This window comes from Prinia subflava, chromosome 1 (assembly GCF_021018805.1).
Source record: "Prinia subflava isolate CZ2003 ecotype Zambia chromosome 1, Cam_Psub_1.2, whole genome shotgun sequence".
Classification (NCBI taxonomy): Eukaryota; Metazoa; Chordata; class Aves; order Passeriformes; family Cisticolidae; genus Prinia; species Prinia subflava.
In genome coordinates, this window is record NC_086247.1 from 68,355,815 (window position 1) to 68,427,903 (window position 72,089).

The window sequence follows — 72,089 nt, forward strand, 5'->3', positions numbered from 1 at the left end:
TTATCTAGAGGCATTGAAGGTGTCTGTAGTTGTTGCTGAGGAACCAAATAAAAGACATGGATATATTCATTCTTGTGAGAATGTTCACAGCTGTCAAAACTTCTTGAGGCTTTCTGGGAAACATTTAAATTAGGGTTTTTTTCTGAGTGCTTGGCATTATGATTATCAAACACTTTGTCATTTGAAGTTGATCAATGAAGCATCTGCTTCTTTGAACTTGCCCCTTAATAGGGATCAGGGCTATAAAAAATTCCTCCTTTACCTCTCTCCTCTTATCATGAGGGACCTTATCCACCAAGACAAAGCCCTGGTGAGCAAATTATATTCCAGTGTGCAATCACAAGGTGGCACAAATCAATTTATGGGCACTTCAGTATTTCAGTTTATTCCATCTGTTCAGTACACGAATTACAAATTCAGACACAAACACTGTTTAGAGGCATATCATAAAAAGTTAGCTGAAAGTGATTTGTATCAGTGTATACTATATGTGCTTTATTCTGTACACCATGCAGCTGTTACATTTGATGATCATTCCAGACTCAAAATGCAGCCAAGTGGTGATTTTTATGTAGCTGTTTATTGTAATAAGTGCTGTAATAATTTTGATGTTTTGTGTGGTTATACAAAGACATTTGGGATATTGTTTGAAGGACAGAACTGTAAAGTGGGACTACATTGACACTATCTTGAAAATATCCCAGGCCTAGCTAATTCTGTATAAATACATTTAAAAATATTGTAACTACTAGTAGCAACATTTTCAGGAATAACAATTTTTAATAATCCCTTAATTAATAAATTATTAATAAATTTACCAGCATGTGGGGGGGGTTAATGTTAATAGTTATAATGTTTCATGAGGAGAGAGGTAAGTGCAATTTATACTTTAATATATAGGTACGAATATCTGTCCAGAGCACTCCAGTGGGTAATAGGAATAGGTTTTCCTCCTTCAGGAGGAGGAAACTGATATTTTGTCCTTCATTAACTACATCCTGGAAAACACAGAAGCAATTATTTGAATAGGGCTTCACATATTTAACTCTTATCTCTCCTAGATAATTTATTTAAACAGTAGTTAAGACTATTTTGTCTCTTCCTTCTATCTTTCCCACTCAGTCAGTAGCATCTTGACCTAATAGACACAACACAAAATGTTCGATAATATCTATTTCTTTACCTCCACTCCTCCTGTACACAGTTATACCTGTGCCCTTTAACAGAGCAAAGGCGTCGGCTGGACATATTTGAGAAGGAAAGGACCTGGACATTGAATCCCATAGAGAAGGGTTGACCTTTCAGTAACCTGCATGAAGTACCTGTAGGGCACAAGCACTGAAGAGCCTGGACACAGACAATACTTTATTACTTACTGGTGGATGTCTCAGTTGGTTCACTCTTGCATTGGAAAGTCCATGAGGGGGGCAATATTGCCTTTCTCATGCACAAGTGATGTGTTGTGCCCATTCTTCTTCTGCCTAGCCCTGCACCAGCCTTTCAAACATATGACTTCCATCTCCTGAGTGAAAGTCTCTAACTCTAATATATTACATATTTCACAATGGAGTCTGTTAGATGTTTCTCATCTGGAAGACATTCCCAGGCCCAGTAAATATTGAAATGTTTCACATCTAAACTGAAAATACTAACTACAAAGGATGGAAGTGGTACAGCCACTTCACATTACTCTTTTGAGAGTTACTGAGCAAGTCAAATGTTGAATTTGTCACTTCCTGTCTTCTGCCTCAGAAATATGCTATCATTGGTGTGTCCCTTCAAAAAACTGTAGGATTGTTTTTGAAGAGCACTAAACTCCAGCTCATACTGCATCCTCTACTTTTTTTCTAAAACCTACTTGTGACGAGATAGCGTTTTGTGACTCATTACTTAGTCTGTTGCAAAATACATTACTATTTATAGTTCATGGTATCACTGCAAAGCATTTCAAGTATCAATTTAAAGATATGCTTGTCCTATTATGGGGACATATTTTTACAAGTCTACAGGTTGGCCTATTACACGGTCATCCAAGTGTGCAATAAATGCCTCTCATTGTAAAGACTTCTCTTTATCTTGGAAAGAAAAAAAAGAAAACAGTTAGTTGACTTGCTGTATTTGGAGTACCTAAATTAGCTAGAAGTATCCCAAGTGTTAAAACAAATTTTCATATGAAATGAGGAGATTTTGGTTGGAAACCTTCAAAATTCCATTTCCAATTTGATATTCTTTATAATTGATTGAAATCATCTCCGTATCAGCTACCAGGAGATGGTATGCAAGATACTTTGATAATGAGAATTTATCTGGAGTTATGTGTCAAAATGCAAAACAACAACTACAAAATGCTTACTGTAGATAGAAATTAGCTGACAAATGCCTTCTTATGTCAGGAAGGTTTTATAGAGATTAAGAAAAAGAGAAATCATCTAAATGAGAATATACTGAAATAAGGCTGGCAAATAAAAACTAATATGTAAGAACTTCAGGGAAGTACCTAACACTTTTTTTTAATTTGAGTTTTTTATTTGCATTTTCTGCACTGGCACCTCTATAGATTGCCTGAATTTTCAAAGAGCCAGAGCACTTCAGCAGGAAATACTCAGTGTCTAGAGCTGTTCAAAGTTATATAAGAATGGTACATCTTGAATTATTCACTTCCTTCCCTATTTTGCAGATTGTAGCCAGCAGTTGACTTCACACTTGTGTTTTATACAGACTTCTTCTACCCTGATGCTCTCAACAACAGCAAATAAGAAAATATTTTACAATGGAGAAAAAGGGCAGAACAATTTCTGGAAACTTTCAGAGCAGAAAAATTTGCTTCATTTCCAGTATTCTTCTGTTCATAGCTTAAAGATGCTGAATCAAGGGTCACATAGAAACTGGTTCGTCCCATCTAAGGGTAGACATTTATTCTCAAAGTACTAAAATTTCTAAATAAAGTACAACAGTCACTTAGGGAGCAAAACTGAACCTGTGCCCCAAATCCCCATATTTGTGGAGAAGCCTGTGGAGTTGGTTTTAATGATAACATAGCGGAAGTTGAAGATACAGCTGCAGTTGGCTGTCAGGACTGACTTCAGGTTCCTGTGCGTTCTCATCACTTACTTGGGCGGGCCATGTGTTAGCCAGCTGTTCTCCACACCAATGAAACAATGGGCTGACTTGAGACAGGGTCACTGATTGAATTTCTGACTGGTTTCCTGAGGAACTGTGGTTAGAGGGGGCACTTCAAGTGGGAATTTTAAACAGTCCTGTAGATTCCCTAGGCATCTCTTGCTGTCCAAAAGCCAATTGGCAGGCATGATTTATATGCTTCAATGTGCTGATTAACATCCTGGGTGGAGGACCTGGCTGTTGCATAGACTTCCCCAGGCAGTTCCTGCTGTAGAATTACCCAGATAGGACACAGGAAAGCTGCTTGTCAATACTGTGCAGAAATTGTTTTTGTAGTTGCAGACAAACTCACATAGAACAATCTTTTGCACACAGAAAATTAAAATATTTTGGTTATAGTTTCAGTTAATTGATAGAAGTGGATCATACATTCTCTGGAGTGGTAGCATAGGATCACAGCTCAGCTTGCTTATAAAAATTTAGTAGAACTAGCAGTTTGAGAAGTCTCCTCTGGTATGGCTAAGGACCCTTAAAATGGACTCCCATCACCACCTGGACAGATACTGACCACCTATTTGGAGACAAAATTCCCCACTTAAGCACCATTTCATGCTAATTATCCCAACAAAGTAGTCGGGTTTTTTGCTGCTGGCTGGTTGTTGTTGTTGTTTGGTTTAGTTTAGTTCTTTTGCGCTTTTGTGGGGGACTTTTTGGAGGTGGTATGTTTTGTTTGAACATCTCTCTGCAGTTGCCTGTGCAATAATACATTCTTCTGACCTTCTTCCAAATTCTGATTGGGATAAATCACAGTCATTCATCTTATATTTTGCTTATGCGTTCATTTCTGTAGGGGAGAGATCTAAACTTGAAGCTAGCAGTCGTGTGGTCTTCAGTGAGTGTTGCCATGAATTTTCCTGGTTTGCTAAGCGTTCATATTAAAGGAGAAACGTGCAGTTTCTCACGCTGGTGAATTGTAAACACAGGACCATGTTTTGTAAATATTGGCAATGTTATGAATACTTTCTCCAAGACAAGGGGAGGTTGAATGACAGCCTCCTGGACCAATGTGACAGGAGAGGTGGCGATACCCTTCTCCAATCCATGGTCACCTTGCCACAGGTATATAATGGAAAAATAAACTAAGGGCAGGGTCTTCTGCCCTGCTGCTGTTGTTGCACCCAGATCTCTGTCCCCAGTCGGTGTTCCTGGTTGGGCCTCCACGGTGATAACTGGCGCCCAACGTGGTCAAGTTGCAAGCTAGTGAGGAAAGAAAAAAGAAGAAAAAAAAAAAATCTGCCTTCTACAGCTGCAAAAAGAAGAAACCCACGATGTTCTCAGAGGAGCGATTGATGATGGAACTGCTCCACTCCTTTTTGTTGTCCTGTGACGCTGACTTAACCAGGAAACACGTGAGAGAACTATTTAGCTGGGGAAAGAAACTTGGAATTTTTTATAGTGCTGAAAAAGCACTCTCAATCGACCCATGGAAAACCCTGGGGGAAAAACTTTTTTTATCCGTTCTGAACGGAAATATGAGAGCTAGCGCTCTCCTAGGGATCTGGGGAACAGTCTTCCCACTTCTAAAAGAGGCTGGAGAGGACTTTGAAGTTGATTCTGGGTTTTCGACACAGAGCAGAAGCTCCCCTGCGAGCTCCGTCGCTTCTGACGAGGATTGCTCTGATGCAGGGTTAGAGCCGATGCAGGAGACCCCCACCCCCATGTCGGGGGTTGGGCGCGCCCAGCGGGGTTTTTGGAAGGGCGGGAAAGCTTTTTTCGGTCCGCTCCCCGCGCGGTTGGCCGGGCGGGGAGCTGGGGTGCCGAGGGGGCGGAGCGCTCGGCATCGGGTCCCACGCCGAGCGCGGGGGATCGCCCGCGCCGCCCCGGGCCGCCGTGCCGCGGCGACCCCCCCGCTGCCCGCCGCCGCTGCGGGGTCCGCCCTGCAGCTGCCGCGCGGAGCCGCGCCGCCTCGGGCCCCCTGCGGGGAGCCGGGGGGGCCGCCGTGCGCCGCCTCCCCGGCCCGCCCCGCCCCGCCGCGACCTGCTCCGCGAAGGATTCGGCAGGCGAGCCCGGCGGGGACGGCCCCTCCTTGCCCCGTCCCCCCGCCGCGCCAAATGCTGTGCGCGGGGTCGCCGCCGCCGGCGGTCTGTGCGGTGCCCGCAGCGGAGCCGCCGCCGCCGCCCACCGCGCCGCGCCCCGCCCCACGCGTCCGGTGCCGGTCCGGCGCCGCGGGGGGAGGGCTGGGCGCAACGCTGCCCGCTGCTGTGGGGCCACCCGCGATGGACAGCCCCCCGCGCCGCCGCGCGGCACCGCCGCATGCCCCCTCCGTTCAGAGGGGACGGGGCCGAGCGCTGGAGCCGCAGAGCTGCTGCCGGCTCTGGCCCCGGCCACCGACCCATCGGCTGATGGAACAGGAGCTGAAAGCTGTGGCCCGTCGGCCACGCCCCCCTGCCCAGCGCGACAATCGCCCCCCCGCTCAGAGAGGAGTCTGAGCGAGTCACTGTCCCCCGCCCGCCCCCCCTACGGGGCCGGGTCGGCTGTGGGAGATGATAACGGGGCAAAAGCGTTGTCTGATGTGCACGCTTTCCCTGTCGTGAAATCGGATGAGGTTTTTAGTTCTGCATCCCAGGTGAACCAGGCTGCTGACCTAAGAGAGCTGCTGCCTGAAGATGCAACTTTGCCCGAGCCAGTTCAGGGAGCTGTGGACGTGGTTCCACAGCATCATAGCCATGATGACCCATCATGGGCAGTCCCGCTTCCCTTATCAAGGGACGTGGCAGAAGATAATATAAGCTTCACTGAGGCAATTCAATGGATCAGTGCAGAATTTGAGAATCTGATCTTTCCTTATGTAATAAGAGGTCTTGCAACAATGATGCTTGAACCTCAACAGGTTTCTACCTTTGAAAGAAATTGGAAATTCCTAGCTGGACAAATGGCTGTCGAAAATAGCCACCTGCCTCGAGATGATCCCTTGTTTGGGGTCGGAGTTGACCTACTTATGGGGAGGAGTCAATATGCTTGCCCTGATGTGCAAGCTGGCCTTTCTTTCACTGTTTTAGATTCGTGCAGATACATAGGGATATCTGCATTGATAAAAACCAAGTTATCCTTCTCCCCAAAGGAAGACTTCTCAGATATAGCACAGAAGCCAGGTGAACCTTTTCATCGACTTATAGTGCGTCTGATGGATTTTTTAGAGATGAGAGTCCAGGATAGCACTTTAAGAATGATAATTTTGGAGCAATTAGCAAGAAGCCATGCTAATTCTGCTTGCCAGAGGCTCCTGGAAACCATTCCAGAGACTTCTACTGTCCTGGAGATGGTCCAGACCTGTGCAGTTCTAAACACCTGTGATTCTATGGTGATGACCCCAACGGCTGCTTCACAGCTGGCAGAAAAGAGGCAGAATGATGGACATGAGACACAGGCAGATATTCAGCCTAGTGGAGAACAGGAAAAGGAGGCACAGAAAGTGACTCCCTTGTTTTTCTGCGCACAAGGTGTGGGTCCAGACCATACTGCAGAAACATGCAAAGCAGTGGGTCATGCTGAGCCCACGCCAAGCCCGAAAACTCGGAGGCGAAGAAAAAGACGAAGACGTCAGGGGGACGAAACAGTTTCCCAAGCTCTAGAACAAGAGCAAAATTCTCTGGCTGGTGTACAGCCATCATCTCAAGTGTAGGAAGTGTTGATGTTGCCACATAGCTATGGTCAGTTTTCCTTGGACCTTGCAGTGGGTTTCTACGTCCACATCCTATGTTGCATGCATTCTTTGAGAAAAAGTCAATTGCTCAATTTGTGTTTTCTAAGTTCTCTATCCTCAGGTTCTGCGATCCATGCTAAGAAGGCGGCCACTGAAAGTCTGCTGAGCTGCCTCAGGTGCATTGGACTGATCCTGTTTGATCCTGAAACCTTGTGCACCCTGTGCCACCCTAGTGCCACTCATCACAGAAGCCCCTTCGAGATCTGATTAACATGGACACAGACTGGCATCTTCTCTTTTCCTATATGGCCTCCATAGAGACTTAGATCCTGTGGAGCTGCTGGACAAGGACAGACTGAAGCAGTGTGATGCTGAGAGCCAGCGGACTGTTAATCATGGACTCAGAGGAATTGCTATGGTTCAGTTTTATGTATGGTAGCCATTGTGACCTCTGTGGGGAAAGGGCACGTTGTTTGGGGGTTGTGGTTTTGGGACAGAACTTTTGGGGTTCAGAATTTTCAATTGAGTGGTTAAATCTTTCTTGGAATGCTCCTGCCTTTTGCACCGTATATTCCCTTGTATCTTATAAAAATTTAAATATATGAGGGTGTTGGTTGAATTATGTTAGACTATGCTCGAGATATTTTGAGCAGGTTATTGCAAGGGGTTCAGGGTGAAACCCTGGGTAGCAAAGGCAGAATCAGACCAACATGTAGCCCTCACACCGTCACCTAAATGAAGGTCGGTGAACTTTATACAGGTTTTTTTTTCTTTCTTTTTTCCTGTCATAGAATTGTTCATTTTTCTTTTTTTGTTTTCTTTTTAATATACTTAAAAGGGTGAGATGTTGCCATGAATTTTCCTGGTTTGCTAAGCGTTCATATTAAAGGAGAAACGTGCAGTTTCTCACGCTGGTGAATTGTAAACACAGGACCATGTTTTGTAAATATTGGCAATGTTATGAATACTTTCTCCAAGACAAGGAGAGGTTGAATGACAGCCTCCTGGACCAATGTGACAGGAGAGGTGGCGATACCCTTCTCCAATCCATGGTCACCTTGCCACAGGTATATAATGGAAAAATAAACTAAGGGCAGGGTCTTCTGCCCTGCTGCTGTTGTTGCACCCAGATCTCTGTCCCCAGTCGGTGTTCCTGGTTGGGCCTCCACGGTGATAAGTGAGTATTGATGTGATGTAATGCATGGGGAGAGGGGAAGATGAAACATCTGCAGAGGGTGGCTCAGACAGGTGGACATACAGCTCTCTTAGTAAGATTTCGACAGAAGGGTTTCTACCCTTGAGGGAGCAGTTCATGTATTTGGGACGAGGATGGGCTGGTGGGAGAAATAGTGAATTTAATTGATAATGAGTGGGAAAAACACCAAAACTGTCCATCTCCTTGGGCCAACAAAATTTGGTTTTGCCTCCTGCCAGCAGAGCATGGAGCACGGACCAGCAGTGTCTGACTCAGAGTGCCTCATCAAAGTGGCTGAAATTATATGAGTTGGACTAATACTTTATTTAATATAAGGTCATATCCCATCCTAAAGCAAATCTTCTTCCCTTAGTACCTAGCAGTTTGTGTCAGAGAAACCTGAAGATCCTCTATCTACATAATATTGATAGAAATATTCAGAGAAATACTCAGACACCAAAAGAGGACATTGTGTGTAGGAAAGGACTAATCAAATTAAGATGAGATCTTCACACACATTTTGTCAAAGAATAATGCAAATGTTGTGGGTATTTTTTGTACATTATCCAAGAACTATCAAAATTTTGAGGATTCCAAAGTGTAAAGAAGTCTGGAGCAAACATTAACTTCATAAGAAGCTCAGTAGAAGATGTGCTTGAATGTTTGTGGTTTAATTTGTCAGTCCACATCATCCTACTTTCAAATATTTAAAAATTCCAAGAGAAAAACAAATTCATATGACCAAAAGCAGTCAATAGTGAACTGTTAAAGTTGACATTTCATGGACTCTCATAAGATGGTATTTATATTATTAATAAACTACTTGGAAAATATTTATTTGTCAAAAAGATCCACAGAAATCAGAACTTATTAATTAATCATATGCAAGCAGAAGATAAATGCTACATTTACACTGTAATATAGTTTGACTAGCTCTAAAATAAAACCTGATATCTAGGTGGTTTTGGAAGAGATTAATTATGAAAAAAAAAAGAGAGAGAAAAAAAACAAGGAATAAAAATCTCTTAGTGCAACTGAATTTATTGTAGGCAAAAGAGGCGTAGAGCTCCAGGTTAAATGTTGTACTAATGCCCAGTCTGGCCCCAATACCATAATTTCAGTAATCAAATACTCATTATTTTATACCATGACTCTTTTGCAATAGTCTTATGCATACTAAATATTTACAATTCAGTTTGAAATTTATAGCCTTACATTGGCAACAGCTTTTTAAAATATTTAATAAACTATTTAGCAGTTATCTGTCATTTGGGAATAATGCAACAGAATTGCTGGCAAGTTATACCACCTCCTAGGGTGCTTCTTCGTTGCAGAACAAACCAGATTGTTATTACTCTAATCAGTATTATAATCTTATATGACATCTGAGAGCACGTTGAACCACCCTGCTCATATCAGTGGATTCCCTATTCTGATATACTTGTGTGTAGTATGGAAAATGGCTGATTCCTACTATTCTTTTTCTTAAGCAAAAAATAGACCCCCTTTTTATTAGAATAGATAAGATTCAGACTTACACCTGAATGGCATCTTTAAAACAAGATTCAGCAATATTTCAGTGTAGATTCTCTTGAGTGTTAGTTTTGTATGCAGAACCTTGAGCTTTACAAATTGTAGAGACATTATTAATTGAGCAATTACAATAATAAATTTTAACTAGAAGGAAGCACTTGCTAAACTCTTGAATTCTATTAGATTGCTCATTCCTAATTATTTCTTTTCTAGAGCTGCAACATGAATTGGAAAGTGACAGAGCTCCATATGCAATAATCTAACAATGTAAAGACATCTGTACTCTGCCTTGTTGTGCGGAACAGCTGAATTTTAAGAGCAGAAAATCATCCAGTTCTCAATATTTGCTAATTGACTGAGCATTTAACTGCTGGTCCACAGGAAGAAAGAAAAAGTAAAGGTGGGGGTGGGAAAGACTATGCAGAAAAGGCATAGGCAAATCAACTACAGCCTTTAATTTGTTGGAAGTAGAAACTTTATTGCTCATGAAGTATCAGCTCTACAGTATTCTAACAGATCTTGCAGTTGTAAATTGTTTTTGCCATGAAATCAATTCAAAATTTAATATTTTACTTGGAAAAGGCCAGATCACTACAGAACCTTGTTGTCTTCTGCTTACTTGGGAGGGGAGAGCCTGAAACTGCAGATATTTTCTGCCTACCATGCTGTAGAGGGAGGAGTCTTGAAATGTCGAGTAAAAATGAAAATCAGAATCACAGATTTTTTAAAAGCAAATTTCAGCATTTTTTTAAAAGCTTTATAAAGCTTAATTTAGCTATTCTTGCACACGTTGAAAGTCAGACATCTTCTGCATCTGAAATATTATTTTGCTTCTGGCTTCTTTTAATAAGTCATGATGAATGTTTAATGATGTTTCTTAAAAATATCCACATTAACTAACCATGACCCCTTATCTAGGGCAAGAAAAGAGAACACTTAAGTTAATGACCCAATGCCTGGGGAACCCTATATTCTTTAAAGTACAGAACAAGCAGGGACATTTATAGATCTGGTGGGAGATAATAAAAAGTACCCGATTTACATTGAAAGTCAACAGGAGTCCTCTTTGGACCTCTAAAAACCTCTCCATTTATCAAGTAATGGGAGTGCACACAGGTTATGTCATAAAGTTAAGTGCACAGATAAGGCACTTGGGAGGAGAAAAAAATATCCTGTACTCTTCATAGACAAATTTTGACTTAGATGAATAATTTTCTTCTTATATATATAATATACCCCATCAGGTGTCAACAGAGTAATTTAAGATTGCTCAATTTCTGTCCTGAGAACACATGTAGCATGGTTAATTACTCCTGCATTTCCCAGGACTTTTCGCTTCTCAGTCTGGTCTTTGTGCAAAACAAATGCTGGTACTTTTGTGGGGAGAGAGAAAAACATGATTCTTTGGGGTTACAGGCAACCTTTCCTATCCTGAGGCAGTGTTGTCCTCACCCTGTATTCCACACACTTGTGTTCAGGCACTTCATGGAGAGGTCCAAGCTGGAAGCCAGGTTGCCCTGGGTGCTGTAGAGAGACAGGCTCTTCAATGGGCACTGCAGCCCATGGGTGAGCTGCAACAACTTTTGTACACATCTATCATTCTGACTTGTCAATGGAAGACTACTGTGGCAGTGACCATGGGAGTAAGTAAGGCCCCGGTATCATGTGGGGTGACGCTGGGCCTGCAATTCCTCTCCTGGATGACTACAGAGAAAGGTAGGAGAGAGTGACTGATTCAACTTCCTGCTTAACTTTTGGCTTTTACTTGTTCAAAACAAGAGTTTAATGGAAATTTACTGTAGAGAATAATACTGTAACTCTACTTCTTGTTGTAAAGCACTGAATCAAATTAATGTTTTATTCATCAAAATAACAGTAACCGTTTCTATTTTTGTCATAGAAAACATACTTTCTTTTCTGCTTATCCCTTACTTTCTTTTCCTCTTATCCCTTGTGTAATGATCTGTGATTCTGTGATTTTAAACCCATTCCATTATTTATTTTGAAGACAGATGTATATTATTGCTGGTTCCCTTTCCAATAAGTTTTTTTTTTTAAATCTGGTTCTTCCTTACTAATAAATTTTAAGATTGAAGTTAACTTATTCAGGAAGTTCATTGTGATTCTAAATGCTTTTGAAATGTTTGGAAGATATCAATATCCTATAAAAAGATCAAAACCACAAATATGGTCAAGAGTATTTAACCTATCTCACAATAACTTTGCTCATGAAGGGCAATGAGAAATACATGTAAAATAATCAAGGGATTTCTCTTCATCTTTATGATCCTGACAAGGTCTATAAATCCAGTAATGTACAAGTTCAACAGCCTCTTTTGGTTACAATGCATTGAGTGGTAGTTTAGCTGGATTAAATCCTTTCTTTAACAGATATATAAAAGATTTTCAGGTTTTTTCTCATGCAGAAAACAGATGTTTCCAGACAGAAACAGAATGTTAAGTTTCATTAGAGACCCATACAATAACTAAGCTGTTTCAAATAAGTATTTCATAGCCAAATAGACCGTGTGCCTCTTGTCTTGGCAATGGGACATTTGGGGGTATAATTTCAGAAGTGTCTTTAAAAAACAGAACAAAAAACCCAGGACACACTGTCAGGTTCTCTCTTTCTAATAGTTCATTAGAAGTCAATTATGGGTGCTCTATTCTGATCCAATGGGATTCATTGAAAACTTTGTCAAAGCCTTTTCCTCTTAATGATAAGACAACATGCAGTCTATTTTTCATAAAATGAAATTTTAAAGCCAGATCTCAAAAATATTTACTCCTTTTATTCTAGCAGTTGACCTCAATGCATTACACATGCACATACTTGCTGGTATATGTTAGAATGTATGCTAACACAAATGTATATGATATATTTCTGTCCAAATGTGTGTATCACATGTGGACCCCCTTCAGGGTTTTGAGCTAGGGTTATACTCAGTAATTTAATGTTCTGGTTTTGAATGCATTAAAAAAAAATGTAACATGATAGTTTTCCACATGGAGTACTGCATCCAGCTCTGGGGTCCTCAGCACAGGAAGGACATGGACCTGTTGGAGCAAGTGCAGAGCAGGGCTACAAAGGTCATCAGGGGGCTGAAGCACCTCTCCTATGAAGAAAGGCTGAGAAAGCTGGTCAGCCTTCCAGTATGAAGAAAGGCTGAGCAGCATTCCAGTACCTCGAGGGAGCTGACAAGAAAGCTGGAGAGGGAAAATTAGCAAGGACACATAGTGATAGGAAAAGAGGGAATGGCTTGAAACTGAGACTGGGTTAAGATTGGATATTAGGAAGAAATTCTTTACTGTGAGAGTGAGGCACTGGAACAGGTCTCCCAGAAAAATTGTGGCTGTTCCACACCTGGAAGTGTTCAAGGCCAGGCAGGATGGGGCTTTGTGCAATGTACTCTAGTGGAACCATCCCTGCCTACGGCTAGTGATTTGGAAACAGATGATCTTTAAGGTCCCCTCCAACCCACACCATTCTGTGAGTGTATGATTCTGGTTGGTTTTCACTTTCATTTAGGTCAGCACACAGTTAAAAAAATAGTTGTAATACTAGCTGGCATCCATGGAATTTAACAATCCTTTCAATAAGGCCTGTTTGATTTTTCAGGATTTTCTTCTTTGTCTCTTTCCTCCCTCTTTTCTATTCTGTTGATGAGAATATGGGTGTGATGCTATATGCAACTTGAATGGTGCAAAGTTGAAAAACCTGTAAGAGAAGCTCTGGTGAGTCAGACTAAAATCTCATTTCTTTTCTTTGGTATTTCGTCTCTGACAGTGGCCATACATAGATGACAAAAAATAAAAAAAAAAAAGAAGGCGGCAAGGATATAGCAAAAAAAAAAATTCTAAATACTTTCTCAGCCTGCATGTACATGTCTCCACATGGTCATATGTTCCAATAGTTTTCATTTCTCTGAATCCACCTATCTGCCTGCTAGGCATGCACAAATTTAGCAACTATTACATTGGTGTCAAAAGACTACCAGATTAATTTCATATTACGTTATAAATATTTTGCAGGTATGTTCAGCCCTTCCCTGCAGAGTCTGTAATTTCCTTCTCACGGGCAACCAGATAAAATGTCGCATTCTTGCACGTACAATATATTATGTAGATAATCAACATGTCCTTTAGAAAGCAGTCAGAGTTAAGACAGGAGGTTATGCTAAGGTATTCTGAGGTAATCAATTACAAGGTTATTTTCTGAAATGTAATGGGTTTGAAATTTTTCAACAGTTTTAATGTATTTATATGACTTACAAAATTCACTTACTAGATTTCTATTCATTTAGAGGTCTTTAGCATAATTTCATCAGTTCCATTTACTAACATTTAAAAGAATACATATGGAAGTTGCCAGTACACTTAGAAACTAGTACAAATTCAATTAGATGAGGCATAATGTAATTATAAAATTTACCTATTGCTTTTTTGTTCCTTTGGGACTCTTTTTCTGCTCATCTACTTTTCAGCCTAGAAATTAAACACATTCTTTCTCTTTTTATTTGAATACACTGGACAAAGTTAAAGAGTGGGATGTAACACATTGATAAATTTATGGAAATGAGAAGAAAAAATTATAGAATTGCCTGGGGAAATGTGAAAAAATATAAAGGGAGCTTAGATTAGTGCAATATGCATATTAATAAGTCAGAATAAGGTATCCATTTATATAATTCCAATGCCTTCAATCCATTTCTGAAGTTGGTCCCTGGTGAGGAGGCTTAATGTAAAACACAGAAATGCTCTCCAAGTTCCTGAACCCAAAGAGGATGCAATTAACATCAGTTGCCAAATGAGCCCATTGCTTTTTTTGAGACTGTTGGCAGAAAAGCAGGTGCCTGTGCTGAATGAGAGATCAGAACACCTGAGTGTCCTGTCCATTGCTCTTTTCCACCACAATTCTCAGTTACTGAAGATGTTTAGTGGTCAACAGCTTTCAGACCTAAACTATGAAGTACATATTTATTTATATGTAAAATATGGAGAAGCAACAGTAATGCTTTTATTTAAATTAAAATCACACACACCAAAACATACAGTGACAACTACTATTATAAAGTAATGGCTTACAGTGTAATCAATGGTTTTTCCATAATTATTTCTTATACTTATGATAGATGAAAACGTTGTTTCCTATTTAAACATAACTATTGGAAAATTTTGACATTGCAACATTGACTTCCATGGCTACATCAAGACTTTGCATTTAAATTAGAGACATAATTCGTCATATTGGGAAATGAGTAATGGAAAAAGTTTTTCTTTTCATCTCTCTGTTCCCATTTTCAATTCAATTCATACCATTAGTAATTAAAAGTAAGTTTGTTCAGAGAAGTTAATGCCCTGTTTAAAAGAAGTTTACAGCAGTTTCTTTAAAGCTGCTGAAAAAAACTGTGATAATTCTTTCTTTTTACATTTAATCACTTTCATATTATTTGTTTTTCTAGAGTGTTTCTGACAGAAGTGCTACTGGATTGAATGGAAGATAATGATTTTTTATTCAGAACGTTTTTCTAAATAAAGTTTAAGTTAACTACAGATGGGAGCAGCCATTTTTACTCTGTGATACAGGTTTTGTTTCTCCAGTTTATATGAGATTTTAGTCATTTGATCAAGTGGCAGAAATAGTACTCTCATTTAGTTAGGTGATGACCTAGGTTCAGATAATCTCCAGTTTAGTCATCTATCACGTAATATCTCCACAGCAGCTCTTTCTCTTTAGTTTCCTTTGAAGTGAGAGGAAAAACATATTTTATTTTATCAGAGACATCAACACTAGGTCAAGGTAAAAATATGAACTAATCTAAGTATAATAAATAGATATCTGTACAGACCTGCATTTATTCATCCAGGCTTATTATTACAGGAAACATTGAAATTGTTGGTTTGTAATGTTTGCCAGATTAAACTCTTCTTTGCATAATGTGTTTAAAAAGTTATACTCAGAATTTGCAAAGAGGTCAATATTTGTTGCAGAATGATCTACACAAATAAAATAAGATTAAAATAAATTGGTTAAAATGCTTACTATCCTATAGCATAAATCTGCATATTGTCCATGTGAACTGGTAATATTCAAGAATCTCAGAACAAGTGTCAAGGACAGTATAGATGTAGATTATAGCTTACCCATTTTCTGTAACAGTGATTCCTTTTTTTCAGGCTTAATACAAACTGGAGGATTAAGGGTGTTTGCAGACTGTCTTTGCATTAATTATGTTGATGTCCTTCATGTCATTATGAATCATCATGTAATTTTTCCTGTGCAGTACAGTCTCTTTTCTAAAACTCTCTCTTTTGACTTCAAAAACATTTTGAAATTTGTTTTTATTTTTTCACAGAAGACAGAATGGTTAAGATTGGAAGTGATCAATCTCCCTGCTAGGGTGGGGTCATCCTACAGCACATTTCACAGAATCGTACCCAGACAGTTCTTGAGTATCTCCAGCAAGGGAGGCCAAACACCCTCTCTTGGCACCCTGCACAGTAAAGAAGTTGTTCCTCATATTCAGGTGGAACTTCCCCTCCATCAGTTTCTCACTGTTTCCTTTTGTCCTATTGCTTGGCACCACCGATTTTCACTTAGTTTACCATGTTTGTTATGTCTGAGGTGAGAATTTTTTTTCTGTCCCCAGCTGTTTACGTTGGAGAATCTGGCTTCCACTTTGCATTTGAGTCAATTAGTAGAAATATTTGTAAGTTGAAGTTTCGCCATCATGTTTGTTTATCTATTTTGATCAGCCGGAATACTGCTTAATCAAGCTGTTGGAGGTAATGACTTTGAAACAAAGAACATCCAAGAAACATAAATGAACTGATGCACTGGAATTCTAGTAAAATGCAACCAAGGTCAGTGTCATCTTTGAAAATAGGTACAGGTACTTCCTTCCCTTTTTTCTTTTATTCTTTTTCTGTTTCTCTTTTCCTTTGGTTGGTTGTTTTTTTGTGGTTTTTTTTCTTTGTTTCTATTAATCTTAAAAATGGTAAATTTTAAGGCAAACAGATTTTGAGCTTTTTTTAATAATCTAAAACTATTTTTGTTTTGTCATTTTTCTGTATAACTTCAAAATACTGCTCTCTGTCTTTGAAAATATGGAACAAGCTTATTGTTATATTACCCTCCAAATGCCAACCTTATTTGGCTGCCATGTCTTTATGTTTCTCATGTTATTAAAAAGCTATTTTTAATTGCATTAGGCTTTTTTAAGAGGAGTCGTGGAAATACTTTTAAACATAATTTGCTGCATTTAAAACGCGTTCCTTTTACACATCAAAATTTTGGGTTCTGTCCATATTTATGGTAAAGCAATTGTAATAAAACAGTAGAAACAATCCCAGCATTAACAATAATAAATTGCTTTCTTAGGTAACTGTTCAGGAATCCTGGAACTAGCTCTTATCTTCCTCAGTGATCCTGAGAAGCAGAATTTGTTGCCTGGACAGAGCATGGTTACTGATTCCAGTACTTCATTTATCTTCTTCAGCTTCACTGAAATGTGCCAAATAAATGTCCAGCTGTCCAGCTCTATAAGAAAACTGGCCCTATCTTTAAAAAAGGAATTTAAATGTACTTAGCGTGTAATTCACTGTTTAAAATACCTCCAGATATGTATATATGAACCACAGCTGGTTGAGTCGTGTAGAATTTGATTTTGAAAACATTGATTTATCAAAGGGATCTGGTTAGGGTTAAAGGGGCAGAAAATAAATAATTTCAAGAATCTTTTCACTTATTCTGGGAGCTTCTTTTCTGCTTCTACGCAGCTTGGAGGCCCTATTGCCTTTGATCCCTTCAAAACTATCAGGGAGTTTTTTCTTTATTATCATTGCATCAATGCTGAGAACCCCTGGAGCTAACCAAAAGAAATGAAATTACTTATTTTGGATTTTTGGCAGATAAACCACAAAATGCTACTGCACCTTTTCTGGCAAGAACACTTGGTGATGCATGCAGACAAGGTCTGTTATAATGAAATGCTGGCCAAGGGGAGGCAGCAGAAGTTAATCTTAAAACCTATGTCCTCTTGAGCATATGGTACTAAATGAGTATCTTTGACAGCCCAACAAGTAATGAGACGTAATGTAAAATGAGCCAGCAGCAAACTGCAACAGACCAAATAGGAGAGTCATATTCCATACTTTCAGTGTAGAGTTAATTGCATTTTTAAAATTTAAAGCACATTGTTGACATTTCAAGAGGTGGATACCAGCGGAATGTCATAAAACTGAAAAAAGCCAGGAGGGTCAAACAGTAGAAGATTTTGGCATAATAAGAATTACCATTAAGCTTTTGTTTATACCACGCTTCACTTGTACTCATCCATATCATGACCACTGCGGCCTAATCAAAAATCTGTTTCTAATATATTCTGGAAGCCTTTAAAACATTTGCAACTTGCATATATTCTACCACTGAGACTCAGATATGAAGGCTGAATGGAATGAAATATGTTAATGTCCTGATCTTAGATGAATATTTAAACCCCTGCACATACAGAGAGGAAGAAATGATGAAGGAAAGGAAAAAAATGGAAGAATTAATTGCTATACATACTAAAGCTGAGCATATTCCACATCTTTGAAGCTGTTTCAGAAAAGTAGGAATGCCTGACACCTAAATTGCATGGATAGCGTATTTTACGCAAGTGCTGTTGGCACAGATTCTTGTCACAATATTGTTCAAAGGGAAGACCTGGCATATAGTCAAAATTTTTATCCCAAAATACTAGAAAATTAGGAAAAGCCATCTGGACATTAAATTAAGTATTTTTTAGACATCCAGTATAAAATACTAAATATTTGCAGGAACATACGCTTGATCATTGTGTTCCAATTGCAGACCAGGTGTGATACTGCTTTCTGCACTGACTGCTAACAGCAGCTGAGAGCCCTGCTCTTAAAATGGTTTATCTTGGTGGTTATGAGAAATAGAAGTATTTCTTTTGTGCTGGGATTGCAAGAACATCATAGAACCAATAAAGGCATACTTAGGCAAACCACAGAGTTGACAGAACTTTCATAAATATACAGTGACAATCTGGAAGTGTTTACATGGCAAACACCAAATGCCTTGGGGAAGGGGAAGAAATACACACACATATATTTTATAAATACATAATCTTTTCATTCCAGAGAGGTTCCACTCTTTGTAAAATCTCTGTTTTCTTACTAGAACTTAAATTATTTCGAGATGAATTTCTGGTGAAAATAATTTCTAGCTTTATTGTGGTTTGGTTTTTTTTTCATCTTTGACAGACTTAAAAAAATAGAAGATTGAGATATATTAATTTTGCATTTTTTGTGCTTGTATGATAAAACAAATTAAAAAGTATTTTTAGCAACTTGCTGAACAGGCCCAACATCAATTATTGTGGTTATTTCCTTCTGCTGGGATAAAACAGAAGATAAGAAAAGATTAATACTGGTGATAGATGCTAGATGAAGACAAAGGCATGACAGAAAGAGCAATGAACTGGCTGTCTATCATATTATGCCTGTCTCCATAGAAATCCTATGTTCTTTGCATTTAAAAATATATGCACAAATAATTTATGTCACGCATTGTTTAGCTAGTTACTTTACAAGAGTAACATTTAGGTAGCACAAATTCCTTAGCTGACTTGCCTTTTTTTTTTTTTTTGCTATCTGGTTTAGGTTCTTTGAGTCTACTTGGCCAGGAGAAGATACTACACTTGAAAAAATTAACTATAACCTCGTTAAAACCATAGGAATGTTGGTAAGTAGCTGAACTACGCGTAGGGCATAAGTATGGTGAATACCTTCCCTGGCACAGCTCGAGGCCATTTCCTCTTGTTTTGTCATTGGTTGCGTGGGTAAAGAAGTAGATGCCCACCTGGCTATAAGTCTTTTCAGGTGGCTGTAGAGAGTGATAAGATCCTTCCTGGCCCTCTTTTTCTCTAGGCTAAACTACCCCAGTTCCCACAGCTGCTTTTCACAAGACTTGTGCTACAGACCCTTCATGAGCTCCATTGCCCTTCTCTGGACTCACTTCAGCACCTCAATGTCCTTCTTATAGTCAGGGGCCCAAAACTGAACACAGGATTTGAAGTGCTTTGTGTCCCAACTGGACGAGGTCCTCTGACCTTAACCAAATAGCATGGGGTTGTTCCGTTGTCCATTGGAGGTTTCTCTTACCATTTTTATCCATGCAAATATATTTTAGTTTGGATGCATTCCAGGGAGGCAATTATAGTACTGCATAACTTTTGGTGTATTTTAATTTGTTCTTCAAAGCAGCACTTGCTGATGTGAACTAATCAGCTTTTATGTGCCAGTGAAAGCACAGAACATGATGACAGATGGTAAGCTAGAAAAATTCATGTAGCTGAATACCCACTGTCATTGTTAACCTAGAGAGTGACAACTTTGGTGTCATTTTGTACAGGATATGAGAGTTTTGCTTTAGCTATAGCTAAGTGCTCAAGATTTACAGGACTGCCCGTAGCATGGTGCATTTGAACATGAAACATCCAACTGACATATCAATGAGATAGTCCTGATGAATGCTACAAATTCAGTTCAGCAAGACATAAGGTTTATGGCAATGTCACTATGAATATCTAATTTCTTTATAAGTGCATCTGTCTTTCCTTACCCCCTCATAATGTTCATCAGTAGGCATTTATCCACATTAAACTTGTGGGGAGATATTTCAGGTGTCTCATTAACAATGTAGGGGGAAAAGAATCAAGCAAATTCTGCCTATATCTCTGCTCAGTATTTTAAGTGACCTACAAAAGACACAATATGTTTTATTTGAACTAAGAAATATGTGCCTAAGAATACTTTCAAGCAAATTAGCTCTTGGTATCACAAACATCAAAGGAGAAATGCATTTCAAATTAATGTTCCTTCATAAAACCAGAATTTAATGCAACTGCACAGGTTTTAAACTAAGATTTCTGCAGTACAAAGAGAATTCTACTGTAAGAATTAAAATAACTGAAATTTTATTTGTAAAATACTGCTTCTTTTATTGTGATGTTTTAATTGTATTTTAGTTTATGGATTGTATAACTTATGTCAGCAATAGGGAAACACTGTCTTTTCAATATTTGTTAGAAAGAAAGTATTAAGATTTAGGGTAGGAGGGTGGGAAAGTGGAGGGTGGTATGATTGCAAAACAAAGCCAGTCTGAACACCCACCTTCCCCTCAAATTACCAGTTATACTTCGGATATATGGTCCCTGAACAGGCAATCACATTTGGTGCATTGAAATTAACAACAGTTTTGGTAACTGATGGTAAAGTTTATTTTGAGGTGAAGTTTCTTACCTTGCATAAGTAAACATTTCATAGGGCATTGTAGAGAACTCCTTATCTCCACTGAATGTGTTGATATCCTTTTATTATTAATGAATATTTGATCTCTTTGGTGCTTTTTGACCAACTTTTTCTCTCAGATACTGTTTTTCCAAAAGCTTTCTTGCCTCAACCCACAAGAGACAAAAGGTTTTCCAAAGAAATAGCACATATATGAAAGCATGGCTTGCCATTGTTATGAGTTGAAAAATTCTCAATGAAAAGATATTTTTATGTATCCTATTATCTTTAAAGACCAAAAAAAAAAAAAAAAAAAAAAAGGCCAAAATTATTAATAAATTATTAAGTCCATATTGAGATAAACAGAATTCAGGGAACAGCTTAATCTTTTCTCCTTATTCTGAGCAGCTGATGAAAATACAAGCAAAAGCAACATCAGCTGAGGCCCCTCCTATTCCCAAATGGTTCTCTGATTTTCATATTGACTGAGTTTTGTTTAGCAGTCTAGGGGAAATGTACTTTATTTATACTTCTTAATTGCAGAATTGGTTTCACATGAGAAAAGAGAAAAGGAACAGAAAAAGGACATTTTGTAGACTTTGCTTAGAAGATGTGCTCTTCCAGCTTAAGTGTCCACAATAAGGTGTCTCTCATTTTCATATACAAAATATCTTCATGCATTCTTCATGGAGATATTCTTGACTTTTCTTTAAATATGGCTTGGATTGTCTCATTATAGGGCTCATACAGCTCAGATGGCAATCCTCTATTTAACAATTTCGTGTCAGAACGTTTCCTGACTGGAAGATTTCCATCACTTGTGTGTTGACCTAAGAACAGCTGTATTATTCCTCATCACCTAGTTTGCACTCTTCCTTTTTATTAAACTCCAGTTTGTTGTACTTCTGCACATTCAGCTATATCTGAAAAATACATAGGAGCTCTAATTCTCAAATTCAGGACTGGCTGCCTATATTGCCCCATTCCCTAGGTGCTACTGGATTGCCACAGCACTTTTTATGCTTTGCTTAATGCATGTTTTGTTTGTTTTTAAATATGTGCAATCGTCTGGAGGGTTCTTTTTTACAGTTCACAGCAGAGTTCACATACAGTTCACGCTCACAAACCCAATGTAACCAGTCAAGAGTAAAAAGAGAAAAACTACATGGTACAAAGTAACTGCAAAGTAAAATATAACAAGAAATTCTAAAATATTTTAAACATATTTTCTGAATGTGTGAAACATTTTCTTCTCCCTCTTCATTCTGTGATGTATTACAGGTCTATCAAAAATACTGGATTGGACAGGAAAGAGAAGCCATCCAAAAATGTGTACAAATGCCATGCTTCAAAATTGCATTCTACCTCTTTAAGGGTCTTCATGTTTTCCTGTAAAAAATAATAGAAGAATCCCAAATAATGCCTTACTTTTACTGTGAGGACCATTTTTTGCCCACAAAATTAGAAGGCTTTCATGAAAGAGGAAGCTACAGAAATCCCAGCAACAAGGGGAAGTGTCCAGTTTCCCTCCCCCTGATGTTCAACCCAGGCCAGCTGTAAGCCTCAGAGGAGATAGATGGACAAAGGATTGAAGACAAAAGACAGAGGTGCCTTTCTCTTCTTGGGATACGTCTCACAGGATAAGGAGTAAAAAACTCTTTATCCAAGTCCAGAGAAGGGAAAGAGGGAGTTCTTCTTGGGCAGGGTAACTTTATGCTCTTGGGAGAGAGGGGTGGGGGTAGGGGGGCAATATGACTCTTAACCAGGGGGGATCTGATCCAGGGGGAGGGAGCACAGGGAAGATCAGCTTAAAGGGAACACACAGCTAACATACTTAGTGCAATACAATAAGGAAGGAATCTTAGATGAGCAGAGTTGGAAGGAGAGGAAATAGAGAAGCAATATAGGCTGTGTATTGAAATGAAGACTGATTTGATATTTGAAACATCTAGAGCTGAACACCTTCTTCACATGTTCATCCTGCTGTTGTGCTTACCAAAATGCTGCTTTTTGAGAAAGATTGCATCCGAGTTTGCAGCTTGATAGTCTGACAGTCCTTTCCTTGGAATAGTCAGACATTTTAGCTGCCAGCACAGTAACAGTGCCAATAATCTCTTAGTAACAATATCTACACGAGGATGGATGTTTGACCCTAGTGAGTCTGGGGTTTTATTACATGAGATTATTTTACTGATTATTCTTGCTTCTCAGCATGATTTTAGATTGTGTGTCATTTCATTGAATCCACGAGCCTCATCCTCCCTTCTGCTGCCCTTCTGCATCATTTACTTAACTTTACTTCCTCCTGATCTTAGATTCTTATGCATGATACAGAATTCTTGACCATTAGCCCAACTCCAACTTCTTTTTGTTTTCATTTCGCAGCTAGAACAACTACTTTTTTCTTTCATTTCAAACTGAGAGCAATTGTAAACTATTTTTACCCTCCATATTTCTTCCTCTGAATTACTTCCTACAGTCATACAATATAAAATACATCTCTGAAAGACTGATCTGCTGACTTCAGAGAGCTTTATAATGGGCTAAACACTCCCAGATTTGAAAATTGCAACAAGACTTCAAAAAAAAAATCTTGAAAACAACCTAAGTTTTTGTAAAAGAAATATCCTTTGTTTTCCTTGCAAAATATTTTGGAAAGCCATAACTATAAAAAACAATGAGGGTATCAAAATATTACCAGGTATTATATGTATCAGAATTTCATGTATGTTATTGCTATCAAAATTGTTGAGCAGTGATATGTCAGTCTGAAGGCTTAATCAAAGGCCTGCTTTTGAAGTTTATCATAAAACTGGGGAAAATATTTTTCCTTCATTCTGATGGTAGTCACTTTCTGGATAGTTCTAAATCATCTTTGCTCAAAGTTGGCCTTTAAAAACCACATGTCACAAGAAGATCATCCTAGACCCCATTTCCCTGCTATTGCACGTCAACAGAAAATATTTTTTATGAAAGTGCAAGAACATTGTCAAAATATCATTGTCCTTGTGTTTACTGAGGATTCATGTTTCCCTCTGCTTTGGAAAAAATAAGGGAGGAGTGATCATATCTAAGGAATATCAGACACACCAGACATAAGGATTTTTCTGAAGGATCACTTTTTAAATAACAAATTGGATTTTATGTTGAACATGTGGGTACCATTTTCCTCAAAACCACAAAGGTGGCAGGAAGTTTCCTCTCCTTATTTTGAAAAAGTTGACTTTATTTTTAGATTCAGTGGATCTTTTCATACATGTTTGCTACAGTCCAGAAAAAGTCCACTAGCACTCCAGCTTTTAAAGAAAGGCAATAAATATACAGTCTTTTGAAGAAATAAAAATGTTTTCCTCCTTATCAGCCAAAAAATAACAACTCAGATTGAAGACATGAGGGCACTTGACCTGAACCTTTTTTTGTTCCTGATGACTTTTGGTTTTTACAGGTTACTTAATCTGCTACAACCTGAAAAATCAATGTCTTCATATTTTACCTTAGCTACCCAGTGCTTGCCTCTATACATCTTCCTGTCAGATAGAGAGTTGTGAAGTTGATAAAGAATCTTGAACTTGTATTAGTACATTCCACAGTGTAGATGTGTGATAAAATAAAATGTCACAATAGGTCAATCAGTCTCCTGCAGGCAAGTGAACTGCATTTTATTTTGGATTTGGCAAGATCTTGAGCTGACCAGTGTGGCGGGAGAACCTAGCCCATTTTCATATTTTTGTACTTGAATGAAAAAAGATGAAAAAAAAAAGAAGACAGGGTTTACTGAATTTCATTGTAGCTAGACTTTTATTTTAGATAAGTGAATAAGTGAATTATAAATAAATAATTATAAATTAATAAATATAAATTAATAAATAAATATTATAAATAAATAATTATAAATAAAGTGAATAAGAAGAGATTCAAGAGTAATAAAAAAATAATGATCATGGTATGTGAACTGACTTGTAATATTGTGTGAATTTCCTGCGTCTTTCCCCCTATCCTGCTGTATTACAAAGGCAGTAGCAATGGTCAATAAAGAGAAAATATGCCAAAATATCTTCTCAGACTACTCTGTGCGATTTATACAGCTGTATTTTTGTGTACAGTTTTTATGTGTGCCTGGTAAACTAACGATAATCTGTGTTACACTGTAAAAGTAAGAGTATTATTTTTCAGAAAATACATATGACTGCCACAAAATCAGGATCAATAAAATGAGATCTAAATGCTTAAACTTACTTAATCTCAAAAATCTATCCCTTGAAAAGGATGAGGGAACTTGTGTTCAATGTTAGCACATGAGACAATAGGCAATATGGGTACCTGAGGAATATAGTAGAATATATTAATATAAATGTATAACTATACCTATGTTGCTGAAGTGTAGTATAAGGCCATAAAAAGCTAGTAATTCTGTATAGAGATACTTATTTAACTCAGCAATACTTGAGGTAGAGGTTTGATATAAATCTAAATTATTTGCTTGAGTCTATTTGCCAGTTTGAACAGAATCTGCCGATAGGACTGTTAAGTTACTTCCCAAAAGTCTTTTCCTGCTAAAGAACCTTATTTTTGTTCTCATCACTGCAGTAAAGCCTCCCTTATTTTGAATAGTGATCAGCAATCAAAACCATTCATCATTAAATGTGAGGGCTTTTTCATATCTTCACTATGGCTTTCTCAGCCTCTGTGATTTAGTAAATACAGATCTCTTAGTAAATTAAGCACCTCTGAATAGTCAGCTTCAATCATAGGAATCACCATTTCTTTGTGGATATGTAAATCATATACTCAGCTCTCACAGGAGAAACCTGAAGTAGAGACCAGTTGTAATGCAGTATTTAAGATATTCATACTTGGTTTTCTTAAGCTCAGTATTTACTGAAAGGTTTGTTAATGTTCACCTCTTCTAAAAAACAGGAATTTTATTAATTTCCTCACTAGTGGTTTAGTTTGCAATAGATTTAGATAGATTTTAGTTGAACAAACACACCACCCTTCAGTGGTTGTTGATACCAGCTGGTTTAAAGGTGATGCTACCTATGGTGTTCTCATCTGATTTAACATTGACTAAAACTGTCTACAGGTGTAAATTTAAATCTGTAAATCTAGAAGTACTCATATAAGAGTCAGTGATTCACAGTGCCGATTTGGGATATAGCTGCTGCTGGTTTTCCTTCTCAGGTACCAAGAGAAACGATGTTTTCTTTCATTTTCAAAATAGTGAGTATTTAATTTTTTCAAGTGAATATTCCAGGTAAGTTATTGACATCTTTTTCCTGTGTTAATATGCAATGTTGATAGTTAGTTTTCAGAACTTATAAAGCAGTTACATGAAAGGAAGGGGAGGGAGAATCTGCCCCTTGCTGAATTACCAGAGATTTATTATTGATAGGGGAACTCTACGCATGTGGTGCCACTTAAAACATTGAACTTAAATCATCCAGCTGCCATATGCAATCTCTTTTCTACAGTCAGAAAGTGGATTTCAACTGTAGTATTGTTTTGCTCATTATCATAATTAAAAATATTTTTTCCAGTCTGGAATGCATATACAGACTGATAGTATATTTCAGGATAAAATGTGCTTCTTGTATTAATCCTGAAAAACTTTCTCTTCAGAGGTTTTGTTGAATATTAACAACTGCTGAGCTCTCAAAAAAATTGTTGTTCTGTACATTTTTATGTCTGTATTGGTAGACATCTTTAAAAAGCCTATAAGATTTCAGCAATAAGTTTTAGAAGCAATGGAGTGTTTTACTCCTCTGAATCACACAACTATAATTACTAAGTCTAAAGTATTTGTAGTTCAAAACTTATTTTTCAAAAAAAGCTCAAGTATTTACTTTAAATTTCTAATAAATTTTCCATCTCTACACTTTATATTCTGATGTCATGAACTGACTTATTTCTAAATCCCAGAACAAAATCAACTTTGTGCTCAGGCCAAATGGCTAAGAGCTTTACAGAGTCTTCCGCCACCTGAAAACCTTGAAACATATTTTGAAAAACATTCAGGTTGTATCATAAACCTGCTTTAACAACAGGTTGTTTTGTTTATACTTTTGCAAGAGATTGTTTTTCTTATCTAATTTTAGATGCAGTTCCACATTATACAGATGTTACACTCTTTTTTTTTTGTCTCAAATGCACATTTGAGGGCATTTTATTTTTAACAGGGATTTTTTTTTTAAAGGAAATGTCTTTTTCCTAGCAAGCCACCAACAGGTCTTACTGTTGAAATGAAGCCAGATGAGATTCCTGCTGTTATAAAAATATTTTTACAAGCATATTGCACCTTTTCATTACTCAATCAGTTCTTCCAAATGGCATTTTTATAGCTGTTTATTATATGCCATGTTTATATTTTCATGAATTTGTTTTGTCTGTACTTTTTTTAATTTCAGTTATAAATTATTACATTTTAATATAATCTAACACAGAAAAATAGCAGAATATTAGCACCTTTTATCTAATATTCTCAAACCATTTTGTAACATTAATGAATACTAGTTTACAGAATTTTTTTTCTGATGTAGATAATCCTTATCATTTCTGCATTTAGCAGACTGTAGATGTGCAGTAGGATTAAGTAACTTCCCCAAGATCAAACAATGAGTTACACAACTGCTTTCTTGCAAGCAAGAGGAGCACAGCTAGATACATTTCCTCTGGTGTTTGAGGGGAGCAATTTATGTCTCATGTGAGAGCAGGCTTGACAGACTGTGTGGGTTTTTTGTCTATGTTCTTTAATGTGTATTTGTAAACCACAGGTGGTTGGTGGACTGCAGCCTGGGATCCATGACTTCAGGGATTTTTTACACCACAGGTAGTGGAACAACTAAAGGTTGCATTTACTGATGGAAATTTGAATCCCTGCCTGTGACACTGAACAACAATCCAGCCATGGGAACAGGTCTGGCTGTGCACCCGTTGGGCAGGTTTATAGAGGGTGCCGAGTTCTGTCCTGTGGTGTGTACACCACTGGAAATGTGAGGATTTGACAAAAACTGCTCCATGTGTATCTACACTGGGGACAGTCACTCCTTGGACTGAAGAGGGAATTCTGGGAACTGTGCTAGTCCTCTTGGACCTCTTGCTCGGAGAACATCCAGACCGCTTATGAAACTCTCACTGTGCTCCAGTGAAATGCAACAAAACTACAACAAAGTCTTGTGGTTTATTGGTACATTTACACCTCTCCCTGACTTAGACATCACCATGGGCAACCTTGTAAAGATGCTCCAGTGACCAAGTCTTAAATATACTGTCACAGAAAAAAACCCAACCCAAAACCACACCACACCCCCCCTCCAAAACCCACTAACAAACAAAAGTTACAATTACTTTTTGGATCTTTTTGTTGTTTTTCCTTCTATACTTTTTTTTTTTTTTTTTTGAGATATTCATGGTAATGCATAAAAATGTTCTCTTTTTTTTAGTTTCAAAAGTATTTGAATTCAGGCAGAAGCTAAGTGAGAATATTTTTGCAGTATCTACAAGAAACACATAAATAGAAAACAGGAGCACATGAATGGATGGACGAACATTATGATTTTCTTTAGCTCTTAATATGATATCTGATGCTTGGAAAACTGTAATTATAGAGGATGATAATTATTTTGATAGGAGGAATTATCTAGTTTAGATTTATATTATAATCTTTGCAAAGATTCATGGACCAGCATTCTCCTTTCAACTGAAATCAAGATCCAGCTTACATCATCTTTGAAGTGTAAACATGTGGGGTTTTTCATTCATTTTTGCCATTGTTCTGAAAAAGGGAACATCAAAAGTAACAAATATGTCAATGCAGAAAGACTTTAATGAGGATACCCGTCATTAGGAAATATCATCTTGTGCATCAGGAAATTATTGTGATACTGATGCTACCTTTCACAAATGGGTGGCGATGAAAGCAAAAACAAACAAACAAAAACAACAACAAAAGCACAACAAAACTTTTGAACAAGTATCTTTCTTCTTAGTGGTATTTGCATACTAATTCTGACTTCTACTCTTTACTTTCTTGTAAAAAGCAAGCTTGTATGTGTCTTGGTACTTGATCAAAAGCATCTGGAGTAAGTATCAACAGATGGAAAAGATATGTAAGGATAATTCTTCTGACAGGTTTTCATCATTGCCTCTGTCTCAATTTTTGTGCTTCAAGAGAATTGTAAGCATCTTTATCTGTGAGAGACTGCAAGTAAAGCCAAAAAGAAGAGGTTGTACATGAGGGCAAAAACCAGAGGTTTTCTTGAAAGAGAAGTTGAATTATTTATGCCTTCTGTTGCTCGGGCAGGGGATGCATAGGACTGAAAAGATGGATGACTAGATACAGGCATTGCAATGGACAGAATCCATTATGCAAACCAGGTAGACTTTCCTTCAGAATTCTTGGTGTATTGCCATGGACCCCTTGAGCATTATGACTTGCCAGTGCAGGGAGAGTAAACCTGTGAAAATAAGTTATTTTTTAATCTATGAATCATCAGAATATTCTAATGCTAGTCAAAAGGACAACATAAATGTTGCACATTTCTTAAATACACAGTGTATATTATATGAGTTGCTCAGTGAATTAAATCTGACCAAGCTGCTTCAGGCTTTATAAAAATTCTGTTTAAAACATAACCCTTGAATAGTCTATCTAACCTCAAGTATGAAGTATTTCATAGAGGATCCTCATCACCCTAAGCTATCCCTCTAATCAGTGCATTTCCACATCTTGAGAATGATGGCCTGAATTACCTGGAGGACATGCTTTCTTCTCTCTGCTGACTCTAGAGAGACCCTGTGGAAACCAGGCATCTCAATTAAATGACTACAGTTAGATGAAAGCATCTTAAACTTGAATGTGCCAAAAATTTGCATATGTGTAATGATCCTCAATGTATAGCTGACTCTACATCCTATCCAGACATTTCTTAAGATGGGGTCAGGGTAGGTTTTCTGTACCTCAACATAGAGCAAAATAAAATACCCTCTCAGATTTCACAGTGATAATCTATATTTGTCCATAAGTCAGTTCGTATCAGAAATGAAATTCCAAATTTTGGAGACAGACATTTTTTCAACTTTCATGGTATGATTTAGTACAGATTAAAACTGTATTATATACGTCTTTGGATTAAGACCATCACATGGTAATATTTCCTCATTTGGTGTTTCTCAAATGTTGCAGATCCAAAATTTTTATTCCAATGTTTGCATTTCTTTGAGGGGAGGATTTTTAATCTTCTTTTACTACCAGTCTCTTCCACTCTACCTAGTAATTTTTCCCTTTGTCTCCCTTCAAGATGTCAAGGAACAGCTGTCTTATTTTTGGAGGGCTTACTCCATTTTGGATAGTTCCTTGAAGAAAACCATTAACTGTCATACATTTTCTGTGGTACTGTCCAGAAGTAAATTGTTTTTTTAATTATTATCTAATTTCAGCACTTTGAGCTTCAGTTCAACTTTAAAATTAGAAATTTGACAAAACTTCATATTTCTTTCTATTTTAATTGAAATCACTTAGTTTTTTCTGTATTCTAGTGCTACAACCTAAGGCAAAATGAAGCCATAAGATTATGGTCATGTAAGTTGTCCCTTTTGCTCCCTTGTTCTGGAAAAGGAAGTAGAGGATGATAGTGAGAAGGGAGACAAAGCAATAAAATCTATGGAAACTACTATTGGATTGTTTTTCAGATGCATGTTAATTGTTTCAAAACCTACCTCAAGCATGTTAAACTGGAATATAAGTAGTTAAGATCCAGCAATGAATAATTCTTAATATATGTGAAAAGAGAGACACACCCTAATGAAATAAGAATCTCGTTAGATCGTTAATTTTCGTATTTCTTGAAATGACTTGAAAATGTGTGAATTCAAAAGGACTAAGACAAGACAAGAGGCATCAATGACTGCAACTGTATTTGAGAGGTCTTATTTTGATATGAAAATTGTAGTTTGGAGTGAAAGAAGAGGAGGGGAAGAAAGAAGAAAAAAACATAAGAAATGGTTCCTTAAATTTTATGTCTCTAATAACAAAAACCCCCTTTTATCATATATATTATTAACAATATTATTTTATAATACTTATAATGTATTATAACACAATAATATTATAACATAATAGCATTACATATTAGTATATAATACTATTAATGCTATTAATATAATTTTATTATGGTATAAAGTATATAATAATAAAGAAAATGTTAATAACATAAAATTTGACAATTTTAAAAAGGATATTATTAGACTTAATTTAAAAATAAAATTTTGAAATTTTTCCAGATGATCAGATTGTTTTTGAAAAAAATCTCCACATTGAGAAAGACAGTTGCAGATTTGCAGCAGAGCAAAAAAAGGTTCTTTCTTTCTGTGTGAATACCACTCAAAGCTTGTTCCCAGTCACCTAATTGGGTAGTTCCCATGAAATTGTGCTAACCCTTTTTTTTATTACCAAGGGAACATCAGCTCTTAAGACTTACTTAGTTTCATTTTTAAATTTATGTGTTTGCACTTAAATCAATTAGTTGCATTACTTCAAGATTTTCTAATTAGAAAAAAGACCATAGAATCATTTATTTTTAAGCTGGTTTCATAGATATTGCTTGGATACCTTCTAAAAGAGCCTTTTGGACTCAAAATAAATGAGTAAATAAAGTTGAGATAATAAAACCTCTGAAAGTGTTTATTCAAAGCAATAATTTAACTCCTGAATCAATTCAGGACACCAACCATGAGAATATCATGAAAAACACTGGGGCCACTGCTGCTAATTGTTTACTTCTCCAGTATCACAGTGAAAAATGACTGCTTTAGAAAATAACTGAACCATTAGCCATGGAACAGGAGAAAAGAAAAACTAGGATACATAGAACTGAAAGGAGAATTTCTTAATGTTGGTTTACCAAAATTTCAGAAATGTGAGAAAAAATGTCTCCAGAAGTCTAATATTTTTGCAGAATAGTATAATTTTATTCCCCTGCAGATTTTCCCAGATGGGCTAGTTCACTGTTCTGCTCTGTTGACTCAAATGTCACTTTCATTTGGCTTTCTTTAGACCATGTAGTAATTATACAGAGATTTTTAGGAACATTGACATATTACAGTAGTATTCAAAATATGTAATTGAAACACTTAATAAGATCATAATTTTGTTACAGTAATAACATGTTGTATCAATTACTGGAAAAATCTGTAATTTTTGACATATTTATTATGTGCTGTGTCGAATAAAAAGTAAAGAAAATGTTTGAATTTATTGAAATAAATATTTTAAGAATATTTCTCTTTGAAAGTATTATTGAAAACTTCGCCTTACGAAAATATGGGTTTTATCAATCTTTTTCCAACAAAAAAAATATTTTACCATTTTAAATCCTCTCATGAATTGTTTTTTTGGATGGTCTTCATATGTTTCAATACATCATAAGGCCTGATTTGCAGATGCTGCAGCCTGCAAATTCATTTTAATGAATGGTTTCTGTCTCAGCAAAGCACTGAAAAAGGTACTGAGGAGCAGTAGGAACTGTACCATGACAAAATGTTCAAGTCAGAAAGGTATGGATTAGACATGGTCTTTTACAAGACTGTCTTGGCTATATAGCTATCTGGGAGATATCTGAGACATACATCACCAGTTTCTATTAACTTATTAAATATAGAGGCAATTGATCTCAGACACTTTCCTGTGGCTACTTTCAGAATTATTCATTGACAGGAGTTTAATTAGTGGCATATTAAGCATCTAGGATTGTCTGAGTTCAGGGCAATATAGTATGTTTCATCCATAAACTTCACTGTCAGTACAGAATAAAATATGTGTCAAGGAGTCAAGACTTTTTTTTTTTCCTGACAGTGATACAATCTTTCAATTTACAGAGAAAGCATTTAGACACATTTCCCTTTAGTCAAAGTAATTACAGTGTTTATTGATAAAACATTAGAAGCATTACAGCTATTTCATGATATTGAATAAACATGTATCTTTTGTGTTGTTTGTGCGTCCTGGTAAGGACATGGTGTCCATGGCTAGGATCAGGCCAGAAAGAAAAAGAAAAGTCTTTGGACAGCAGCTGTAATTTGGATATTGCATTTTCAAGCTTTGAAAAGACTCTTCCTTCATCCCAGCTCTACCTCCTCCCCCAGCAATGCAGGGAGACAGGGAATGGGGGGTTATGGTAAGCTCACCACAGGTTGTTACCCCTTCTGCTTGGGGAGAGGAGTCATTCCCCTGCTCCACCACAGGGCCTTCCATGGGCAATAGCTCTCCATGAACTTCTCCTGCATGAGTCCATCCCATGGGCAGCATTCGCTCACAAACCACTGAAGTGTGGGTCATTCTTCCACGGGATGCAGTCCCATGTCCAGGCTGTTACAGCGGATTCCTCTCTCTCCATGGATCTCCCACCAGGTCACAGCCTCATCTCAGGCTCCAGCATGGATGTTCTCTATGGGCTGTGAGTAGATTTCTGCACCCATGTTGATCTCCAAGGGCACAGCTGCTTGGTCTTCATCATGGGCTAGAGTGGAATCCCAGCTCGGGTGCCTGGAGCACCTCCTCCCCCGCCCTTCTTCACTGACCTTGATGTCTGCAGAGTTGTTCCTCTCAGATCTTCTTACCCCGCTCCTCTCTGGCTGCTAATACAACTCCACAAAACTTTTGTTATTTCTTTCTCCTGAAATCTCTTGTCACAAAGGCATTGCCACCATTTCTAACTGGCCCTGCCTTCACCATCCCTCTTTGGTCCTGCCACAGATTGGCTCTGTCAGACAAGGGGCAGAAGTTCTGGCAACTTCTCACGGAAGCCACCTCTGTAACCCCCGCCACAAAAACTCAGGCCATGCAAACCCAATACACAATCCGAACTTAATTTAACCTTGGATGAAACATTTCCAGCTCCAAGATTTTTTCATAGTCAATATTTTGCATGGGAAATATGTCATCTATTAATAGAACATGAACTGCAGCAATGCTTATGAAATCCATGCAAAGTCTGATTAATACATTTACCATGTAAACAAAAAGCTGACAAAAGAAGAGAAAATAATAAATGTGTGACAAAAATGCTCAGCTCCAACAATCAGTGTGATTCTTTCAACTTCATTAGGTTTTTTGGTTTCATTCCATATTTAATACCCAAATACCCAAATACGTGCAAATTATGTTTCTGATAAATAAGGAAAATCTTTTAAATAACTCAAAATATATTTTTTCCTTATGTCTTTTGAAAAGAAGCAAGAAAGAAAGACCATCTGGAAGAACAATTTTTTTCCTTTTAGAGAAACTTGGAACATGGTGAAACACTTGAATTTTAAGAGAAGATAAAACTTTTGGGATAAAGAAAAAAGTCCTTCGCTTTGTGAACGGTAGAAAATGAATATGTATATTCAATATCTGTCATTAACAGTGCAGCTTTAGACATGGACAAATTTCTCAGATTTTGCCTAATAAATTCCTCTGTGTTAAAGAAAGCTTCAGAAAATAACGTGCATTTGACCCATACTGAATATTCTTGGTTTTTATTAGGCTAATAAAGTTAAGGCCCTCAAGGTTTGCTTTGCAGCAGTAGGTACCTGTATTTGTATTCACAGTCTCATTAGAGTCAAGACATAATTTAGCTTTAGAAAAGCTGGTGCAATGGGTGATGTTACACCCTAAATTGTTGTTATTGGAGTCTAATATAAACTCACAGAAAACAACAGGGATTATGGCTCTCATTCTCTAATCAAAGACATTTGACACATCTGTTACTGATTATTATATCAGCAAATATAATTATATTTTCTCAAAATTAAGTGAAAAACTGTACCAGAATTACAATGCCACAGTCATAAAAATGTACTTTTCTATTTTCTTAATGGAAGTACAAGGTAAGAATAGAAGTAAACTACCAATTGATATTTTGAGTTGTTTCTACAAAAAAGAGACTCATCCTGTAAAATCATCTGCTGGGAACCACATAATAAGGTGGCAGTACTTACAATACTATTTCTGAAATGAAAGATTTTACACTTTTGAGAAATATTTCCTTAATTCCCTCAACTTGCCAAGACCTAAATGTGGAGCAGAATGTGTAATAAAAAATGAAAATTAGATCTATAAAACAATTACAAGAAGAAAAACCATAAAACACTGAGAATTGTTAGTTTTGTACAAATAGCTCCATTCTCATCACTTCCATTTCATGAACATTTACTTATTCTGTGAGGAATTCTCTGAAGTGAATACTAAGAGACAACAAATTGGCCAAGACCAGAGTAATTGTAAGAATGCAATGAGAAATGTGATATATATAGGAATTGTTTTAGTTGGGGGAAAAAAAATAGAACTTGTCAGACAAGAAAAATAAAGAACTTGTCAAGGTATGTCCACTTTGCAAAAAAACCATCTCACGTTTCCCTCAGATTCCTTCCAAAGACAACAGTTCACTCTCCTTTCATGGTTAAATAAGACAAATTCAGGGTAGCTATTAAAAGGCTGTACTGTTTGAGGAGAAAGCCCAGTCTAAATAACGTGCTACCACGTACTGGCCACAGAAAATTATTTGATGTGACAATATAACTTTAAAGATTAAGAGTATTCAGAACCTGTTTGTGCCCACGTTCTTGGCTCTAAAGGGTGAGTGCAGAGCTACAAATAAAAGGCATCTGTCTAAAAAGTACAATATTATACAGTTTAATAAAAACATATTTAGAAAGTTATCAAGAAAGCATTCTGATGAGGTCAGGAAAAGTTTGTGTCCAATTAGATTAACTTGAAAAGTTTAAAAATGTTGTCAAATGTTCAGGCTAGACAGTAACTGAGAGCAGTGAATGGTGGGAGAGGCAGCATCAAACAACAGTAGCTTAAGTTCAAGCAGGAGGTTAAGTTCTACTAACAGGATTGGACCACCAGGCTGGTTTGCTTTTAATTTCCATCTCAATCCAGTGAGAAGGCACATATAGTGTACAGAAGGGACTACTCATTTTCCAAGAGACATTCTTTCCATATCAACAATTCATCCAAAAATACATTGTAGGGCAGGACAAACGTGTTTGCATTTTAGCTCAGGTAGAACTGGTAAATCTAACTTTGCCAGATTTTGGGAGAGTTTGATGTTCTCAAAAGGTCCCTGGAAAACCAATAGTAACTCTAATTCAGGAGTATGTCTTATAGTTCAAAAAGAAGTCTGATTGGTATAAAGTTTATTTTGACTTTGAAATGGCAATGAAGAAACAGATTCCTCTTTCTGCAGGAAATGAAGATCATACTTATCAATAGTTGAATCACTCCATTATGGGAAAGGGAATTTTTTTTACTCAAGGAAACAAAAATTTCTGATTTTGATAACCATTTCATTTCTCTAAGAGGAGAGCACTAGACCATGTACCCTGAGCTACTCTCTCCATTTTGTGAAGTGAATGCATCCTCATTGGATGTAATTATGTAAATGTATGAAAGAATAGAAACAGAAGAAAATATCTTTAGCTTTACAAGCATGAGAGATCCCAATTTGGACATTCAAGATAAGGGTTTATGAAGCCTAAAAAGCTAAGTGATTAAGGAAATAATGTGGCATGGCTATATGAACCCCTCAAATAGCTTGCAGGAAATGTCCTTAATTTCCAGTGCTGAAGACAGTTATAATCCAAATATTCTGTCATTCTTTCATTTTGATGCAGAAGAATTTTGACTGTTGGGATTTTTTTTGGACTTGACTTTAAATGTACTATTATTTTATTGCAGCAGGTTTTTTTTTTTTTTCTTGTTGTAGTAATAGTAAGACCTGTTTGACCTGTCCAAAGTACTTCTCAGCAGTTCTGTTTACTTCGCTCTATGAAGATCATGAAATCATAGAATCAGAATGGTTTGAGTTGGAAGGGACCTTACAGACTATCTAATTCCTACCCCCCAGAATGGGCCAGGACAGCTTTCACTATACCACGTTGCTCAAAGTCCCATTCAACTTGGCCTTGAACACTTCCAGGGTCAGGACATTCACAGCTTCTCTGGGCAACATGTTTCAGTGCCCAACCACCCTCACAATAAAGCATGTATTTCTAATATCTAATTTAAGCCTACTCATGTTCATTTTAAAACAATTCCCTGGTGTTTTATCACTACATACCCTGTTAAAAAGTCCTTCTCCAGCTCTCTTGTAGGCCTCTCTTCAGATACTGGAAGGCTCCTACAGTGTCTCCCTAGAGACTTCTCTTCTCCAGACTGAGTAATCCCAAGTTCTCTCAGCCTGCTTTCATATGAGAGGTGCTCCAGCCCTCTCTGATCATTAACATGGTCCCTATGTGTGTGTGTGTGGATGGATACAGAAATATATGTCCAAATAAAAACTCATGTTATTTTTTACTAGAACACAGATACCATATAAACTTGGAAAGTGTGTTTGTGTTATGACAACAGAAAAAGCTTCAAAACTGATTGATGCCTAAGATAAAGAGAAAATAGCAGAACATGCTGTGAGTAGGCACAATGTATCCTTACACATATGTTTAGGCAAATAGTAAATACTAGAACAGCTTGCAATAACTAAAAAACCCTGAGTACTTCAGTGCTTAATCTTTCCTCACCATTTTACAGTGGTCTGTGCATGCTGTGTGGTAACTTTAACCTCCAGTAATAAATTTCTCAACCTATACCACATGAAGGTTCCAATACTGGAATTCCTCACAGAGTGCCATTGCTGCTCCTGATTTCTGACTTTATTGTGAGCCATAAAATGTATATGATGCTTCTTCAGAGATGCCAGTCTCTGTAGCCATGAGACTTCTTTTAGTAAAAAAACCCCTTTTCATCCCTCCACAAAATATAGTTTCTATATCTTCTGAATGTGTTGTCTAAATGAGTGAAAGTGCCAACCAGCTAAGAAACCCAAAGGAATACATTCCCTTTCTCACAGACTTTCTTGCCAATAGGAAAGTGTGCAGTGTGTATTTTCTGACCATTACAGATTTCAGAATATCATTGATAACCATGCCAATAAGGATTTCCCTGCGTGTTAGACAGAATTAATGATGTGATTTCCAGACATCTTCTAGTGCCTTCTCTGACATTCATTTGCCTTTCTATAAGAACCTTAAATGACCAGAACATCAAGAGTGAGCTCTGCCTACTGGAACAAAGGTTATGTTGCTATCAATAATCTATCTGCACACGTCTTGGGGCAGGTGTCACTATCTCAGTATGAGAACCATGTGTATCTCACCCTGCCCATGTACCTCAGTGCATGTATCTCTCTTTGTCCTCCTGCAGGCTTTATCTGCTTAGAAAAAAGTATTGGGAAAGTTTACACTAGGGATCAAAAAATCAATAAGAGGCAACCCTTAATTTTCTTGGTATACTTTCTGTTGCATATTCATAGTTGCTAATTATTCACTAATTAGAGACCATTTTCAGTTACTAAACAATTCAAGAGACCTGCAATACTGCTGATGATGGAGTTTGCTGAAGTCTTGATCCTGATGTTGATGTTTAGTCAATGAAGTCTTATAAGCCTTTCATGCACCAAATGCTGTTCATGCTCTTCAAGTTTCTTATGACATCTTACCGTTTCACTGATTTACAGAAAATCATTTTGTCAAGCCCTCCACCTGTGTGCAGTTAACATCCAGTAACTTGGATGTTAACTGGGTTTTCTGGGTGAGGATGCATCCTCCCACACCCTTGTTTTAGGAGATCTGTATCATGTATCATCATGTAAATTGCTTACTTGGACTAAAAATATGATATAAAATTATGTTTTATACTGGTCTATTAGAAAGAAATACTGACATGCAAACATTTTTTCTGCTTTGCATCCTGCCATGAAAGATAAAAGGATGATGTCCTTATTTCTCTTTCTTTACATGCCCCATTTCAACATCAAAACACTAGTCCAAAGGAGCGGGAACAGGAAAAAGTATAGAAAAGCTTTTAAATCTTGACACCTTAAAGTGAGAGGATTAAGTGTGTTTTCCCTTGTCACCTCATTATCATCACAACCTCTTTTAGATTCTGTCATGTGCATAGGTTGTCCTGTGCTGGAGCCAGAGCTTATCTTCTAACATTGTATTAGTTTTAATTTTATCAGATGTTTGGGATTTCAGATCTCTCTTTGATCTCTAAAACAACCTTTTTTTGAAGAGTTGATAAAACTAATGAATTGCAAATCACTTTTCATAGTTCTGAGATTTTAGTACAGGTATTAGGAAGGATAACACAATACTCCACAGGAAGTTGAAGATTTTTTTGAAAACCACTGTGAAGCTTCTTATTAAGAATAACGTTCCTAGAGAAGACCTAATTTCTCTGGGAAACTAGTACTTATATTCAGATGCACTTGAAATGTTATGAAAAGACTTATTTCTAACATTGCAATGTTTCTTTACAATGTTTCTGTGCAATGAATGTGTACTTATTGGCCAAAAGGACACTGTAGGACCTACTGTCCTTGTCCCTTAGGGCTCCCTACTTGTGCCCATGGCCCAGGATAGCATTTCACCCCTCTGAGGACATGAGCTCTTGCCTCAGTGACACCACAGCAGGGCCAGTTTCCAGCTCCCCGCAGCTCTAACCTGCCTGGTCGTGGGCCCCACTGAGCTAGGACCACTAGTGGGGCCCCATCCCCACCTACCTTGACCGATTCCATCCCAGTGACACGCTCAGTGCCTGGGGCTGGGCTGACCCAGTGCTCCTTACTGCCCTGCTCCTGTCTAGTCTGGCATGTTGGTACCTGGTCCTTGTGACACCCTGACCATGTATTTTCACTGGCTTTAAAATTTTTCACTCAGTCAAGTTTTTAGATAAGCAGCTGAAAAAGTTTTAAGAGAAGAATGAACAAACCCAGAGGTAATATGTTTAAGGAGAAAGAAGAAAACATTTTTAATTATTCCATTTAATTATTCCATTAGACCTACAAAACCATCTTGCAAATATGAATATTACAAGCTTAGTTTTCAGATGGAAGGGGAGATTGTGCAGCACAGATGGAGATCTCTGCAGAGATCTTCTGTAAGGAAATGAGCTGTTCTGTCACACAGAACATTTTTTACACATGTTAACACAACACTTTACAGATTTACTATGTACTGTCTCCACAGATTGCTTTCTGAATTAGCTCTTTACTTCTCCAGTTCATTTGTGCTTTTTCCTCAGTTACTTGAACATACTTTGTAAAGCTCAGACTGATTGTATTGATATTTATCTTAGTGAAGCTTAAGACAGTCCCAGAGTATTTATTTAGTGACATGGTAATGTTTTCATGTTTTCATTATTATCTCTAAATAAAATTTCAATGCTCCAAGTACAACACACAACAATACTATGACAAATTTGACTTTTCCTTATTATGGTGTTCAAGATTTCAATTTGATTTTTTGTATTCAGATGTTCGCACCAGATTTCATATTAACCTCAAGATTCAGTCTCCTGTATTTCTGCTTCCAGTGTTTTGTTCTAGATCAGTCTAAGAAATGTTAAGATTAACCTTTATAAAGAAATTTATATTTTGTTATCACTTTTGGCTTTCAGTTTTCACTATTTTTTTCTCAAATAAGGGAAGAAGGTCTTGAGTGTATAACCCTGTCATTAAATCCATAGAAAATAAAAGATAAAATATTCTTAGAGTCCATCAAAGGCAATAGAGGCACAACTTTTTTTTTTTTTATCCATGATTGTAATCATGTTTTCTTATCCCCTTAAATGCCAAAGGTTCTCCAAACAGCATTTCTTTCCTGCAGATCAAACATTGTAGTGCTCAGACCAAACTAAAAAAAGGTATACATCTGATTAAAGTTGAGACACATCTGATTGTGCAGACTCAATCTCTTTATCTCCCTGCCATCTCTTGTGTCCCTTGGGCATCAACCCTCAGGCAGGGCTCACAGGGAGCTTGTGCTGAAATTTTTTTCACCATCCTGTCTGATATAAATTAATTTGCTTATTCTAAGAACATCTACATCTCTTAGCAGCAGTGGGCATTGGAGAAAAGTGGGAAATGGGAGGAGGAGTCTTCATGAATGGATTGTTCAACTCCATCACCACAAAGTGCTTTATAGCATTTCAGTGGTGCTGCAGAGAACCAGAGAACAGAGCAATGTCTACAAATATCTGATGAGCTCATATGATGTTGCTCATGATAGATCATGCTGCTCTTCAGCAATCCTATAGCCACTGAGATTTTGATTCTGCCCAGTTCAGAGGTGCAAAAAAAACCTCTTCAAACACTCTGATTTGACTTAGAAGAGCAAAACCAAAAGAGACAGACAGCTCCACAACTGGCATAAGTCCAGAAAGACAGGAAAAAGTCTCATAGGGAAGCACTGGCCCCTCAGAAAAGACACCCTCCTCTACATTGTTAATGTCAAGTCTTGTCCAGCAGTCATCATGTTTCCCCTTACTACAGAGATGTCATGGTCACAGTAGTGAGCAGAATCTATTTTACTTTCTGTTTCCTCCATTGTGTGCTGTTTCTTAAAAAAAAAAAATCAAGTGCACTGCAGTAAACAGAGACAGGTATTGTTTCTCCCACAGGAACTACTAAGCATGCAAAGGGAGAAGAACATTCCAGGGATGACCTTGAGGACATATTTTCCTTTTATCATGGGACCAGAGGGATTTTTTTAATTTTTCTTTTTAAAAAGTTAAATATTCTGTTTATATTTCAGTCAGTCTGGTCTTTTTTAAATTTAAAGGTGTCTTACTCTTTTGGAGTGTTTCTTGCATTAAAAGTCTCCAATGCTTTACTGACTTAAAATGCTGTCCAAGTTATCAAAGAAAAAAGGAGCTGTAACCCCAGTACAAGACTACTGTGAACAAACCCAGTTGATTTTTGGCTGCTTCCTATGAAATGGGACTGTTCCACTGTATCATTCTTCACCCATCCTTCTCAGAGATTTTTGTGGGGCACAAAGAATCTTATAAAATTTAAATTCTATACCATTTCTTCCTGCTGTTTTTGCTGTTGTAATAAGCCCCTTGTCCCTCCTAGTATTGCCCACCAATCTTCTGTTTCAGAAGTCTATGCATAGGCCATCTCTTCCTTTGGTGTATAAGCAGCTACTCAGCTTTTACTCTTTTATCTCTGGTGATCCTAGTGGGTCAATGGACTGATTCTTCTTACATACCTGCATCTTACACTCTTACAAAATGATTGTTAGAAGTTAGTTACCCTTATTGACCATCCATGTCACAATTGTGAGACAGTCCCAGTCCCAAAGGGATCTTCACTTTCACTAATGTCTGCTACTTCTTCCTGGACCTTTGAGAATAGATTTTAAGAGAGGTATATATTTTGAAGACTGCAAAAGTATAACAGGCTTTCCAGAAGATATCCCAGAGGGCTCCTAGACTGCAAGGTTCTGCTACCAACCTCTGAGATTTTCAGAGACCTGATGGCTTAGAGAAATTTGACTGAAGGGCTCATTTTCAAGTGTTTGGAAGACTTAACAGAAATGAAGCATGAAAGTGAAAGGAAATTATTGCAGTGTTTTGTGAAGAGAAAGGAGGAAATGATTTAGAGTTAATATCCAGAAATGCAGAAGATGCACACAGGAGAGTGTATATATGAAGGAGGACAGGTGGGACAGATCGTCTACTGCATCCAGGCCACTTTCAACAGCAGTTGCAAGAGCAGAGGAGGTAGCTGTTAGATTTTTTTAGGCTGAGGTATGAGCTGAGACTAAGCTGGTGTGTGCTTGGTACATGATTTTGGTGCCTGTAACAGGCCCTGGAAAATTGTTAAGGTATTGGTGGATCCTGCATTAGTGTCACAGATGGCCACCAAATTCATGGGATAGACCTCCTGTCACCTGACAACGGGACACATTTAATAGTCCCATTGGCTATTCATAGCCTTCTAGAAATTCTCTCTTTTCAGATGAAGTCATGTTTGGTCCAGCTCTCAACTTACTACTCCTTGGCGAAAATGATGACCATGGCTGTTCAATTTTAGATGATGCTCCCCACCTTGCACACGGTCTGGTTTGTGTGGACTGGCTGCCCATGTGTGGAGAGCAGTTGGTGAGTCTTCCAAAGATATATTTACATGTTGTCATGGTTTCCACACCAACAAAGGCATGCAAAAATAATCATATTGTAAAGTTTCATGTTAGGGACAGTGTTTCTTGCTTCTGGCTTCATCTGTAACATCTGGAAGCTGAAGCAATGTCAGAGGAAAGTGGTTTCTAGGACAATGTATGCACGCCCCAGTGACTAAAGTGGGCATTCAAGACACCAGTTTCCAGTCTTCCCTCCTTTCCCTATATTTGTGGCTCCTCCCTGATCTCTAGCCTATGTTCCAGCTTTCTCCTGCCTTTCCATAGTTGCAGGACATATGTGCCTGTCCCCCACGCTGATCAGCAAGCCTCATCTTAACACCTGTGAGAAACAAATTCTCTCAACTCTCTCAAGGATCAACTCTCTCGAAGTGAAAAGCAAGTGACAAGTGGAAAATTTTATATAGAAAGTTTACGTGCTACTCTATCTGTGAGTCTCATGTTGGGTTTTACTGAGTGGAAATAGGTTTGGCTGCCAGATTTATCTGGTCAGGGAACTTGTGGCTTGGTTCTGATACAGCATTTAAACGTAGTTTTGGTGACATTTCAGAGGGTAAAGATCTACGCATCTGTGGGAGAAATATCTTAAACAACTTAACCAGCACAGATTCTGATGACACGGCTAAAGAAAGAGAATCTAGCTCCTAATTTACCTGCCTAGATAAGTAAATTAGTCAAATGAAGGTGAAATGTACTCATTAATGTACTTAGTTATATTGGACTGATGAAATCAAACAATTAATTATAACTAGATTATGAAGTCTCCTAAGACATTAGGAGCATTTTCTCTGACTGGTACAGGGTCTCTTGGTAATGAATAGAAAGAAATATTTACCAGAAAATATATGGCACAGGTGAAGACTAATTTTTTTCCTGAGACTCTGAAAAAGTCTGACCTCCATGCCTTCCACATATGGAAAAAATGAAAAGCCAACTGACTTGTAATCCAGCCAGAAAGATAAAAATAGAAACTTCTTTTAGGGTGCGTCCTTAAAGTAAAACCAAACTGTGGTTGCCAATAAATAAATAAATAAAAAGAGACAAAAGCAAGCCATTAGACTTATGGTACAAAGTAGCTTTTCATTTTCTTTAGATTTCCTGAGCTGAACCAATAATTTATTAAATAATTTCAGTACAGGGAATTGTCTTATTGCTGAACTGTTACATAATTTTTCTCCTAACTAATGAGTTTGAAATATGAAACTTTGCAGAGTTTAATGGTAAAAGCTCCTTCCAGCATAGTTTAGGCATTTGCTAAAATTTCTGTGAACATCATTTTACACTCAAAAGTCTTACAATATTTTTTTTGCTTTATTTCCACCTATTTGTTTACTCATCCACTATATTGCCAATTTTTGCAAATGTATTTTGCACTTATTAATGACCAGTGATTTAAATACCTATAGATATCTGTTTCTTACTTTTGAGAGGATGATTTGCTGAAAGAAAAGAATATCTTATCTAACCAGCTGTCAAATTTTATTTTCTTTATTTAAATCCCACTTGTATTGACTGATCTGAATCTTACTTTCTGTTTGGGCTCACTACTTTATCCAGAGAGGTGAGATTGTGACTTCTCAAACATGCGACAGCAATTTAAGCCTTTGATGAACAGACTACTCAATGTACGACTTCATCACTCATTTAGGGGTGATCCAAATCACATCTGAATTTATTTTAGATAGAAAGCTTATGTACATATTTGTTCTCTTAAAAGATAGATGTAGTATTTGAAGTCGATCAGTGGATGATGCTTTAATATGACTGTGTGCTATGTTACCAAATGCCAAATATGTACTTCACATACAATTTTTCTCATAGTCTGTAACAAAACAATGTATTTTTTTGGTGAACTTAAAAAATTGCATTGCAAAAAGACATTGTCATTGAAGTGACATTCAGGTCTATCACACCACTTCAAAGACAATTCTAGCTGGAAGGATATATTTGACTGTACAGTAAGGAGAACAGATATGGTAAAATAAACAAGCCTTGTCACATTGCATTTTCCACAAATAAATCACAATAATGAGAGCTTGTCTTTCCTGTTCTCACAGCCAGGAAAATGTTCACTTAGAGATGTAGTCATCAACAGTGAATAAATAAATAAATATATAAATGCATAAACATTTTCTTTTTGATCTGTGTAAGATCAAGGAGGATTTTCTACACCTGCTGTAGGCTCTTTCACTGTTAATAAAACTCACTCTGACTCACTGACTCGGTGGAAAGAATAAATGTTAAGGATATGATTTCAGCTAATATGCTTAGAAAGTGTCCTGTTTCTCTGACAAAATAGAGCCAGATGATACCAGTAGTTTTGCACTTATGCAACAGTTGGTAATCTCTACAAGAGTTGTTACGACATCTTTGCTGTAACCTGACAGAGATGAGTTTATGTTCATGTTGTCCCTTATTTTTAAAATGTAGTTCTCAGCAAATCATTAGAGTTATCTTGTGTTCCTTCTACTTTTCTTAACTGCAAATTCACCTGCATATTCTTTTAAAAGCTAATTTGCAGAGTGCAGTTTAGTCACAGATGTACTGCAGTTGTCCTAGTTCTGCTCTCACCCACATCAGTGTTAAACCATTGAAAAAAATAGTTTCAGCATTTTAAGGGTTTTTTTTAATAATATTTTCATTCATGAAGATCAGTTAATAAATCAATGATATCAAATGGAATCCACGAGATAATCTTATTACTTATTTTCTGAATGAACTAATGTAAAAATGCTCCTGCCATTTGACACATATCTCTAAATTCAGTTGAGATGTAGACACATCCCAGGATTCACTATCATAGAATCACTGAAAACTCAGAGTTGGAAGGGACCCACAAGGATCACCAAGTTGAATTCTGAAGTGAAATACGCGGCAATTAATCTAATTTTCTGTAGATGGCATGGTGCCTTTTTCCCGTGGGCATACACCATACCAACAGGGGTAGCCAGTCCTCACCTTCCAGCCATGAACACAGCCAAAGGAAGTGGGAGTTGAAGTTAAGGGAGATATTATGAATAAGAGACATAATTGTTTCAGGGATATTAAAATCAGTATAAGGTTGAGCAAACCTTCATGTGTGTTGCCCCTCCTTGAGAAAATATAGTTATATCAGCTACTTTTTTCACTATTCTCTCAGAAATCTCCTTTTACTCTCAAAAAAATTTCCACTTTTACTTTCTTTTATTGTAGTCTTTTTCTCATTTTTCCCTCATCAGAACGAGAATAAAAAGTGTATGTCTCATTTTTCAGATTGATGAAGCAAAGTCAGTGATAGATTGCAGAAAAGATGCAGATGTTTGAAATTGCCCAAAAATATTTTTTATCAATAATGATGGGTTGTTTCTTTGTTTGTTTTTAATTTTGATGTGGATGATGTACTTTGTGAGGCTGTTTAAATGGAATAAGACACAGCTGATTTAGTTACTTAATAGAAAGTAGAATTTCTTGAGTGGTCAGGTATAATTTTATCAATATTATTCTCTCCTTGAATAGAGCTCTGGAAAGTAGAGAACTTGCAAATATATTCTGATTTATGTTGCTGTTTATCTGTACTAATTATCAGGATTCTGGATGATGGTATTTTCAGATGCCAGAAAGGCATCTTTACAGCTTCTGTAGATCCTATTTATTCAATGTCTGATGAAGGGATTTGAAATGGAAATGTAAGGGATCTACTTTATTGGGAGAGATAAAGAAGGATCAGGACATAATAATGTATCAATATACAAGTCACAGACCTTTATCGCCCAAGGGTAAGACTGTTATAGTTAGCAATGAAAAGAGTGGTAAGCTAGATCTGAGTTCTTTTCCTTCCCACATACTCACTTCAGGACATATTTAGAGTTAGGAATAGTTCCTCTCTCAGCTTACCTTCAACAAATCTAAACAATCCAAACCCATCTGGTCTCTTCCTGCCTGAGCCAGTTAATCATACATATAAATTTATAGGTCCTATAAAAATAAAAAGTAGAGATGCCTGGGCTCTCTTCAGGTTTGTAAATTGCAATGAGTTAATTTTATAGTTTTCTGCTTTGGAATATGAAAAAGAAAGTTTATTATGTTCTCTTTTGACTTTTTTCAGAAATTCAATATGCCTTCATCCTGGTAATTCAGGCAACGTTATAAAGCAAATAAAGAAAATGAACGTTTAAAAAAGATTGAAATTTAAACAAACGTACATGGATGATATCTATTGGAGCAGAGCAAAACAATTTGCTGTGCATGAGTTACCAAGCTAGTAAGGAAGGTCTTTTGCTAGTATTTGTATATATTATGATGTAGAAACCATTCATTTCTTTTCTTTTCAAATGGATGTAATAAAAATTATCCTTGAAGGTTGCCTGGGGCTTTCACATTCCTAGCACAGTGTTTGTCCAGCTAGAGCTGTAATAAAAAGGAAAGCTCATTAGTATTTTTCTTGCAAATGAAGATCAAGTGCAAATTACTAAAGGTTATACTATCATGTGCTTTAATTGCTATACTGATTTTTTGAAAGATACTTAATAAGAAATGTAAATGTATAGGTTATCTAAATAAGGGTTTGAATTCCCAAACCAGAAATTCCCAGATGGAAGTGTCTACTAATTGTAAACATTAATCTAGATTGCCTTTGAAATCACCACAGTAATAAGATTAATTTTAACCGTCTCTAAAAGGATGAAGGCAATACAACAGTGCACTAAAAATTACTCTTATTCCTGATATTTGAAAGCATTCTTATTTTTGGTTCTGCAAATGCACTAGCTGTTACTGAGTCCTATTTTTAAATATGCACACTGGATTAGAAATAGCTAATGCTTGCTAGAAGTAGGACAACACCTGTGTTCTTCCACTGAATTTGATTTACTTATTATCTGTGGAGCAGGGTAGCTCAGCCTAACCATCCCAATCTGCTTTCAAATACAGAATTCAGAAGAAAACATTTTTAAGACCTTAATCTACTTTGATAGAGGAATATTCATGGTTTTGAAGTAACATCTTCTCACATGTCAGTAGGGAAGTACTTGCATTGCAGAGTGCTCCCTTCAAATTTCTATTAGGAGAGGAAATAGTTCTCGAGGCCCTAATTTAAATTAGAGCAACACTAAACTAAATGATGAACAAAACATCTGGCCACAAATGGCACTTTCCCAGAGAACTGTCACTTTATGGTCCTTGTTGTATTTTTGTATCCTTAAAAAATTCTGTCCTTACAGAGTTTCAATACATTCAATGTGTGTTCAATAAAATAATGAAGAGCAATAAGAAGTGTGTGATGGGATCTCACTATTTAAATATTCTTGAATTCAGAGGAGTGAATGAGTCTTTGGCTCAATTGGTATTTATTGCGAGAATATTTAATGATTAAATTTGAAAATGCATTTTAAGTTCTAACTAACTTTTTGTCTTATTCTAAAATAGATATTTTCAAGTTTTAAAAAAGTAATTCAGTACTATACTCCCAAACCTCTTGTAACCATAGCACTGATATAATACAAATTTGACGATTTTAAAAATGGTGTAAACATGATAGATTTGGAATAATGTGGTTCCAACAATTTATTTTTTTTTTCAAGAGAGGAAGATTCATTTTCTTAGCTTTTTTGTATTACTGGGTGACAAAAACATTTGCAAGGATAAATATATATGTATTCTCTTTGTGATTTAAGATGTCTTTTAATGTGTATTTAAAGAAAAATCTAAGCAATTTTAACGTTCAGTATATTCAAAAACACAGGTAAGTATTAAAAATTAAGTAATTTTTACTTTAGTAAAAGAAAGGTTTTCTGACCATATACTATGGTCAGATACTAATATTAATAATAATATAAGCAACGTGAAAAAGAAAATGTTTGCATACCCCTTACTAACAGACACCAGTCAGAATGTAGCTTCTTACCAATGTATCTAGGAGTTCAGATGCTCATTAAATCATATAAATGTAAAGTTTAAAAAAATACATAATAGTCGAACAAAAAAGGAAAAGACTTCTTAATGTAAAGATTTCAAACAGTTCTGCAAGTACTTAGATATTTACATCTTGTATTATTCCACAGGGAGCTAGAGTTTGTGTTTCTTCTCCCTATAGACTTGGTTTTCCATTAGCATATTTTCTGTGTCTTCATGAAAGGAGGCACAAAATAATTTCAAAAGCCATGTCATGAAAAATACGGATTTTGTGCAGAGTAAAGATCGCAATATGTTCTGTGTGGTTCCCATAAAATAAACAAATGAGCACTAGAGAACATCTGCAAGATTAAGATTTCAGGTTAATAACAACTTTTCCATGTAAAGACAGTGATCAATTTTTAGAAAGCCAGTTTTTGTGTGGTGAAACAAAACACCAGGCCAAACCCAAAGAAACCAGAAAAAGCTCATGAAAAATTTCCATCAATCCAAGTAAACAACATTTATCTGTTTCTTAGGTATTTCTGTTCTAAATGCTATTTGATTTACCATGGAATAAAAATGTTAAGCCAAAAGCAGGATACTTAGAGGAATCATACTCTAGGCTGCACTAGGAAAGGAGCTGCTTTATTTCTGCATCAGGCTCTTAACAACTTTGGGGATGACGGAGGGGAAGCTGTCCAAGAATACAGTTTTGTAGTAGATGGGTATAGGGATTCACAGGAAGAAAGTCAATCAAAACAAAGACACTTCTGATTTTTGTTTTTCTTCTCGAAATATATGGTTTCATTCACACAGTTGTTTAGGTAAGATCACTTTATTATAAAATTTATGAAAAATATGCAGATAAAATATTTTGAATGTTCTTGAATTATAATGCAACAAAAAGGAAAGACTATTAGTAAATTCTAACAAATAAACGATAATTTATGAAACTTCTTTCAATTGTAGTAACTTATTCAGCAGATGATCTCTGAGGAGCACTAGAGGAACTTTGAACATGCTCAAATTGGTAGGTGATGTAAGGTTCAGCTGGTTTGGGTCAGGGTAGAGTTAATTTCCTTAGTAACTGCTATGGGACCAGGTTTTGGATTTGTTCTGGAAACAATGGGGATAAAAGAGTGACATTTTCATGACTGGTGAGCAGCACTTACACAGAGTCAAGGCCTTTTCTGCTCTTCACGCCACCCCACCAGTGAGGAGGATGGTGGCACTCAAGAAGTGAGGAGGGCACTCAGCCAGGACAGTTGACACCAAAGGGAAATTCCATACCATATGGACTCATACTCAACTAGGGGGACAAGAAGAAGGAAGAATGGGTGATGTTCAGAATGATTGTGTTTGTTTTCCTAAGTCAAGGTTATGTGTGATGGAGTGCCTCTTTTCTGGGAATGGCTGAATATCTGTCTCCCATGGGAAGTGGTGAATTAATTCCTTGTTTGATTTGATTGTGTGTGGCCATTGCTTTCCTTATTAAACTGCTTTTATCTCAACACACAAAGAGTTTTCTGGCAACTATTTTGCTATTCTCTTCCCAATCCCAGTGAGGGGAAGAAGAATGCACAGATGCACGAGGCTGTTTCTGGCTGGCATTAAGGCCCAGCACAGATATACCAATACTATTTGGAAGAAAAAAAATCACAAATATGTAACTGAAAAATTCAATATATTTGAAACAGATCCACTGCATGCTGAAGTAAACATTTTCTGCCAAAAATTGTGTTTGGTCTTGTTGTGTTTCTTAATTTCCTTTTATACTCCTGTAGTAAACAAATCCTTTTCTAAAATATGTTTGAATAGTCTACACAAAACACTGAAAATCAAAACAAATAATTGTAGTTTAAACAATGGAAGAGTATACATTCATGTTTGTTTCCCTGTCTTTATGCAAAGTAAATTTTTCTGCCATAACGTTTCCACACACAAAAAGCCATCCTGGACTGTATTTATCTGACTTGATTGGGTAAAAACATACAACATCTGAAGTAAGAATGTTGATAACCCATTCTACAATTTATGTGTTTTTCAGAATAGAAAATAACAAAGCACTCATCATTGGCAACCCGGGACTTTTTTTTTCTTTTTTTTTTTAATATCTTGACTCTTATTTTACATGTTTTATTATGTTAAAAGTATGTTTTGATGAACATCCTACACCACATATAATGAGTTAGATGACCAGCAGCCAAAAAGCTGACCAGATTATTCCTTTGTGTGGAAGACTGATAATATGGCCTTAGACAGGACTTAAAACAGGTTTAAAAACTCCTGCACTTACAAAAGGGAATAGAACGCCTATTACAGGCAGCAGTTTCTTAGAAAGGTTCTCTTTAGCCATTAATAACAGATTTCTTGAATATATGCATATCTGATATCTCCTCAGTGGTATCTGGTAGAAGATAGGAAAGATGGTAGAGGTAGAAACCCCATGTTCTCCTCCTGCCAGAGATGTTGAGAAGCTGCAGCAGTTCTACACACTAAGATAGCTGGAAAAGCAGAGTGAATTAATAAAGTTGAAACCCCATAAAATCTATGATTTTGAAAAGTTAATGTCAGACTTAAAAGAGACATTTAGCTTCTTTCTGTCTCTTTTCTCAGAAATGTAAAAGCATTACATGTATTCCACCAAATGAGTAAGAAAATTTGTTCCTTGAAACTGTTCTTGTATTGCTATCAATAACAAAAGCAAAATTTATTCCAGCACTAAATATTTTATTACCACATCCCTCTGATAGTTTTGGCAGTCAGAGAAAACTTATTTTTTGATGGAACAATTCATGTCTGCCTTGGAATCTATACATCCTTCTTAGCCTGGATGTCTAAGATTAAAGTAAGGTTAGTTAAAAGGATATCTTGGATTATGGTCCCCAGTTATGGGCTACTACAGTCTTCTTGTGATAAATTATTTTTACACAACTTGCATACAAATAAAAAAAAATCCACTACTTGTAACACAGCCCACTCCCCTCTGATACTATTGCTGACTGTTACTGCATGCATAAATATTACCTCCTGTTTCAAATTTTGCCACACAATATCAAAAATATGATGCTATTAACACCTTTTTTCTCATACATCTGTTCATCTCCTATGATAACCAAACATTTTAAATCTAAAGATGATGCGGTTGGCTTTTTCTTCGAAAGTCCATCAGGAATCACAGCCAGAAACTTAAATATCCCAGGATTTAAGTGTGGCAGAGAGCCAAGAGTGGTGTTTCTGACCAAAGCTCTACCATGTTTGTGAGCGTGAAGCAGGGAAGCCTTGTTGACAAAGCATTACCTGCTCAGTATGGGTGACTCACTGGCACATAATCCAGTCTCATGTGCTGGGTAAGGAGTAGGGACTGTCACAGCCGTGGCTGGCCATAAAGAAGTCTTTACCCAACACTCTCAGGCTCGTGCACTACCTCTGTTGGGTGTTTTGTTGTTTGAATCTGTCCCTGACATTCTGTGAGTGAAGGCTGCTTGTAGAGATTCTTAATGGGTCTAGGCCCTAGGCACTGAGAGGAACATAAAGGATCAGATAATACTGAAATCAACATCAAATAGTGTCAACACAGTAGCTGAAAATTATCTCATGACCAAAAACAACCTCTAAGAAATCCAAAGCATAAAACAAAGTGAAAAACTCTAGTCAGTAGTAACTCAGAACACTTTATAATTAATTAATCATCTTTTCAAGTGATACTGCCATGTGGCCTACTAAAACAGGGCTGAAATCATTTAGAAACTGAAGCAATATAAGTTTATAACTTTAATTTTATCTTTAAAAGATGCATTCTGGAATTACTGACTCGAAAAGCTTCTTAAATCCAAGTCCATCATAAGCTATAAATTGACAACATGACATAACACATTTTGTTGCTGATTCCAGGGTGGCAATTCAGTATTGCCAACATTTCTTCTGGCTTCCTATTCATTTTATGTGCTTTGAATTCATTTATGGTTATTGTTGAAAGTGAATTAATCGCCTTGATAATATTAAATTTATTTGGATTTTCAGTAGAGAAGATGTTTAAAGTTAATATCCCTTGAATAATTTACTAAGGAAGTCTTATATAATACAGCATATCAGGTGTCATGGCTAGAAGTGTCTTTGCTTTTCTTTTATGATGTGTGCAAACTAGAACTGTGTCAAATTACTTGCAAGAGAGTAGAGTTAATCTCTCCATGAGACTTCCTAAGGACACCTAGGCAGTAAATTTGTCATATCTCTTATTTATTGATAAGTGAAGCAATGCCTCTTCCAAGAATTAAACATACTTCCCAAAGCCTTTTTTCCCCACATCTTGTTCTGATGAAAGGACCCCACTGAAAATCATTGCTCATTGAATCAGTCATCCTATTTTGTAAAGCTCTCCAGAGATCTCCTGCTTTTACTTTCCAGATTTTCCATATAAAGCCCAATGTAATACAATGTGAAACACCTTAGCTCTATTATATAAGTGTCTAATATTCAACCAGGCAGATACAGACTTGATCCAAAGAAGGCTTACTGGGACTTGCCTGTTCTTGCCATACCAATGCCTAAGTTCCAGGCTCCAAAGTCAGTATTAGACTAGAAACAGCCCTTTTTTGTTTCACCTAACCTGGTCTCTTCAGTTACTGAGGTGCAGTCTCATCGCAGCACAGCTCTGGGACCTTAAGACCTAGCTTGTGGATTTCTACATTGTTCCATTTGAAAGTAAAAAGCTCTGCTGGGAATGGACTAACATATAAGCTGAGCACTGAAAAATCAAAAGTTTCCCTGGAGAAACAGAGAGGGAGAAGATATCAGCCAAAATAGTACTTGAAAAATCTAATGAATTTCAAATTTCTTTTACTGACTATAATGTAATTTTGTCCAACAGCTGAAAATATGATAGATTTTACATTCTAGAAGCATTTGGGATTAATAAAACAGAAAGAAAAAGACATGGTATACTACATTTCTATCAAAAGTTCACGATCAAGGCAATTGCTCTGTGCAAAAAAAAAAAAAAAAAAGAAATTTTCAATAAGAATATATTTTATCTGATCAGTGTGTTCAGTTCCCCAAACCATGTTTATATACCTTTATGAAATCAAGTGTCTTTTTTCTGCCAGAGCAGCCGTACTCCAACTCCCTGTACAAACTGTTCATTAATTAAACCAAGTATGCTCTTATACCTTGTAACAACAAAGCATTATATTAGACACTAAAGAAGGTGCTAACATTTATTTCACTTCCATTTGTTTCTTGCAGTTTTCAAGCTTATTTTCAGTATATATGTGTCCAGGCAGTATCCCACCCTTAATGGGAAGGGAGCACACAAAATTTATGGATGGTCTTGGTTGAAAACAACTTCAAAAGTCAGACAGTGTGCTTAAGTTTACAAAGTTTTATTAGTAAATCACACTCAGCATGGAAGTTGATATAAGTTAGTACTTGATCTCCTAGCACTGATGCCTAGAAATAGAACACAAACTTTTCCAGACAACATTAGACTGGTAATATAAAAGGAAACCTTTACCAGAAAGCCTTCAGGTACACAGTATGGTGAAAAACCGTGCTAGGAATTAGATCAGTACAATTTTGTAAGATCAGCAATTAGAATATCTAGCCAGTATTGTCCAATTAAAGGAACAGTTGGTTAAGTAATATCACTCCTGGGTTCTTCTCCACTGGAGCTTTCCCCTAGTCTCTTACCATATCTTTATTATGTCTATGATTGCATAGTGCAAAATAAAATATCCTTGGTGAACAAGCAAGCAACACTAAACAAAATTTTAAGAATGCATCAATAAATGTTTGTTCACTATGGGAAAGAAAGCTGGAAAAGTACTAGAAGTTATACCTAGGCCTTTAAAAAACAGCAAAGCTGTAAATACATAAAGAATACATAAATAAAAACATTAAATATCTTTCTTTAGGTATCAGCATAAGCACATTGAAGTGGGGTTTGGATAAAGATGTAACATGAAAGGAAAAAGAGAACTAGGGAGATTAATAAAAGAGCGTGAAAGGGAAAGAAAGGAAGAACAGGAGAAAGAGGGAGATCACCAGTCCTGGCTCCAGAACTGATTCAGCCGATGGGATGTGCACACCCAGGCCCCAAGGAGGTACCTTTTCATAGAGAAGTTTCCTCACCCTGGAGATAAGTTTCTCACTTTCTCTGCAATGAGTTATCATGCTCAGTCCATTCTTCTTGACCTTTCTAGAAATGGCTGAGGGTTTTAAGAATCTTTGGTGGTCTTAATCCTCCCATATAGTCCATACGCACATCTCAACCTCATTTGCACATTTGCTCTGTACTGTCCTGTGCTTGTCTCCAGGAGCCAGAACAAGGATATCTCTCCCAGAAAAGGACTGTCCTACCTCCATGTGGTCCCACTTTCCACCCACTGTTCCTTCTCACCCTGTGTCATTACCAATAATCCTTGATCAGCTCCAAAGCCATCTAGACATTGGTGTGTGAGATGTACACATTATCCCCCTTATATTCTCGGCTTCAACAGCCCACAGGGAAGTATTTCTGTATCGTATTTAACTTTTACACTCTATCTCCAACAGAAAAAACAAAGCAGAATGAGGCTAATAATAATGCATATTTTAAATAAGAAAGTCTAAATACTGTTTCAGATTTAGGTGACAACCTTGGTCATCATCTACTAGTCATTTTCATTGACCAGATAAATGAGGCAATATTCTCTGTTTTAGGTGGAAGCAGTCTTCAGCAGGCTTAGATGTTCTGACAAGACATCTTGAAAGTCGTGGTAAAATAGAGAATACCAAAACTGGCTAGAAATTTTCAGCATAGCTTTACATCTGACAATAATTTGTATAGGCAGAATGTGATGGCAAGCAAAACCACCTCAGCTCCTTTAGAGCTGTTCACTTTAGAGTTTAAGGAATAAAAGGATAGCATTTTTCAACAGCTGAGTTGGTGTAAAATTGTATGGGCCAAATTTTTATATTCTTCTTCCATAAAGCAGCTACCTAATGTCCTTAATGCCACTGTTTTAACTGCTATTGTCCAGAAACTCCAACAAAATATTTTAGATAATGGACAGAATGGAATCATACGTTAGGATCTTGGTGTGTCTTTAAAGCCAAATAGTGATTTTTTTTCTTCCTGTGAAATGCTATGTTATTTGTGACTTCTAACACATTTATGCATAGGTGGACTATGCAATTGATGTAGACTGCAATTATATCTAACGATTACATTTTGACAGATGTATATTGAAGGGAAAATCTTAATTTACACATATTTGCATAAAAATAAGACTGACTGTACAGTACTGGGAAATATTAAACCTCTTGTATAAGAGCTTTTCCCATTTGGTCTTTTCAGATTCTGATCTGTAGTTTGTAAACTTTTACAGCCAGAAGTATTATCTTTGGGTAGGTCTAAATGCAGCCAAAGTTGTCCTTAAAAATTTTGGAGCTACATCACATAATATCTTTTGTGTATTATTTTTTTTCCTTTTCCTTATTCCTTTATTCCTTCTTCCTTCTCATTTCCCCCCTACATCTTTTCTCTTTCTTCTTTCCTCCTTTTTCTTCTTTTATTTTGGAATTTTCTGTTAGAGAAATAAGCAAAAGAGGATAATTATGATGAGTCCTTTCGATAGCAATGCTTTCACAAAAGTTATGTCTCCATATAACAGGAAGTTAGTCTTCAAATTTTTTTTTATTTTTACCACAATTACTAGATTACTCATCAGAATGCTGTTGATGTATGAGTATTCAGTTCAGTTAAATTGATCTTATAGCCATTTGTTTGTTTGTATGTTTGTTTGTTTGTTTCCACCCCCCCCCCCCCCCCCCCCGCCAGTGTTCAGAATTATCATCTCCGTGATATTGTGATCCCATTTGGGATAGGTGACTGTCACCCTGGTTTTGAAGACTTTTCTAAGCCTTCTGTAATGTTCTTCATATTGGAGTCAGAAATTTTACTTTATCACACTTTCTACTGTAAATAATGGCCATGTTTTGCTCACTGTCTTTCATGGTTTACATATTTCTAGGTGGGAGGAGAAAGTTGGTTGACAGTTGGCTTGACCAATGTGGATTGAGAGGTGGAATTCCATCCACCAATCCACAGGCCTCATAGGAAATATATAAAATTGAGCTTTGTAAATAAACTCGCCCCTTTTTCCTGCTTCGCTCACCAGCGTGTCCTCGTGTGGTTCTTTTCGTGTCATCTGTGACAGGTGACAAATTGCCAGACATGAACACTAAACCCTTTAAGTTATCCACACAGAAATACACTCACAAGCAATGATGTGGAGTTGTAACTCTGTGATTAAGGTTTTTGCTTAAGAACCTTCAAAAACATCTGCTGTCACAGTAGCCCTGCCAACAACCGCGTTTGTGGATTGAAGAAACGGGTGATATTGCATGGCTTCTGGTGAGCAGTGCAGGGATGACCTCTTCCCTGTACTGCCAAAATGATTGATTACTCCAGCAAGATAAATGAAGTTGGATGAAGAGCATCAAGCTGAATACTAGGTCAATATTGAATCCAAGAAGATGAAACTCATGAGCATGAAGAGGAACTTCTTAAAGAAGGCCCTTTAGGGGCTGCCTTAAATGACAGTAGAGAAAATATACAAACATAAAAAAAATTGAGTTGTTATCTAAAGCACACTATTGTTTATTTTTCTATAAATCTTTATCATTTTTCATTTTTTTGTGTGTTTTGGGAGTTTTACCTGTATGAATCTATTAACTGAAAAATATAAAATATCTTGATCGGAGAAATACCAAGAATGAGAGGGAATCATGACAAATATTTGCTGACTCACTTAGTGAATAACTTAGTAGTGTTAGCATACTATAGAAAAAGTCAATAGAACAGAAGTATGCTGACAGGTTATCTTTTTTTCTTGAAAGGCTGGATAAATTCTATGATTAAGAGCATTTGTAGCAATTCAGACAAAAAAAAAAAAAAAAAAAATCTCCAAAGACAATAGAAAAAAAAAATACTAATTTCATGTCTCATTTCTTTAAATAGTTTCATCATTATCTAAATGGTTTTTTTGGGTCTAAGTTTTGGTTCTTGGTTTTTAATTTGAAACTTTTTATTACATTCTGGTTGGTTTATATTTATCACTTAATATAAATGAAGATTGGTCAAAATCAAGATGTGTCATTTAGACATGTGAAATTCATGAGTCACTGAACCAGCTAATTGAGTCTGAAAATAAAATAAGGTCCTCCAGAATGTTATTGTTGTCCTGGAGATGAGAAAGTTTGTACTAATATTTTCTATTCTTCTCTGGAGAAATACAAACAAAACACCTTAGTCTGTTTTGTAGTTCTTATTTCTCTTATTGCCGACATTTTTTGATGTAAGGAACTGTTTTCTTATAGAAGGAAAAGTAATAAAAAGACAATCATGCCCATATGTAATTATCAGTCTAGGAAGAAAAAGAAGCATGTGTGAATTAGAGGGCAATGATATGTTACAACCTTTGTGAAAACAAAATACTAATAAAGAAAGAATTTGACTCAACTGTAACTTCTGGGATTGATCCTGCCATACCCCCTCTCCTGCCCCACATGGTTTATGCTGGAACAGGTCATAGTGCTCAGACTGGACTCCCAGTACCCCAAGAACAGACACAAAAATGAACTGTAGTGAGAGAAGTTTCCCTCCACTCAGACATGAGAGGGAATAAGCCCCAGTTCTATTGAAGTGAAATGATGCAAAGTTCATACTGGTCTCAGTGAAAATTAACATGCTGAGTGCCTTTCAGGGCTGGCACATTTGTTTTGATCTTCTTCTTCACACTTTCCTTGTCTTGATAGAGACACAGAACACTTTTAATTTTGTATTTTCCTACCCTCTCTCTGTGGACATTTTCTCTCAGCTGGGAGCACTCTTTGTTCAGTTGATTGTTGCCACCCATCCCCACAGCTGAGCTCATGCAAGGAGAGGATTGAACATCTCACTTTTAAAGTCTCCCTGAAGGCTGTGAAACCACATTCATTTTAAGTTCTTACCAGGGGTGAAGCTAGAGAATTTTACGAAATTATTTTTTAACTAGGGTTACTTTTTGAAAACTAAATTTTTATTTCTTTTTGTAATATATATATATATATATATATATATATATACATGTTTATACATAAGTATTCACATTTTTATATATTTACATATAGCTGTTGTGTGGAAAAGTAATGAAATCTCCATATGGTGGCAGAGAGATCCAAGAAAAAAAAAGAGTGAAAAATAACACCACCTTAGTGCCATTGGTTCCTAATAAAGATTGTTATCTCTCAGGCAAAATGTAGTACACTTTAAAAATGAAGAATGTCAAGATGGGACATGCCTATTTTAAAAAGTGCAGTTATTTTTAGCTCTGACACCAGCTATTAATTTTACAGCAAGTGTCTGAAGTCAGTGGAGCAAAGAAAGTTATAAACACTTTGCTTTCTCAGGTTTCCAAAAGGAACTTAAATAGTCTTGTTACCTCAAATTGCTTCTGTCAGATTACCCACGGGGCTGAGAAGCATGGCCAGAGGCAGGTCTCAAAACCAGGTGAGGGGGACAGAGAGGTAGGAGTGCAGGGTCTGCCCTCAGCAAAACCAGTGGTGTGACACTACTGATGTGGTTTCTTCGGCGTGTATCGGTAGCCAGGGGAAGTGGAGGAAAGAGGCTGGAACTGGGGCCAATGACTCAGTAATGCCAACAAGTAGAAATGAAAAAGAGGTGTGGACAGTGAAAACAAACAAACTAAAAAGGAGTTTTCCTTGATCTTAATGGCATATTTTACACAGTGTTTTACATATGCCAAAAGGGCCAGAACGTCCTTTGCAGTGAGGCCTGCCAGAAAGCGATGGTCTGATGTAACTGAGATGGATGGCTCCTTTCAAACACCAGCAGTGGACACAGATGGAGGCCAGCGGGCTCAGTCTGGTGCTCAGGCCACTGGATGTGCTTGGGATGAGGTGGCAGGTCTGAGGTCATGTCAGGAATATGGGTCAGAGAGAGGTGTTTTCTGCCCGGCCATTGCAATGTCTCCCCGAATGAGTATTGCAGTATATCCTTGAAGAGCTCTTATTAAAACACTTAAACCTCATTTCTTTTCTTGTCAAAAAAACTGAGTTTCAGTGACAGGAGTTAAGATTTGCAGATTTCAGTATTTTGTTCCCCTTGTTAGAATAAGAAAGAAGGGAAATAGTCAATAAAACCCCTTTGAATTTGAGCGTGTGTTGGAACTGGACCAAATTGACTGTCTTTGAAACTCTAGGGAAAATAAACCACACAGTCAAAATGTATTCATCCCCACATATATAACTGAATATTTTTAATTCAAAAAGAAGCCAAAGCAGGAAACCTGTTTCCTGCTCAACAAGCAGTTTAATGGTCAATCTGATTGGCAATTGAACATCACTCCCTCTACACTAAGGTAAAAATTAATGATACCAAAGTTTAAATAACTTTTAAATCATGTCTCAAAATATTCAAAATTCAAAGTTATTTTACACTCTGTGTTGCAGAGAGGAAATATCTTGATTTCCTTCTTAATATTCACAAATTACAGAATTTTGTTTATCAGAAATCTGAAAGAAATATTAGCAATTATATTAATTATTTTTTCATTGAATAGCTTTTCTCCTAGAATACCTTTTCAAACTTTTCTGAAGGAAGAGGAAAAGGGAAACCAAGCTCTCTTCATTTCATTGTGAACTTAATTCTGCCAAACATTTGAGCACATAATTGAGTCCTCAGAGATTATAACTTCTTGCCTGAAGCTAGGCATTTATTTCAGACCTTGTTCAAGTTAGCATGATCTGATTTCCAGGTACTGATCCCCCGGTGTTCTTCTCTGAGTTCATAGGAAATGAGCAGATTGTGCAGAGGACACAATACATCACCAAATATTCCCCTATTATGCTAGAAGGATATACAATGGTCTGAAATGCTTCCCAGTTTAGTGTCTATCTTGGGATATTGAACTATCCCTGTATTTTCTCTGGGATACTATAGTCCCAACACAGTGTATTCAGGGAGGGAATAAAATGAGACAGAAAAATAATTCCTTGAATTAGTTTAATCTAGTAAGATTCAGTGGCAAAAAAAAAAAAAAAAAAAAAAAAAAAAAAAAAAAAAAAAAAAAAAAAAAAGCAGGCTTCCAAATATCCTGGTCAAAGAAAGCTTAAGAAAGTAAGAGAGCAAAGAAATGAAGAATTTAACAAAATGTTTGTGTTTCATTGAGCTTTTTGGTTACGGTGAGTCTCAGAAACGAAGTCCAGGGATGCACAGCACTAAACCAGTAATAAATTGCTGTAAGCTACACATTCATCCACCTGTAGTTTCCAGGCATGAAGGAGCAACTGAACACTGTTGTTTGGAGTTTTCTGCTAGTGGGCAGAGTACACATGCAGCTTGTTGTGCTGGTTTAGGGTAAATTTGGCAGAAAACTCTTGCATAGGGTTTTTCTGGGAAGCAATCTTAAATAGCCCCTCCTCTAACTAGTTTGAGAAAGAACCTTTTTGGAGAAAAGTGGAAAAAAATTATTTATTTAATAAACAAAGTGCTTATAAGGATAAGGAATGAATAATACAAAATGATTTTTTTTTTTTTTTGCTTTGGAGTGAGATGGTAAATTGATGAAGTTCTTGCCATGGGTTAGCTCAGCTCCCTCAGTCTCTTATCAGTCCCAATCCTTCCCATGCTGCTGGAAAATGCCGCTCTAGGCCCCGGCGGGCCTCAGGGGTGAGATCTGGCTGTCTTTCTGGGTTTTTTCAGTTTAGGATAGGTTTAAACAGTCTTAAGAAAAAGAAAAACAAACAGTCTAGGAAGATGCTCTGCTTTAGTTAGCTAAAACTAACTAAAAGCAAAGAGATTTCTGTCCCACTGCTGTCTGTGCTTCAGACGAACACCATCTGGAGAAGGCATGCAGAGGAGTGAGAGCTGTTTTCAAAACAAACTGCACTTTTTTGTTTTTTCCTTTTTCACTCTCAGAATTAGTCTTTGTTGGAGTCCTAGAAACTTAAGATTTGGGGTTTTAGTGTACAGCAATACATATGAGTTAAGAGGGAGGATCTTGGGTGTTGTCTTTGTCCTTCTTCTTCACTTCCTTCTTCCTCCTTCTTCTCAGGTTTGGGTGATCTTTTCTGGTTGGTTAGTGAAGCCCGCATTGCAGACATTGAATGATCTTTAATTGGGTTATAAATAAAAATAACTTAGGTGTCAGGTTTTAATTGGTTTTGCTGATGGTTTAAAAGTCTTTGAAATAAGTTAGAAGTAGCCATTTTTCTGCCTTCTTAGACAGGGCTCACACCTCATGAAACTATAACTTAGATAAGAAATAATAAACATTCCAAGACCAAACTCAACACTGTGTTTCCCCTGTATCTTTACCCTGACCTTGGAGCTGGAAAGAGATGAGAATTCCAACAGTCTTAAAAGCACAGAACTTAATATGTAGTACAAATAGAACAGACAATTGGAGATACAAGTATTTTAAAGTCAGTCTAGGACATTTGTGTACTCTACATTCATGATGCATCTATGTGTTAGATTGCTTTCTTCCTATTCCCGTTGGTGTTCTGTGTGTTCTGAAATAATTCTGTCATATGAATGTCCCTAAAACTTTTGTCTGAAAAGTAGATAAGAGATCTTTAAGGAATCTAAGTTGAACATGTGTAATTTTCACTGCAAACAATTAACTCATGTATGAGACTTTTTTACTCATGTTATAGACATTTGATGCTTGCTTCTTCAGATTCGCTGATAAAAATATCCATTGTCATTCTCCTGCTTACAATTATAGCACCATTAATTCACAATGTTTTTCAAAACTCTGTCACAGAAAAGCTAAGAGAAATAGTACTAGGTGAACTGGTGGATAATAAAATTCTGATCTGTGTAAAGCAGTGCTCTCAGACTGCAGGCTATGGAAAAAAATTGAAAATATTGGGAAAAAGAGAATTTTTAAAGCTTCATGATAATCAAATGGGATTTTGAATGTTGAATATATTTTCCTTGAAACTGGGCAAAAAATAACAAAAGGGATTGTGTGTTTTTTCAAGTCTCAAGATTCTTTAAAAATCATACCATTCTGTACATATCAGGACACCAAGAGTTCTGCTAGCCAAACTTGCTTAGGCGATCTAAAAGTAAAAGATTCAGTAATTTCCTTTCTATGGTCTTTTCCTGGCCCTTTTTTGTATGTAAATAGCAAAGAACTTTGACCAAAAAAGACCTAACTTGGTGTGGTCCAAAGAGTTGTGTTGATGACTTGAACATTGCCAGCTGAAATGTCACTTTAATATGACAAAAGAGTGTGGGAGAGGATGATTTTAAACTTGACAAGGAATGATATTTTGCAATGGGGTTGAATAAAAGAATGGTGTTTTCTTAGGATTTTGCAAAGTCCTCTTTTTTATTTCCCATCACACCATTATACTGTGATCTCCTGAAGTATCTTCGTAAATCTCCCATTTTAGAGAGTGAAGAAACATTTTTAAGTTAACTTTAGCAACACTAAGTGTTTGGACCTCAACAAGGAGATTTTTTTTTGTCTTCTTGCTGCAAGTCGACAGAGGCCAGGCAAATACTTTCTGACTCTTAGCCTGACTCTAACTACAGATAAAGTTTGCAGACATCTGGGACCAGGCAAACACTTGGCCTTCACCTGCTTATATGGCTGTCCTGATCCCTGGTTCTGTCAAAATCAGTTTAATAGCCTGACAGGATGCTGAAATTTTCATTTCTTTCAGCTGGGGAATGGATTGCCTCTGTTGTGTGAAAAAGACCTGGTATTTTTTTATGCAACCATGTCAAGCGTTCATTTTTAGCAACTTAATTCCAAACTTCAGTGATTTGAATGTAGTCAGTCCCTTGTACTTCCCTCTAAGTAAAAAAAAAAAAAAAATCAATGGCCAAGTAACAAGAGGTGCCATAAATACATGTTTAAACAAGCCAACAAATTTAGTAATCCAATATATAGAAAGATGTTAATCAACACAAATGTTCTTTAAAAAAATGTAATTATTGGTATATTCATGAGAGGCTGTTATTATGCTCTATCTTAGCACTTAAATATGTGTATTTTGCTTATTTTTTATTTCATTTTTGATCATTTGAGTGCCTATCTGCAGGAGCTTTAAGTTGATGCTGAATGATCGTCTTTTGTTTTGAGAGCTCACTGTTCACAAATGCATCAGAAAAGTTTTTGAAGCTCAGTGTAAAGAACTCATCCTTACCCCCGTTAAACAGTATCCTTCATAAATTCTGGTGTTTGCTGACTACCTGCACGAGTTCCAGCATCTTAACCTCTATCATTTAACAACAGCGCTTCCATGCAGCTGCACAGTGCTTTGGATAAAGTCAGGAAGCTTCGGCAGTGCTTTGGGTGAAAACTCTTGCAGAGTTTAAACATTAGGTGGAAAGTGTAAGACAATCATTCACAACAAATGAATGAAGTTCAGTCTGTTTGGTAATACTCAAGCCAAGTGGAGCAATGATACCTGAAGTTAAAACTGAAGAGTCACAGACATTTTTGAGAAAAAACTTCAAACACAGAGTGAAAACTGGAAAATAGTGCTGCAGAAAAGGTCCCTCCCTTGATGCAGCTTATCACTTGACCTGTAAAGGAACTCTGAATGCTCATGGAAACTCCCTCCAGCCCAGCCCAGCCCTGCTGGTTAGAGCCAAAGGAATCCTCTTGCAAGCTGCAAACCTTCAGCCTTGAAGACTACCAGCCACAGGTCCTGAATGCCTCTCAGCCCACCTGCCTGTTGGCAATTAATGCTAAGACAGCAACAATAATGTTGACATCCGCACAGTTTATTTGAAATTTATAATACCCAAGCATGATAAACTAGCAAGTAATTTTAATCTAGATTTTATATGTATAAAATGATGGAGGAATATTTTGTCTGAATGTTACTGACCAAATCTAAGGTTTCAATAAACCAGTGTCAAATCAGAAGACTTTAAATCTGTCTTATACAAAATGAACTTGCCTCAGAGGATTGCAACTCAATTTAATGTGATATAAAAAGAAATAAATTATGCTAGCCAAGGGTACAGACCTATCTCTTCAAATTGAGATCAAACACCTCAAATCTATATCTCACCTTAGGACTGAATACACATTACGTTTGGCCAGATGGACTAACAGTATTTCATTAAGGACATTGTGTTTCTTTCTCTTTTTTTTTTTTTTTTTTTTTTTTTTTTTTTTTTTTTTTTTTTTCCCTCTTTTTCCCCCCCCCCCCCCCTTTTTTTTTTTTTTTTTTTCTCACCCCCGGTCTTGTTCTAATAACACGTTGCAGATTTATCTCTTAAAAGTAGATGCTATGAAGTATAATAGCAGATATTTTAAAATTGTACATCCTTATCATAAGGAAAAATAAAAGAAAAACAACAAAATTTGTAAACTTGTATGCAACAGAGACAAGTTTGTGCTAACTGCAGGCATCTTCTTTCAAAGCTGGACCCAGCTCTCAAGTGGGATGCTGAAGGGCCATTTAGACCAAGAAATTTCCTTTGAAAAAACCAAGTGACACACTAGCTTTTTGTTTGCCTGCTTTGGGAGTTTTACTGTTTTTCATTGTTCAGGTTTTAAATTTTGATAACTTGTGCATATGTATGGATAGTCTGAGTATTGGCCTGGTATTCCTGGAAGGACATAGTTTGAACGCTAGTCTTAAATTCTGTGAGAACTAGGATTTCTAGTGTGGGGGAACACGAGTCATTTTAATGTACTCATTTAAGTTCAAGAGCAGGTTAAATGAGTTAAATTAATTCAAATGTCACCATCTAGAGCTGTGAGACTGAGACAGTGTCTTAGTGGATGAGACCAAAAGTTCAGAAATCTCAGCAGCCTGTTCCTGGTAGAAGCCAGCAGCAGTTGCTTAGGAAAATAGTAGAAGACACCAGGTATGTGTAGAGTAACCCTAACCTATAATATATATTCCCAGATTTTGGCAGCAGTTTAGGGACTTGTGGAGGCAAAGATTGCATGTAGATCAGAAAGTTCATTAGTCATGAATGGACCTGTTTTTCATTCAGGTGCCTAATCCCTATTTGCACTTTCCGTTTCCAAAATTTGCTCATACAGGGAGTTCTACCATTAGTGCATCTCTTTTGCTTCAGTTTAAATATTTTGCCTGGTTTTTATGGCTTCTTTAATTTTAATGGCTTCTCATGAGTACTTACGCTGGGAAGAAGGGCAAATATTAAATCTCTGTATGATAGTTGTTCCCTCTTTACCTCCTGTTGTTGAACCCTGGAAAGACTGGGGACTAGAGTAACGTGAGACCAAACCAGTATGGTTTCCAGCACGAACTCCCCTTTATTCCGCGAGATGGCCGGTTAAGTACAGAGCAGATAGTTTACAGTAGCAGGTGCATTGTGATAGGCAGTGGACATACAGAAGTATGTAAGCAATCTAGGATTAAGGTGGCTACGGAGATCTAGTGCCATTACCTCCATGCTGCGAATGGCCATACCTTAACACATACCTAGTAGGAGATAAGGTTATCTGCTACTACGTACTCGGAACGTTCCGCGGCCTACTAGGCCCAGGCCTGAGGCCTAGTTTGGCCTAGTCTGGAATAGCTCAAATGGTATCTGTGAGCATATCATGCCCACGATACCTGAGAAACTCGGCCACAGTTCCCCCTTTTTCTTTTTGGGCTATCCAAACTGACGTTAAGGCACGGTCAGCTAATTTGCGCATGCATTGTATCAAGCAAGGCACTATTGTCAAAACTACTATGACAGCAATAAAGACCATTATACCAAAACGAATTAAATCCACAATCCACCCAGTGAGATTCCAAGACTTCAGCCACGTGTCAAACGGAGTGTTCTCAACTACAAGATGTTTCATGTTGTCCCTCAACTGCGCTAACTGTTGATGTATCGACCGTGAGTGGTCTGATAAATTCATGCAGCACATGCCTTCAAACTCTTCGCATCCATGCCCCTGAGCCAAAAGAAGGAAGTCAATCGCGGCTCGGTTCTGGAGCACTGAATGGCGAATGCCACTAACATCTTCAGCAAGCTCACTCAACAACTTCGTCGTTATGTTAATCTGTTTTCCTGTCCAGCAGGCTAAATGTTTCAGTTGTGTGAGGGCTTGTGCTGAAGCAACTCCTGGGGCAAAAATGGATGCTGAGATCACGGCTGGAGGCTGCCATAATGTAACTTGATCTTTGCAGTTGGGACCTAGTTGAGACATACTGCGCTTGACTCGTTGAGCCTTCCTTGGCAAGCCTAGAACCTGGTGAATGCTAGGTGCGAACAGAGTTAGTTTGCCAAAATAACACGGTCCTCCGACACTGTTTTGAGGTACTGTGGACCACGCTCTATCTCCGCAAACTAAAAAGATTCCTGGTGGCAATCTCTTAGCAGCTGTTGTCAATTGCGTGACAGATCTGACCCAACTATTACAATACTCAGAGTAATTGTAATACAAAAGTGAATGAGGGGACAGCCACGTAGCGTGGCCTTTCAATTGCTGCTCATCTATGATTAATAGACTAGAATTCACTGCAAAGCGCCCAAAGACAAGACAATAGTTTCCTGGCACAGAACCTAAAAGATCAAGCTCCTGAGGTTCTGGACCAGCCGCTCGAAGGTTTCGCGCTATGGCAGCAGCTTGTGGCCCTAAATCACCTTTTGGGTCAATCCTGACAGGAGTTAAAGACTTGAACTCTGCCATGGAGGTCAGTGGAACTCCAATCAAGCAGGTTCTAAAAGGATTGGATGGCGTCGCTAGAGATAGACAAAAGGAATCCTGTTTAGTTTGTTTGGCCCAAGTAACCCACATGTTCTCCCTTGTGTCAATGTCAAACATCCCTGCTCTTATTTTTACTACCACACTGATTAAAACCAACACCCTCATGCTTAACATTTCACCCATTGTGACAAGCACACAGTGTAGCACACAGGCTATCAACCTAAAACCCTAACCAATAACTTATCGTGCCTCTAAGTGTCACACAACAACAGTGCAATGATATAGTATTAAAACAGTCAATTTTCAGCACTCTCCGCGTCTTCTTGAGGTGCTTCAGGTAAGTCGTCGCTGTCTCTGTGAGTGTCACCGCCGGTTGGTATCTTTTCTTGTGGACACGCACGGGTAAAGCGACTCGGCACCCAGACAGGTCCTGCTTCTCCTGCAGAAACACACATATAACCGCGACCATTAAACAAGACTGGACTGGGTCCCTGCCATTCACCCGTTCGCATGTCCTTATGATATACGTAAAGTCCTGGAATTGCTTGTGGTCTCCCTTCTTTCACAGCCTGGTGGTGGATGACAACTGCAGGCTCTTCTCGCCCTTCTGCTAGGCATAAGTAATTTAAAGTGAACAGTACTTTAGATAAACGATTGGTCACATCTAGGTCATTGCCTTGCTTCTGCTTTGCGAGATACTCTTTCAGCGTCCGATGAGCCCGTTCCACAATGGCTTGGCCAGTCGGAGAGTGAGGAATCCCGGTAGTATGTTTGACTCCCCACTTTTGCAGAAACCTAGCAACTCGTTGTCCCGCATAAGCTGGACCATTGTCAGTTTTGATTTCTGCAGGCACTCCCATCACTGAAAAGCAAACAGTCAAATGTCTCTCAACGTGCAGAGCTCTTTCCCCAGTTTGCGCTGTGGCCCAAATGAATTTGGAGTAGGTGTCAATAGTGACATGAACATATTTCAACCTTCCAAACTCTGGGATGTGTGTTACATCCATTTGCCACAGTTCCAGGGCTTTCATTCCTCGAGGATTCGTGCCTAGGCCAAGACCTGGCCCGTGATGACTGCATTGAGGGCAGGCACGCACAATCCCCTGTGCATCGTTCATAGATATTTGAAATTGACGACGCAAAGCTCTAGCATTCTGATGGAAGTTCTCGTGGCTGTTGCGAGCTCTGACAAATTTGCTTTCAGGAGGGACATGGGCAACGCAACTGACTGCAGCATCTGCCCGTGCATTGCCTTCTCCCAAACCATTGTTGCACTGATGACTACGAATGTGCATCACGCAAAAGGCATGCTGACGCTGTTTGAGTATGCTCCTCAGTCGCAGAAATAGTTCTCCGAGGCGCTGATTCTGAGTGGTCTTAATGAGTGCATCTTCAATTCTTTGTACCACTCCAACCACATACAAAGAATCTGACACCACATTAAGAGGTTCCTTGTTCCAGGTTTGCAAAGCCCAACACACTGCTCCCAGCTCCATGGTCTGCAAGCTGTCTCCGGCTTCACTGTGGATTAAATGCTGCTTCCATTCTCCTTGCTGTTTCCACACACACACAGCTCTTTGTGTCTTTCGGCCGGCATCCGTATAAACTGTTCTGCCGTCCACAGGTGTCATGGAACACAAAGGCTTCTCCAGCCACTGATGGCGTGCAATCAGAGTCCACATCGGACCTTTTGGCTGTCGGTTGTGAACCACACCTGTAAAACCCAACAATGCTTCTTGCAGCTCCACAGAATGTCTCAGTTTCCAGTCCAGATCTTCATTTCTGATCGGAACACTGATATCTGCCGGTTCTTCCCCATCGATCTCTAAGATCCTATCTCTCCCTTTCCTGATGAGCGCGGCAAGGGCTTCTGTTCTTGTCATAACACGACTCTTTGGCTGCACCGGCAAGAACACCCATTCAATCACACCAGCCGTCGATTTTAACCCAGACTGGTGTTCCCCCTTTTTCTTTTGCCATTGAAAGATGATGGCAAACGGACAGGCATCTGCGTTGGAGAGGAACAGTGACAGTGGCAGGTGTTCTATGCGGCGAATGCTCCAACCCCGTTGCAGCTTCTCTGATACCTTAACTAAGGCTCGTTGCTGTTCAGGGGTACATTGTCGAAGGCTACTGGCATCATTACCGTGTAGCCATGGTAGAAACGGTTGCAAGTCCTCATTGGTGATTCCTACAATGGGACGAACCCATTGCAGGTCTCCAAAAAGTCTCTGAGCATCATATAACGTTGAAATGTTGGTATGTAAAGTAATTTTCTGTGGCCGGACTTGTGCACTCGTGATCAGCCACCCTAAGTACTTCCACGGGGCTGATCGCTGTATCTTTTCCGGGGCCACAGTCAGACCACGATGTTTTAATTGCGTGATCAACCAGTCCAAGTCCTCTGTGGGCAGAGGCTCCTTAGTAGCAACAAGGATGTCATCGACGTAGTGATAAATCATTGCATTGGAAAAACGCTGACGAATCGGCTGCAAAGCCCAATTGACGAATATCTGGCACATGGTAGGCGAGGTACGACTTCCCTGAGGAAGAGTTACCCATTCATACCGATGTGCTGGCGCTGCTCTGTTAATAGATGGCACAGTGAAGGCAAAGCGCTGAGTATCTTGAGGGTGGAGTGGGATCGTGAAAAAACAGTCCTTCAAATCGATGATCACAATGTCCCACCCTTGCGGAATCATGGTCGGTGCTGGCAAGCCTGGTTGCAAAGCACCCATCGCTTGCATCTGCTCATTAACCTTACGAAGGTCATGTAGCAGTCTCCATTTCCCTGATTTTTTAGGGATGACAAAAATCGGTGTGTTCCATGGACTCACTGAGGGTCGAATGTGACCTGCTTCTAATTGTTCCTGCACCAATTGCTTGGTAATTCGCAGCCTCTTCTCTGTCATTGGCCACTGCTCAACCCACACAGGGGTATCCGTCAACCAGGTGATTTTTAAAATGGGTGGCTGCTCTGCAGTGGCCACTAAGGAAAATGCCGGTCAGTAGTCAAAACCATCCCTATTTGGGAAAGCACATCTCTACCTAGGAGTCCTAGAATCTCTTGATGCATTGGCACAACATATAGATGCGCCACAACCACTTGTCCATCTTCAAAGATGATCCGAATAGGATCTGCACTTATTGAGGGAACAGTCAGGCCTCCTACACCCACAACGCGGGTATAGGGGGATGTCAAAGGCCAATGAGAAGGCCAATGCAATTTGTTAATTAAAGATATGTCTGCGCCGGTGTCTGGAAGTGGTTCGATGCCAATAATTTCATCGCCTCGTTGCAGTTTCACTGCAATCCGTGGCCGCTCGTGTAAATCCACTGTAAGGAAAACACTGTGTCCCATAGAGCCAAAGCTCCCAGCTCCGCCTTCGGCTTCCGCAGGCTGCTTTTGGGACTGACGACGTGGCAGGATGTTCTCAAAGGGGATGATCTGAGCAATCTTGCTCCCCTTTGGGATTGTCACAGGAGGCTGCAGGGCATAAACCATTACTTTTAACTGTCCAGTGTAATTAGCATTGATGACTCCTGGCACCACCATAATACCCTGTTTGCTCGTGGAGGCTCCTCCTAATATCAAACCTCCAGCTGAGGAAACTGTATTATAGATGGGTTCAGAGACATCAGTCGGGATCAGAGTGACTTCCTTATCTTGCAAGGTGACTTCTTCTGCTGCTGTTATGTCCACACCAACACTTCTCCACGCAGCAGGTCTGGTCTGTCTCAATGAGTCTTTTTTGGGGTCTGGTGTGTTGAGGCATTGATTTGTGTCTTGGCGCGCTGCCTCGGCGCGCTGGTCGTGAAGTTTCCCTGTTTCCTGCAGATCTCTGTGGCATGAGTGTCCACATTGCAGTGTTGACACCAAACAGGCTTTTGGCAGGTCCGCCTGAAATGACCCATTTCACCACAGCGGTTGCACTGGGTCTTTGCCGCTGATTTTTTGTTATTAAAACGGTTGAAGGGCTTTCCCGTCAATGCAGCTGCGATAACATGTCCCTGTTGCTGCATTGCATTTTGCATTGCCGCTGTGAAAGCGGCTGTTTGGTTGGACTGTTCTGCTCTCGCTGCTCTCACCAACATTTCGTCCACGCCACAGCCTTGAGGGAGGGAGGCCAGGATGGTTTTCATGCGTGCGCTGGCGTTCTCAAATGCCAGAGAACGAAACAGGTGGTCTCGCACCTCGTCAGGCAAATCTGGGGCATCCCTCAATGCCGTAGAAAGACGATCAATAAATTGAGCAAACGATTCGGTGGCTCCCTGTTTGACGTTGGCATAGGATGGAGGCTTCTTTTTGTCTGGCACCAACAGCAAAGCTCTGTAGGCTAGTGACTGGGAGAGTTGATGGATTTCGATGGGAAAAGTCAGCTGTACATTCGTCGTGGCATAGGCTCCTTGGCCCGTCAGCATGTCCGGCTGAATCCCATAAAATGGATCTCCCACTATTTGATGCCTGTTGGCTTCCTCGGTTGCCAGGCGTCTCCACTCTCTTTCAAAAATGAGAAACTGAGATGGCGTGAGCAGAAGTGCTGCAATGTTAGAACTGTCAGCAGGGCACAAGAGGTCAGCAGTGAAGATGTATTGTATAATACTTTTGGAAGCTTCCGCACGAATTCCATACTGACTAACTGTCTGCTTTGCA